The following is a 72089-nucleotide window of genomic DNA, read 5'->3' as shown; positions in this document are numbered from 1 at the left end:
AATCTGAGTTAAATCTTAGTGCAAATGTGGGGACAAACCATTCAGGGCCCAGTGGTAACCTAGATGATAATCTATCCAAGGGAGCAGAAGACACAAGTAGTGATTCATCTAGTGAGTCTTCACTAGAAATCCACCGTAATCGAGAATTAAACAAGAAGAGTAAGAGATATAAGAGGCGAGGATATTGAGCAAATGTGCGTGCTAGAATAAATGAAAAGAAATCTACCGCAGAATGGCTTAATTATATAGGGGCATGTGATGCTCATCGAAAGTTGGTAGATAACTGGGGTGAATACCTTCAAAGCGTTATGTGGTGTAGTCCACAACCCATTGACATCGCACAACTAGAGGCTACAAAGAAGCCAAGGTTGAGCCGTACCGTAAGGAGACGACAATGATCGAGAGTTAGCTCAACAACAAAAGGACTTAAAGAACTTCTCAAGGAATTCACGGATATATTTGCTTGGACATATCATGATATGAAAGGTATTCCACCTTCCGTGGTGCAGCACACAATCCCCATGAATAGCATGGCCAAACCAGTTCAGCAACGACCCTACCCAATGAATCCTAAATATGCAAAGATCGTTCAAGAAGAGATTGAAAAGCTTGTGGAATGCGGATTCATATACCCTATTGAGCACTCAGAATGGGTGTCTCCAATAGTGATTGTGCCAAAAAAGAATGGGAAACTCAGAGTGTGCGTAGATCTCAAGAAGGTCAATGCCGCCACTAGGAGGGACCATTATCCCTTGCCATATTCGGAACATGTGCTTGAAAGAGTTGCAGGAAAGGAAGCTTATAGCTTTTTAGATGGGTACTCTGGCTACAATCAAATCACAATTGCGCTAGAGGACCAAGCTAAAACAGCCTTTATAACCGAATTTGGAGTGTTTGCATTCCGTGTTATGGCCTTTGGCTTAACCAATGCCCCTGCTACCTTTCAAAGATTAATAAACATTGCTTTTAGAGAATATTTGAGGGAGTTTTGCGAAGCTTTCTTAGATGACCTTTGTGTTTATTCTCTTGGAAAGAACATCTATCATGCTTACGAAAAGTGTTTGAGAAGTGCAGATTGTATCACATCTCCTTAAGTCCTTTCAAATGCCAATTTTTGGGTTAAACATGGAGTCATTTTAGGGCATATAGTGTCCAAAAATGGGATTTCCACAGATGAGAGCAAAATTAAAGCCATTGCTGAATTGCCACCACCTACAAACTATAAGGGAGTTCAAAGATTCATGGGCCATGTTGGTTATTACTGACGGTTTATTTTAAACTTCGCCGAGATAGCTCGTCCTTTGTACGAGCTTCTTATTGAGTTCCACTGGACTGCGGAGTGTGACTATGCTTATGAGTCATTGAAAAAGACCTTAACTAGCGCTCCTATTCTACGAGTGCCCGATTGGAATGTAATTTTCCATGTGCATATTGATGCATCAAACTTTGCTATTGGGTGTGTTCTATCTCAACCAGGAGAACATAAATTGGACTACCCCATCAGCTTTGCAAGTCGTCAATTGAATGATGTCGAGAGAAACTACACCACTACAGAGTGAGAAGGTTTAGGTATGATTTATACAGTGAATAAATTTCGCTACTACCTTCTGGCCAACAAGTTTGTTTTCTATGTTGATCATCAAGCCTTGTTGTATCTCGTAAATAAACCTTGTTCCACGGGAAGAATTACACAATGGTTGCTAATTCTCCTTGAGTTTGATTTTACCATTGTGGTGAGACCTGGTAAAAGACATGTCATGGCGGATCATTTGTCTCGCATACCCAATGGTGAAGCCCCTACTGGAGTCGATGATGAATTACCCGATACTTCTCTATTCCTAGTCGAAACCATACCTGAATGGAGTGAGAAGATTGTGAACTTTCTAATTAATGGTTTTCCACCCAAAGAGCTTCGTAAGGACATAGCTCGAAAACTGTTAAAAGAATCTGAACCTTACTCTCTCATTGCAGGAACTCTCTACAGGCTAGGGAAGGACGATCTTCTGAGACGTTGTGCCCGTGAGGATGAGTATTTGTACATACTGCAAGAAGCCCACATGGGTATAGCCGGAGGACATTTCTCTGGGGGACTAATAGCTAGGAAGGTGTTGCAATCAGGCTATTGGTGGCCAACCTTATTTAAGGATGCATCACTTTTTGCAAAAGGATGTGATGAATGCCAACGTTACAAGATCACTCAACGAAAGGATAGGATGCCCTTACATCCTGTTAAAGTGACTCAACCATTTGAAAAATGGGGTTTGGACTTTGTAGGCCCAATTAGTCCGGCAGCTCGTAGCACTCAATCTCGATATATTATCGTTTCCACTGACTATGTAACAAAGTGGGCGGAAGCCAGGGCGACACGAAAGGCTGATGCGAGGTCAACTGCCAAGTTTCTCTTTGAGAACATTATTACAAGATTTGGTTGTCCCTTTGACATTGTGAGTGACAATGGTACTCATTTTATAAATGGAGTAATCAAAGAACTCACTACTAACTTCATGATAGCTCACCATAAGTCCACACCTTATTATCCGCAAGCAAATGGCCAAGCTGAGAGCACCAATAAAACCTTAATCTCTATCTTGACCAAAACGGTGGAAGCTCATCGCACAGATTGGTATTTAAAGTTAACTTCAGCTTTATGGGCTTATCGTACTGCGTACATAGTTGCCATTAATTGCACACCGTTTAAGATGGTGTATGGCCAATAAGCGGTTATGCCATGGGAGTTTGTCGTTCCTAGTCTTCGAGTAGCTTCTCAAGAAGCTTGGGATGGTAACCCTTTAGTTGAGCAATTATATATCCTTGAAAGGCTAGATGAAGAGTGGCAATTAGCTGTGCAAAATGCACTTGTGGAGAAAGATAGGAGGAAGAAATGGTTTGACCATCAGCTAAAGAACAAAGATATCAATGTTGGTGATAAAGTCCTTATGTATGGAGTGCGTAACAAAAAGAAAAAGTTGACATATGCGGGAAAAGGACCATATAGAGTATGTGAGATCACCCCACAAGGAACCATTCGTGTGGAGACTCTTGATGGAGTTGAAACCATTGGATTCCTCAATGGGAGCAAATTTAAAAGATACTATGATCCTTTAAGCCAAGAGGAGCTAAGTACCATCCATACGAAAAAGATAGCCAAGGCTCAAACAGAATTGAAAAAGATACAAGCTCAAGCTGAGGCGAAAGAGCGCCAACAACGCATAAGACGCCAACGAGAGGCTAACCTTGGAGTTACACATGCATTCCACGTTTAAACAGAGGATGATTGGTTGGACTCTGACACGCCTCTACGATACCCTATTGAGTTAAATAGTGCCTATGGAAAAGTGCTATATAACGCCTTATTGGACACGAGTGCTAAATATAATCTGCTATCATATGGGGTGTGGTGTCAGTTAGGGAAGCCACCTCTATTTGAGAGTATTATCCAAGTCAAGGGTGTCAACAAGAAAAAAACTACGGTTTTTGGAATCTAGCACACTTCTATCAGTTATGACAATGGGGTTGTAGCTCAAGGCTTTTTGGTCATGCCTACTGGAATCTAGCACACTTCTACCAGTTATGACAACGGGGTTGTAGCTCAAGGCTTTTTGGTCATGCCTACTGGAACTATGGAGGGTAATATAAACCTAGGACGCACGTGGATGATAGCCAGCAGATGCACTATTGATTTGGGGACTGGGGGTGTCACAGCGCAAAAACCAACTCTTATCCCTACTCAAGCCATAGTCCCTGAGATATTGCCTAAGGAAATAAAACCCAAGACATTGCATGTCCAGGAGGTTGAACCATACATCCCCATAGCCCAACTCTCTAGAGCTTCAACAGATGTAGTTGAAAGAAAGCTTGAGACACACAAGAACCATCCTAATATAACAAAGAAAACATACAAGTGGGTCCCTAAAGCTTCTGTAGTGACCATGGCTGATGCTAAAAAACGGAAGCCTCGTAAGAAACGTCTCACTCACTCCAAGAAATGTAAAGAAACATTGCGTTGGATTCCTAAACGACTATTGGAAGGCCAAGGATACTATGAAGGAAATGATCAAATCTGGGTGCCCAAACGTAAATTGTACTCTTACCTGTCACCTGGCCCATGTAAACCCAATCCTGTGGCTCCAAAACAAATTGAAAATCGTGGAAAGGAAAAAATCACGGAATGTTACACACCCGCTCTAGAGCTAGTTTGGGTACCAAAGAAAGAACGATTTGTTCCACCTAGCTCAGGAACAGGGAAATCAAATGAAGCTTCTTGCTCTTCATGTAGTTCCTATACGCAGATAGAAGCTTCGACACAACCTCCACCTACCATTGTACATATCCATACAAGCAAGAAAGAGTTTGCACCTCCCGTTGTAGGTTCACGACCTACAACAATGTTGCAAATAAAATCATGGAAGAGTACCTTACCACCCTTGCAACTAGATGAAACACATAGGGCGATCAAAAACTATTGGTTAAAGCCTTGACCCATAACAACTTGGAACAATTGGTTTCAAAAGGTGACGACATCATTCCAAAAGGTATGATCTACCCAAGGAAGGGGGGAGTGTTTGCTGACATCCATCATTCACTTGCTTCCCTCTCAACCTTCCTCCATGACCTCTCAATCTCCAATCCTAGGGAATGTATATATAAAGCCTTATACTAGTTCTAGCAAACAAACAAAAAAAATATTTTTTTTAAAAAGAGTAAAAGAGCAAGAGCGACTAGCAACGAGAGAGCACCCTATCAAATCCTACACATAAGTCTAAATTCACCATGTCACATCAAGCAGCACACAAAAACAACTCATGTTTTAAAGACCTAACCAAATCTATCTGTATTCTCAGAGATGGCTAGTTCACCAGAGGCATGCGCTTCTATTTTTTATGAAAGGTACCCTTTTTCTTTCTCTCAAGTGTTTCACATATGCTACCCTGTACTTTCTTGCGAATGGGATTTGGTAGAGAGACTTGCGCGTGAGCGAAATTTTGAGGAGTTAGAATGGCTGATACGTCTAGGGATAACTAGTGATCCCTACCCAGTATAGCGAATGTTTCTCCGGTGGCACATGCTTATTCTTTTGTACAAGATGAGTATCCACGCATCGCAAGGTTCTTGATTAACACACTTGCGCAAGAGGACGATGAAGAAGAAATAATAGAGACCGAGGAAGACTATGGCCTCACGGAAAATGATTTCGTTTATCTAGATGATGAGGATAGGGGCCTAGCCTTAGGGTGGCCACCCGGTTTATATAATATCCTCTTTCCTTGATTCTAAAAGGGATGGCAGATAGGTAGGTTAGGGGTCTGGATTGTGTTTTGAGTTTGTTTTCTAGGAGTTTTAATTTTTTCACACTGACATGCCTCCTAGAGGTATAGTGCTTGTTTTTTGGATGTGTTAGGTAGGACTTATATGGATTTCCATCCACATGGCTGAGGACATCTGCTTCGACGAAATGAGCAACTCCATACCTCCAGGTGTACTACTTTCCATGATTCATGTTGGTGGATATGTATAATTGCTAATAATGATTTTTCATGGTTTGTTTGAGTACAATAGTTATGTTTGTTATCTGTCATTATAGATGTATAAATTTGTCTTTGCTTAAGTTGATGGAACTAGAGTTTAATCTTATGGATGAGCCTTGAGATTAGGAGACCGTGACTTTAGGTTAACTCATTTACTTGACCACTAGGCCTAGCTGATAAAATTATCTGAGTATTTGAGACCTTAGGAATGTTTAAGGCATAGAGAAGCTTGCTCACTTAAACAACAAAAACACTAGTGAGAATACAAAGGAAATGGAAGCAAAAAACATAAGTGCCACAAATGAAAAATCTAATGCTGGAAGAGAAATCCTGGCTTGATTTGGTACTTCACTCACATGTATTGTCTATGGTACTAGAGCCCTAGAGGTTCCCAGTGTGGGCGCTTTTCTTTGAGAAGCAAAAAGCTCCGGACATACAAAATAAGCACACACGTCAAATGATTGTGAACCAAAGTAAAAAAGAAAAAAAATAAAATAAAAAATGAATGACATTTAAAAGACTTCCATCGAGCTTACAATTAACATTTCAAGCTTTTGTTTGCAGTTGTGAGAGCTAGTTGGCTAATCAAAGCTGAAAAGCACAATTAGGGAATCTTGCATTTACATAATCTTCTTAGCTTAGCTAGTACTAGAGTAGTTGTTTTAACCTTAGTCATAGCTAACTAATTGATAGACTCACCCATAAGCCCAAAACTCTTGATTAATTAATTTACTCAAAGTGCGATTTATTTGTCCTTAATGGCAGTCTAACATTTCATAAATCTTGCATTTACTCATTTCCACATGTACTTTACATTCCCCTCATGATTTATGGCCATATAATTCCGCTTGTGCTGAAACAGTGACTTTGCCTTGCAGATTCAAATCCAGATGCTCTACAACATGGACATAACAAGCTTCAACTCAATAGCTTCCGAGGACGGAATCTACATCAGGAAGGGGGGCATGTTAACCCTCGTGGCTCACGGACACCCTATCGCCTACGACGGACGACATATTATTTATTTAGTAGAGTCAGGCACCGGGCTTGTCGGTCCAATAGGAAAAGGGTAGAGTGATCGCCGATGAGAGGCGCACTCTAACTGGAACATGCAAGGGTTAGTTGGCTAAGCATGGGCGCCCAAATGTGAATGGGACGAGCTCATATAAAAGTCACCTAAACCTAAAATTGACCTATTCTCTCAGTGTGCAATAGAAGAAGTGCTCTTGCCCTATCTCCATCCCCATCTCCATTGTGTGCTCACAAGTGTGTGTGTGTGTGTGTGTGTGTGTGTGTGCGCGCGCGCTTGAGGGAGAGAGGGAGAGAGTGTGTGTGTGTGATCGAGCATTGTGACGGCACCTGCGTTGAGCGTAGTACGACGGCGGCTCCCTCTTCTTCGCGGCGGCGAGGAATCCTTCACGGCGACAAGCGCAGGGAGGTGAGTGACACACCCCTGCTCTCTGTGAGCTTGCTAGGCCTGCTAGTTGTGTGCTTGCAGCCTTCGTGGCTCGCACACGGTGCTCGGCAAGTCCCTAGCTCCGACACGTGCGGCAGACGCGCACACCGATAACTTTCCCTGCTTAATCTTATGCATCTCGTAGAGGATAACTTCATCCCTGCGTTCTCATTGTACTCTACTAGGAATGCCATTTTCAACTTGTTGTAGGTCCGAAGCTTGCATGTTGGATAGCGGTTATACAACTTCCTGACTGCATCCTTCAAAGTTTGTGGGAAGTATTCACCTCACTCAATCTCATCAATATCCTTCAATTCAGCATATTGTTCAAAGGCTTGGATATGCACATATGGGTCATCCCTCTTACTACCTTTGAAGATTGGAAAAGCAATCTGTAGATCACTGGATCTGAAAATTTCACATGTGGGTCATCCTTCTTACTACCTTTGAACATTGGCAAAGCAATCTTTGAATCACTGGATCTTCCCCCAAGCGTGGATCTATGATGATCCAATTCTTGCTCTTTGTGTCTGTTAACCACTTACGGACACCCTATCACTTTGATGGACACCTTATCACTTTATTTGAGTCATGGACCGTGCTTGTGAATCCTATAGATGCGTAGGTGATCATCGATGAGAGGCACACCACTTATCTCTTTTTTACATTATTTTTGCTATGACCCGCCACACTTGGGTGCCAATATGTGAATGGTCCAGATTCATATAAAAGGTCCATTTTGACCTAAAATCCTCATTCTTGAGGTGCATGCTAAAGAAGTGCTCTTGCTCTACCTCTACCTTCTTCTCCATCGTGTGCTCACACGAGTGTTTGTGTGTGTGTATGGTTGAGAGAGAGAGAGAGAGAGAGATCGTGCATTACGACGGCAAGGCGATTGAGCGCGGCGACAACGGCTCCCTCTTCTTTGCGGCACAAAATTCTTCACGACGCAAAGCATTGAGTGGTAAGTGACACACCATTGCCCCTTTGAGCTTACTAGGATAGTCTAGTTGTGTGTTTGCAACGATTCGTGGCTCGCACACAGTGTTCGACAAGTTCCCAACCTCCAACACGTGCAGTACAAGCACACATTTTATGGCACCGCTACCGGGGATTGCCTTGCACTAAGCTTGAGGAGCACTTTGTGCTGCCTCTTGAAGCCATTCTTTTCATTTGTTTTTGAATTTTTTTTTAGTTTGGATTAGATCAATTAGTGGCTATAATGTGCAGGTTTTAACAGGTTTTGTTAGATCTGTTAGTGGCTACAATGTGCAGGTTTTAGCAGGTTTTGTTAGATCTATTAGTGGCTGCAATGTGCAGGTGTTAGCAGGTTTTGTTAGATCTATCAAGCTCTACGATGTGCAGGTTTTAGCAGGTTTTGTTAGTGTTAGTAGCTCTAGAATGTGCAAGTTGTTTGCAGTGGACAATGTTGTGCAGTGTTAGTTAGTGTGCAATGTTAGTGTTGTTAGTGTGATGTAGTTTTGAGGTGTAGCTGCGTGCCTTAGACAGGCTCTGTGCGCGTGAGCACCCACGCAACACAACCTTATCCATATAAAGTCCTTTTTTTTTTTACGCTCGAAAAAAATTGAGATAAAAAAGAAATTTCAAAAACAAAAAAGTTTATATTAAAAAGAAGGGATCGGGATCATTCCCCGAGCCCGGGCCCAAGCCTTAGTCCTCAGTCTTATGATATAGTATAGACACTACTATATATATATATATATATATATATATATATATATATATATATGTATATAGACTACCTCCTCAAGGTGAAGGGAGGGCGTGGGACAAGTCCTTCAAGTCCTCCACCCTTCCCTTCACACTTACACCCTTGAACTTACTAATTTTAGCCTTCTTCTTGATTAGAAAAAGACTATTTTTTGGATTTGAGGGCTTTAAGTAATCAAATTGGGGGTTGTAAAGCCTGGCATGTCCCTCTAACCAAGACGCTCGTTTTGAGCTATCACACGCCATATTCCGTGGCTTGGTTAGAAAAAGGACCAAAAAACCAAAAAATTGAAAGTAAATTTGGGTTGAAAACACCCAGAAAACTAGGTGAGCGGCCTTCAAGGCACCCACCAACACTTTTAGGGTGTTGAGGTCACATGCACCTATGCTCTGGTTGTGTGCTAGAGGACGATCATATAGAGAGTGTCTTTGTTTACATGGACACCCATTGTTCCTCCACATTAGGCTCTAGGCACTCAGCGGGAACCCAAGGTAGTACCACTCAGGACCCACATATTGCATCTAGTGACTCTTCCTCTGACTACGACATCATGGAAGGTTATGCAAAGCCTAATCATGATAGTTCAAGCCACGACATGCATGCCATGGGCCCACAGTCCGGGTCGAGCGTGCTTAGTCGCTTGAAAGAGACATTTAGTAGAGCCACTTGCTCCAAACATGGAGCTAGCGATGTAAATGAAGGGGTGGGAAGTAATATCACCATTCATGACCAATGTAGACCCCATGATCTTGGAGAGTGTGCATGTGAATACTCCATTCACTGCACTCCCTGACTCTTCAAAGCTATTCCCCTCCGAGGTTATATCACCAGATGGTAGAAGCCTTGCCGAAGTGCAAGAGGTTGAGCGATATATCCTTGCAGCTAGGAAAAAGGAAATCGAAAGCTTACACAAGGCAGAGCAACGGAGAGAACTAAAGGCGAAGGCCCCTATGTCATCATCCATGCTAGTCGAGCAATTGAGTGCTCTTGAATTATCAACCACTAAGAGTCAAACCATAGAGAGTCACATTGTATCTAGTTCAAAGGACACCCCTAGCACCTCAATCCTAGATGGAGCGTTTCTAAATGAAAATTGGGAGTATGAACTACAAACAGAGACTTTAACCGACCTATACACAGGTCACACCTATCACGTGGATTGCTCAGATGTCCTACAATCCACATCGGGTGCTACTAGCGTAGAGGAGCAACAACAAAGAGTTTGTGATGTCATCCATAGGGTTATTGAGCTGGAGAGGCAGAACAAAGGGATCCACATGTCTTCAACGGGTCTCGTGAGATTCTTGGATACAGGGAAGGCTAAGCAACCAACTTTATCACAAATGGAGACTCCCTCGATAAGGCCGATGGATCCTCCATATGTTGTTTCGCCAGGGGTCTCAATGACCACAAGCGATAGCTTTATCTTTGCAAGCTTAGCTCATCTTTCTCTTGATGAAAGCACGGCTACCATGCCTACCCCAGTGATGGGGGCATGACAAAAAACACGCCATGGACCTCATTTATTAGTAAAGCACATCTACATGGTGGCCCAATGCCTACAACAATACCTACAACAATACCTACAACAATACCTACAAGTGTGTATCAATCATATGCACCTATAGGTCCTCGTGCTCATGTAGCTCCTACCCCTCCCATTGTTTCAACAACTTATGCTCCACGACCACAATGTCCAAGCCCTTATTTCAATGAGACCATATCAACTAGCATTAGCATGTCACATGCCACATCTGCTATGCCCAGGGCCACACATATGAACTTTGGGTCACCACATGGCACAACATCGTACCTAGCTTGGGAGCTGAGGATCGCCCGTAACCTGATGCCAACCCCCATTCCACATGCAGTCTCGAGAGCGCTCGTCCCCACTGTACCTGCTCACTTGGGTGACTTGCCAACATTTGCTCAATATATCAGTTGATCTATTGCTGAAAATATGTGTAACACGCCTGATAGAGAGCCTAGAAGTAAGGCACTACAAACAGTCAAGCTCACACAAAAATTTAGTGGAGGCGGGGATGTAAGAAAGTGTATCAAAGTATTTGAATAGATATACGATTCCCTAGGAGAACACAAAGACCTGCATAAGAGTAATGCCTTAAGCCTGACCTTGAGTGGGAAGGCTGAGGATTGGTGTAGGACCCTAAGGGTGGAAGAGAAAATGATTTACCCTACTCTTAGGAGACTATCCTTGAGAGAGTACATACGAGAGGGAGTGCTTTGAGACGTAGCCTCTCAGCTCCAAAAAGCCCAACAAAAGAAAGGATAGTCCTTGAGAGACTTTATTAGTCGCTTGAAGCATTTGAATTCTCATTGTAATCCAAATGAGCGCTTCAATAATAATCAATTGCTTAATAGATTTATTAGGGGACTATAACATGAGGATATCTACAATGGCCTAGTCACTAGAGGTATCAGCACTTGGGAAGCAGTCACCACCAATGCGATCCAATTGGAGGATAATTTAATGATTCAAGGAGAAAGAGTGTCTGTTGAGCCTAAATCTACTAGCTCGCAAGCATCGGGGCATGAGACAATGACCATAAAGCCTGTTGCTAAAGAGCCAAATAAATATGAGATGACTTTTGCAGATCTCACCAAGGCCATTCAAGAAAGTCTTAGAGACAATCATGCTCCACAAAACAATCATATGTTGCTCACTCTGCTTTGGTCCACATAGTATTAGTGAATGCCCTACGTTTAGAGTAAAATTTAATGGGAATTGCAATGCATGTGGGAGGTATGGTCATCAAGCCAAGGATTGCATAGTATTTAAACGTGAGATGCTCTTCTCTATGTTGCGCCTTGCAGGGCATTCAATGCTTGATGGGAATCTGCTCGCAGCCGAAAATAGCTCTCTTTTCTGCGTTGCTGCACATTCAATGTGATGCGACTACAATCCATAAACGTGTTGGTTTCGGGCTTCTAGCAAGCAGGACAATAAGGAGACTCAGGATTTAGTGGATGCCACAGTGCAAGACCTCTTATGAAATTGTATAAGAGCAAGGGTTGTTCTGTTTTTGTGCATCTCAAAAACTGTGAGCATATTCAAAAGTATAATTACCTTTGTTTTCCAATGGCTTCCAAACAAGATAGTGGGAGTTCTTTTGTTGTTGAAGGACGAGAATGGTACATAAGTAGTGGAGATTTTGATGGTGCTGACATCATGGATTTTGAAGGCCTTTGGGTTGCTGTAGTTCTCATTTTGCTTGGTCAAACTATTAAGGAATTTGTATCACGAAATCTATTGCTGAGATGTATTACAAATGTGCTACTCATTCCGAAATTTGGTGAATATCATTGTTCGATGATGCTTATTTTGATTACTATTTTGGAAATCTGATCTTTGTTTTGGTCATTCTCTTGTTGCTGTGTTGTCCTATTGTTGAATCCTTGCATGGTCTTCACTTTTTGGTTGTGAGGAGGTGAGTTGTTGTTCTTTTTTATATCTAGCTGTCACAACGCTTGAAGTGGCAATTTCAAACATTGGCCTTCTCTCCGAAACTTCGCAAGGAGCGTTCCAGTCGGATCAAATAGTGTCCAGCCTTGAATGCACTTCTCTATTGTTGCTTTGATTTCTCTCTCATTTGTTTTTTTTGCGCTATGTCTTGACCCACCGCAATGCTAGCAAAAAAAAAAACAGCACCTCAAATTGCGACTCACACATCGACAAAAGATAGTCGAAATGTGGCAATAGGTCGATAGCAGCGTTGCTCTAATCAGCTGATGTAGCTCAAGAAGTAAAGAAAGACTTAGCTTTTAGTGACTTTTTAGAAAACAACGGATCTATTGCTTTTGAAAATAGCGATCAAGTACATCGCATCTCTAACAAGGGGGAGCAACGCCAATAGCGATATTTCGTGTGTTTGAGGCCATGAGCGTTGTGGCTTGGATTGACCATTTCATGTACAAGCACATTTTACAACACACTTAGCCTTTATTTTCCGTCCCCTCATCGTGCCTTCTCTCCACCACCATAGGGTTTCACGCCTATAGGTGCACGCAATATGCTTCTACTATGTGGTTCAAAGACCAATCTTGTAGGTGCATGCCCTCTTCTCCATGTTTGCGAATACATGTAGGGGTTTCTTATGTTTCTTAGCTTTTAACAAGCCAATTGGCATGCCACTCTTAAGCGACCCTATTTGGGCGACATCCACTCCTTTCCATTTGTGTCAAAAGTGTCCAAAGCCATGTTTGCATAGTCTAGGTCTCAACGGATTGTGTATGGTATTGCTATCGATTGTTCCATTTGGCATGCATGCACTTTTGTTGGCATGTTTGAGTGCTCGTTAGCATTCTATTGGCCATCTATGAACAAGTTGTGGTGATCATATTGTGTGTGGAACTTTGTTGCATCATAACTAAGCTATTTGCATTTGCACAAGGCTTAAAACTCCTATGTTGTGGATTAAATAACGCAAGAATATAAGAGTTCTTGCCTTGTGCTGTGTCATGACATTTACGATGCTTAATATGTGCTCATTCTCACCACATAACCATTGAATCTCTCTCTCTCTCTCTCTCTCTCTCTCTCTCTCTCTCTCTCTCTCTCTCTCTCTAAGACACACAGACACACATACACCTGTATCATAAGAACATTCACCACTCTCATATGATTACCCACCTCTCTACCTTCTATGTGCTTTAATATCCAAGTAGTAATCATACAAAAAGGTTATCATACTAAACAATTTCTATCACAAATGAGTGCTTGCCTTTCTAGCTATCATTTGTACCGAGCTCTAGAGGTTGACAGAAGGTACTCCTATCTCGAGTGCTAAATGTATCAACAAATCCCCAACTGCATGCACATCATTGCCGCCTCGCAAAGATCGAAGCAAGAGCTTCATAGGCCTCACAAGCCTATTGCACGCGCATTGTTTCATTTGAACGACTTAGTAAACTCTGGATGTGAGCCTTCATTTTTGCAAAAGTGTGTTTGTTTGAGAGCCATTTTATCAACCCGTAGAGGTGTTTGCTTATGTTGCTATCTTTTGCATTATGTAGGCAAGCAAGCTGCGGTGGAGCCCATTAATTTCAAGAAGGAAGCATATCTTGAAACAACTGTTTTACCTCATGCATTGAACGATGCAAGACCTCTTCATATTGAGCCTTTGTCTATTGAGCCTCCGCTCCCATTGCAAGCAATAATTGTCCCAAACCGTATTGAGAAGGTACCTCTTAACATTACTAATGATCCAAGCCCGATTGAAGTTGAGCCTTTTGTTCAAGCTTCTGGCCTATATGAAGTCGGTGAATCATCTCAACTAGATAGCAAGCCATTGTTCCATTTGCTCAAAGTCTTCTCCCACAATTCTTGATTACTGATATCTCTGACTCAAGCCTACGATTCTGTATTGAGGGCAAGATATTGAATGTGTATGGGACCTACAAAGTTGGCCATGACCAATTGAAATACAACCGTTATTTGAAGGTCGACTTAGTTGATGAAGAGTGCACCGACATTATTATGATGGTGGTCAATGATGCGTACATAGAGCTCTATGTCGACAAGCTCCATCTAGGTGACTTTGTTCACATTGATAGCCCAGTTGTCAGACGTAAAAACAGGGCAGATGGGGGGTCAGCACTGTATTCCTTGTACATTGATGCAAGAACTGTTGTAAGCGGAGCGGGACCTTTCCCAATGTCTCTCACCTTCGTCCCTGATTGCAAGATACGTGCATTTCTTGATGACATAAGTGTGCAACAATCTTCAAGTGGACGTTCTCAATTGAGCACACTTGCTTTTGTTATTCTACAAAAGCACAACTCACAGTCAAGATTTGATGGGTCTGTTGGTGACTTTTTGGTTGCAGATGGTCCTCTCCCATCAGATAGGGCATTTGTAAAAATTCAACTATCTTGTTATTGTTTTCTAATCTTTTATCTTTGATTTGAAATCTTCCATGATTCATTCATGCTCTTTTTGATTTGGTTTGCATATTCAATCTTCTCTCGCAAAGATGACGGCCAACAGTTGCTTCAAGAGATGATTGTTGATGGCCCTGTAATGTGCGTTGCAAGAAACAATGGTGCATTCCTTGGCAGACCCAACACCTTGTCGATATTGGATGTTACAATTCTAGTGCTAGTTCGTAGTGCGCGCCTCAAAGATGAGCTTGTTGCTGTGTTTCAAGCTCAAACCGAAAACTTGGGATGCTACCATGAGGTGTGCTCATATAGGATAAAGTGATATATTACAAGTGACTTCTCTCATTTTCTTACATAGTTATCTTGTGTAGGTTGTTGACACACTTCAGTTCATCAACTTCAACAATGTGCTGCTAGAGAAGAATTGTTCAAATTGTAAATCCACAAAAGTGTATAGACTTAGGCAAGCACCTTATTGTGGATCTTGCAATAACAACACCACAATAATCACGACACCAAAGTTGGAAGCACGTATTGCAACAAAAGACAAAAAGCTCCTTGACGTGCAAGTCATTGGTGCAGTAGTGGATTTAGTCCTTGCATTGGATAGAACCCTCAACCAAATTTATGTTGAGTCCGTTTCTGAGGCAAGAGATACCTTGGCAACAACCTCACACTTTGGTCGCTTCAAAATCAATGCGAGTGGCCATGTCGTGGCGCATCAAGTTGAACCTTAGTGTTATGAATCTTCACATCTCATTATTAGTTGCCCTTAACTTTGCTTGCTTGTTCTAACTACATCCTCAAACAAAAGCAATGCTTCCATCCTCTACTTTGTAACGTGCTTTTGCACACTATTGGTTGTGCTCCTAAGTATTGTGGTTGTGCTGCTAAGTATTCTTCGCTTCCTCCCTACATTGAGAACTCAAAATATTTCTCTATTTCTCTTCTCTCTCTCTCTCTCTCTCTCTCTCTCTCTCCATCTACAAACAAATACAAGTAAGCACACACAAATACACAAAACGTTCTCTCTCTCTCTCTCTCTCTCTCTCTCTCTCTCTCTCTCTCTCTCTCTCTCGCGTCGTCGTCCTCCTGCACACTCTGTGTCTCCCCCTGGGCGAGGGGCTGCCCTGTGGGGAGGCGTCAAGCCACAGCCCTGCCCCCGGCAAGACCGCAACTAGCCTGCCCCTGGCGAGCGTGTATCTCCACAAACCCTTTCTTCGACAAGCCTGCTTCTCCCCTGGCGAGCCTGCTTCTTCCGCAAGTACAGCCTCGTTGTCTACCCCGACTCGCCTTATTGGCCTGTCCCGATCCGGGCTTTGCTTGGAACCACCTAAATTCATTCAAACAAATCCCTGCCTAGGGTTTGTTCCCACGGCAGTCAACCTACTCCAAGAATGAACACTCCTAAGCCCTTCGCAAAGAGCCGACCAAGCTTCGCAGCAATCGTAGCAGCCCCGAGCAAGTTCACTCAGATCGGACAGCTCCAAGTAGCCCTTGATCGAGTAATGGAGGAGAACCGCGACCTCAAAGCTCGCATCAGCAAGCTTGAGGCACGTTTTGACTCCATGGTCGAGCTTGCCACCAACAAAGTAAAAGAAGTCGAATCAAAGGTCACCCAAGCCCAAACGACCACATTTACCAAAGTACAGACTTGCGTGACAACAGAGTTCCGCGAACAAAAACTTCAAGAAGAAAATGCCCTCAAGGTTCGAATTGGTGGGCTCCCCTCACCATGGTGCATCATTGAGGACACTCTCGAGGAAGGGATCACCAAGCTCAACGACATCCTTCAACCAATCAACATCAAACCTGAAAAGGTTTCTTGGATCAACGACACACACAGGCAAGTGCCACCCGAACACTGTCTTCTCACTTTTAAAGACAGAGAGGATAAAATGCAGCTACTACGACAAGCCCGACTCCTCAAAGGGACAAAGATTTGGATCAATGAGGAGCTGACAACAAATCAATTGAAGATAAAAAAGAGCGAGCTCAAGAAGATGCACGAAGCTCGCAAGCAAGGTAAATGGGCAGTCTATCGAGGTGGTAAAGCCATCATTCAGGAATTTCGAACCCCTAAAAAGGCTCTATCCAACCCCCCCTAGATCTTGTTTCCTTTTTTCCCTCTTTTTTCTTTTACCCCGATGATTGGACCCTCAGTCCTTAACTGATATGTATCCGATGGCTTCACTTAGAAGCAATGAGTCGATGTAATGTCTTTTGTGACGGTCCCATGGGTCATATATGACCTACGTGGACGATAAATCAATCAATCAATCTCTCTCTCTCTCTCTCTCTCTCTCTCTCTCTCTCTCTCTACTCCTCAATTCCTCTCTCTATCTATCAATCACATGCAAAACAACGAACACTACTCTCTTCCTCTCTATACACCATTCTTTGTTTGTGTTGTTCAATATTTTCACCTATATTTGCACTAAGAATTTGACTAGTTTGTTCCTCTCCCTTCCTCTCTCTCTCTCTCTCTCATACACACACACAGATAGAAAGACACACACATAGACAAATACCCACATCCATATGTGCATACATATCTGTATAGACACAGACACACACACATAGAAACAAACAAACAAACACACACACAATTTTCGATAGCCATGGAGAATCCTACTGATTTGAATATTCCAAAAGAGGTGGATGTCGAAATGATATTTATGCAGACACGTCCTTTTAATCAACAATTGTTTCTGGCACTCCATAGTGTACTACAAACAAACTTAAGCTTTGAATCATTTAGGCTTATGATGTCACAATGCCTATTTGAGAAATACTTAACAAATTTTATCACGCACTCTTCAGCTTCATTGTTCTTCGAATCACAATTGGAGCCATCAAGTGAAAGAGCTGCACAATTGAATGCTTTATACAAAACTTGCAAAACATCGATGAATCTCACAATGGAAGTCATCAATATTTTTGCTCACAAATTCGAAAAGACACTTGTCATAATCCTTCACATGTCACGACTGGACACAACAAACGACAAGTAGTTGGAAAATCAATTCAGCAATTTAAAAAAGAACTTCTAATTATAGATACATCTACTATGGGCTTAATCTATTATCCTTTCACGACTTCGCAATCACGTCGTAAACTTGTCCATTGGACAATCAGAGAGTGTGATGCATTAACCCGCTTGTGGAGAGAGAGCATGGATAAACCAACTACTCAAATCACGAATCTATTTATTGAAAAGGAACCACTTTGTGTCCATACACACTCTACAATCACAATAAAACTAAAGTGTCTGAGACATACAAAGATGACAGAGATTGCCTCATTGAAGCAACATCCTTCCATTCATCCACAACAAAAATCCAAGATTGTGAACAAATTTCTGAAGAGGATGAATGACACACCTACATATCCATGAGAAAAATGTAGCTGATTGTTTTTTCGCTCACAACTCACACAATTCGCTCCTCCATTTTGCTTACATACTGGAGTTGAAAAGCGACAAAGATGTTGCTCTCTATTTTGTTGTCGTGCATGCAAGCACAAATCAAACAAATCCAAGGTGCCGTTTGAGAGCTTGCATAGATTAGGCTTTAACGAGCCTCTGGTGCCAATCATGCAACTAAACAATATCGAAGCGCTCTTGGTTTCTATTCGCATACCATTTGCAAAGATTCGAGAACTAACTTATGATGGCCAATATGGTTTGCGAGGGAGTGTGGTCAATGTTCTTGCAAACATAAAAAAAAACACAGCAAGTGCTTCCCCACTTTATCCAAGATGAGGCTTTAGTTTTGATAGGCCTCAAACGCAAGCTTGAGTACACACATTGCTAGCTTGTTAGACCGTTATTGACACTAAAGGCCACACATGCTCTTCTTAATAGCTCTCTATATAAAAAGGAAAACATAACCATAAATGATAAATGGCTTGCACACTTTCAAAAAATCTCACAATCATCACTTCCCCTAGACACAATCACATATGAGATGGAGGATGAGGAAAGTATTGATACTAATGTTCTCCTACACAGCATCACTACTACTAAGCAAGTTGTCGATTATAACTATAAAATTTGCATGTCGCACCATCAGAGGGGAATAGTCCACTTGGTTTATTTGCTGATGAGTTTTGAAAGAAGCTTAGTTTCCCTATGATCTTCTTTGGAGAGCCTAGAAAATACCATCAACACATATAAAAAAATTACCAAATAGTAGCCAAATGGGAGCTAATGCACAAAGATAGACGTTTCGCCCTCAACATCAAACTTTATTTTTCAAATCAGTGAAAATCACATAAAAAAATACTTTCCTCCATTTGGATACGCCTCCGCAAAGCAAAACTTGAGGGAGCAACCTTATGTGCTGGAGAGGTTTGTCAAGACATAAACATAGAGAAAGTAGTCTCATCAAAACTAGGCTACAGAAACTTCGAAGTGCTTCGTACCTCGTCGGATTATAAAGAAAAATTAAAAAAGAAAGGATTTTTGCTATGATTCGACAACTAGGGCCACCAACTTTCTTTGTGACATTCTCTTCAGCTGAAAAACGTTGAAAAAACCTTTGTTGATGCTTTGCAACAGATAGTCCCACTTAAACAAGATACCAATGAAAGCGATAGCTCTTTCCATAAACACTTGATGCGAGTAGATCCAATAACAACAACTCGCTTCTATCTTACCCGTTTCACAGCCATGAAAAGAGTACTGCATGATAGCACAATATGTGGAAAAATGCTTGATTATTTCTTTGTGACAGAGTTCCAAAGTCGGGGCAGTCAGCACGATCATGGTCTTTTATGGGTTGAACAAGCTCCTTTATTCGAACACGACACAAATGATACTATTGCGACATTTGTGGACAAGTACATAAGTACAGATAGCTCTAAGCTTCCATCGGACCTTCACGAAATACAAACACATCGTCATAGAAAAACTTGCCTCAAGAAAGGCAAATGTTGTTGCTTTGCTTTTACAAGATTCCCCATGCCATTCATTATCATTTTCAGACCCACTACCAATGACTACGAAGATTGAATGAGAAGTAAGAGAACTTTTAAATGCCTTGATACACTTTCCACTGAAACCACTGTTTCCTTTGAGGAATGGCTGCAAAGCCTGCATTTGACGCTCGAAGAATATACTTCGGCAATAAGAAGCTTGCTATCCACAACAACAATCTTCTTGAAATGAAATATGAAGAATAGCCTTGATACACTTTCCACTGAAACCACCGTTTCCTTTGAGGAATGGCTGCAAAGCCTGCATTTGACGCTCGAAGAATATACTTCGGCAATAAGAAGCTCGCTATCCACCACAGCAACAATCTTCTTGAAATGAAATATGAAGGACATTTATACAAACAATTTCAATCCCACGATTGCAACGCTATGGGACGCAAACATATTCAATTCGTCTTGAACGCACATGGTGCAACAAGTTATTGCACATCATACATGACAAAAATTGACAACACATTGATAGGAGCAATAAAATCTCAATTTGATATTTGTGTAGCCAATAACGCAACAACAATTGAGCGACTACGTAAGGTCGGCAACACTATTCTTACACACACAACAAATTAGCGCACAACAAGCATCTTACATAGCACTATCGTTACCACTCCATATTACAACTCATGACTTTGTATATATAAGTACTAACCCTCGTGATCAACGTGCATTAGTTTTAAAAAGAAAAGCAACTCTACAAAAACTAGACTCATCTGAGTCAAACATGTTCTTCCCTTGATAAGCATGATGAAAGACCACAAAGTCTCCATCATCTATGTTTGACTGAATATGCATCAAAAATTAAACAAGAGGGAACAACATACAAACAATTGCGTAAAGCTAAGATCATACGATTCGTAAAATATAACATTCTTAAAAACCCACAAGATCACTATAGGGAACAATGCTTGCTATATCTTCCTTGGATCAATAATGAAAACCAACATTTGACAGAATCCTCTGTATGGAGTGATGTATATAACCAATATCTACAAGTCATAAAATCAAATGAACTCAAATTCAATAAAGACCCAATCCCAATATAAAAATTTGAGATGCACTACATTTCCTCCCCAACCACAGCTAATACAACAAACAACGACTCACATGCCTCACATCATGCAGACATTCTTAATGACTTGCACATTAATATGCACTCTAAAAAGCCTTTCCACTTGCAACATTTCAAGTACACCTCCATGACAAATGGCGACTTTCATGCAGGCATTGAAAAATTAAATGATCAACAACGACACATTTTTGACGACATAATGTTGAAAAAACGAATTCAACCCAACAAACAAATACACCTCTTTCTCATAGGAGGTGCAGGAACAGGAAAAAAATTCACATTACTATTGTTAGTAGAAGCATTGCAAAGATTTTACAACCATAAAAGCCCACCAAATCCAGAATCACCAACATCATTGCTAATGGCATACACAAGAAAAGCAGGTTTTAGTATTGGTGGCACCACAATCCACTTTGCGCTTCACTTGCCTCTAGTTACTTCTACACAAACAAGTTTGAGTGCTGAAAAGTTGGATGCGCTTTCTCTCCTATATAAAGACTTGCACATTATAGTTTTTGATGAGGTGTCTTTGATAGGTTAAAGTGTGTTCTTCATGGCCGACTCACGTTTGCGAGCGATCAAGCATGTTTATTGTTTCACAATAAACCATTCGGTGGATTGGATGTCATTCTTTGCGGTGATCTATGTCAGGCAAGCCCTGTTAATGATAGCTGGATCTTCACAAAAAAACATACACTTTTAGAAGCAATTTCCCCATCGTATTGGCGCACTCATCCACAATGCTATGAGCTTACACTAACAATGCGGCACGATCCAATATTCATAGATATCATTAATAAACTTCGAGTTGCACAACATACTTTTGAGGATTTGGAATATCTTATCAACAATTACTATAGACCTGTTGCAATCAGCCATCAAGTTTCTCATTTATTTTACTCCAACAAAGAAAAGGACACTCATAATCTTACTATTTTCAATCAAATGGAGGGAAAACCCCAAACTTTCATCGCTATTAATAAAAGAAACAACTCATGTAACAAAACAATTAACACATTCCTATAGATCTCAAATTGACTGGAGGATTGCATTCCACACTGAGCTTAAAAACAGGCATTGTTGTCGAGCTATGCGCAGGAAACTTGTATATTCTTGATGGATTGGTTAATGGAGCAGAAGGGGAGTACAAAAACTTTACAAAAACAAGCAAAAAACAATAATCTGGGTTCATTTCTCTAACCCTATCATTGGAAAGAAAAAACGCTATGAAAATCAAACAATATATTCATCAGCCACCATTAACAAAGAATGGACCCCAATAGAACGTGTCATTCGTGAATTCCAAGTCGAAAAAAACTACTTGAACATCATCTCTCTGATATCAAGTTCCATTGCAAGCAGTTGGTGCTCGAACAATTCATCGTTTTCAGGGTCTTACATATTGCAAACACTAGCCTTCAATCCTGAACACATAAGAACACATGAACTTGCATACACAGCATTGTCACGTGTTCGAGACCCAGCTAATCTATACCTACTCAAGAGAATATAAGCTTCCCATATCAAAGTTGACCAAACTGTACTAGAAGAATTGGATCGCCTAAAACTAAAAGCTAAATGGATCTCCACCCAAAAATCATTACAACCTTACTCAAACACACATATCATCATTCAATCTCTAAACATTGTGTCCTTCAATAAACACATAAGAAAGATTGCAACAAATTCCATACAAATGACATCACACGTACTCTGTTTGCAAGAGACAAGACTGACAAAAACAATACCACGTGCAATACCAGGCTTTCTACAACACCAAATGAATGCAAAAGTGGGTGTTTCCATTCTGCACCAAGAAACACTAATCCACTTTTTAACCATGGAAATATCTCTCGTCCAGGAGTTGAGATGTTACATACAACAATCAAGTTCACAAACAACAAAATTATCAAAATAGTTTCTCTTTACAATTCACCTTCAACACGACTAACGAATTTAATAGAAATATTAAAATCATTGCTTGAACAACACGCTTTCAAAATTCCAATCATTATCTTGGGTGACTTCAACATTGACATTAAAGTTCCTAATACTTCTTACAACCACCTATCCTCTTTCCTAAACAAATATAACATCAGACAATTGATAACAAATGTTACAACTATTTATGGATCTTCTTTAGACCCTATTTGGGTTAGCTCAACAATCTCCAACTACGAAGTAGGATCCAACTTCATGTATTGGTCTGATCACTCCGCGACATACATTATGCTGCCTTGTGACCACCTTTAACATTGCCACTCCCCATTCATTTGTCATGCTGCAAGCCACCGTGATCTCTCACCTCTTTTTGGACTACATAAGTAGTCCCGACTCCTTAGTAAAGGGTTGGATTTTGGGTGCATCTTTGCACCATTGGATAAAGCTTGAGGATTAATGCCACATGGCAAGCTAATGATAATAAACTTTTCTTTATTATTTCTTTTACGCCTTTATGAGAGGGTGTTGACATTTGTATACATTTGGCATTGAGTACTGTGTAGAACATAATCTTTCTCATCTTCTTCCCGTTTTTTCTTTTTCAATTTCTTACAATGCTTCCAAGTGTATTTTCAGTCATTATTTTTTATATATATATTTTTTGCAAACCTACTGCAATCTTAACATTTCACTGTTACATTTATTTCTAAACAAGTGAAAGGGTCACGATAGCTTTCTAAAACAATAAGTGATAAAATCATTACGTTGAGTTTAACTAGAATTATATAAGGCGAAACATTCTTCAGAAATGTTTCTTTTATGAAGCAACCGAGTTTCTTTCTTGCAAAGAAGCGAACCGGAAATACTAGAAGAAATATTAAAATTTATGGATTTTTGAATTAAGTTCTCACATATTTTATCTATTTTTCTTCCCTTTATCATGGCTTGATCATATATATATATATATATAAGAACTCATTAATCTATATATATGTGTGTGTATATATATACTAGTATGGTCGGGCGGCCTCTCTCTCTCTCTCTCTCTCTCTCTCTTCTTTTTATCACGTGCAAAGGGTTTTTTTTAGTTTTGGACTTTAGCATTCAGGTCGAAGATTGCGACACATGTAAAAGGTTCCCCCTTCCGCCATATTATGTTAATAGATAAGTGTGTGTGTGTGGAATATATTAGAATCATGCAAGGTGAAGCTGCACTTTAATATTTTAAAAGAATAGAATGCAAGAGAAGTCAAGCCTTGTGTTTTAAAACCAAAATAGCATTTAAGGTAAGTCTCCATCATGACACTACTGAAAAGAATGAAAATCTCCCTAACCCAACACAACACTAAGGTTTCTTTTAAAAAGCCAAAAATCTAATATTTTGTTACGAAAGAACATGCTTTAAAATGTAGTGACTTTCTTGTTTTCTCTCTCATAAATATCATAAAGCAACCTATTGTTATAAAATTCTTTCCGATGCACGGGCAGCAAGTCTTGACCACAATCGGACGGCCTCAAAGGGAGGTGCGCTCCCAGTTAATAAGCTACGAAGACCTGCTGTTCTTCCGCCAGGGGACAGCTGAAAAGTTAAACCTGTACAACGGAACCCGGCCTTAGTCGAGTAGGCTACCTCCACCCTCCACCTTCAGAAATTCAAATTACGAAAGGTCGGCAGGTAGACTTTCTGGAAATGGAGGTAGACGCTGCGGACACGGCCCCGCCAGGAAAGCTTGTCAAGCAAGGAGCTGAGGCGGTATGTTTTTGTAGGAGTAGGAAGGAGAGAGAGAGAGAGAGAGAGAGAGAGAGAGAGAGAGAGGCCTTTTGGATGTGCACGCAGCGTGTGTATGAGAGCATATTCTTGGGGAGAAAGGCCATTGTGAAAGAGCGCTTTTCAAAGAAGTATAGACATCCAATTCTGGACTCCAAGATTACACAGAAGCGGCTTTATGGGGTATGTGGCACACACAAGTACTGTGACATTTCAGTGGATACCCAAAACTTTACTCATATTTATGCAAAACAGCTGATAATGTCCTGTTAAGTACAAGTCTGCATGTGCCATGTACCTATGCACTTAAACAGTGCAGTATGGTAATTGACATACTTCAGCTGAGTTTGGAACATTGTACATTCATATTGAATAGATTAAGGTAAATAATGCTTAACACTCCTGTCTGCAGGAGGCTCGGAGCGTCGCAAAGGCTCGAAGGCTCGGTGTTGCCACCCCTGCCCTTTTTGCTGTGGACTCCGTCCTACACACAATTACTTTTGAATTCATAGATGGCATGTCTGTCAAAGATATCTTGTTGAGTGCTGGTCCCTTGCCTAGTTCAGGTTTGTTTTGAGACTCCTTAGTTTAGTATACTGTTTTTGGAAGAATTTTTGATGGGGGCACATAAAGCAGGAGGCAAACTGGAGGCCATTGCGACCAAGATAGGTGTAGCCATAGCACGACTTCATGATGGTGGGCTCATTCATGGTGACCTGACAACTTCCAACATGCTGATACATAGAGAGACACAAGACCTGGTGAGAAACTTATGATGTTGTGGTAGTGTTACATTCTCACCTTATTGTGTAAACTGAGTTGCTTCTTAAATTGGACAATGTGTGTGTTGATTTTTTCTTATATGTATGTCTATGCGTCTCCATATACAATACATGTGCATGTACATGCATTTATACACGCCTGTGTACATAGGTATATGTGTGTGTATGCATGTGAAGCACACACTCGATGCTCTGCCCTCTATAGTGTGACTTCCTACTGTGTGGACAGGAGGTGGGGTGGATTTCTGGAAGAAGGCAGTAATTATGTCTGAAGCCCCCCCCCCCCCCCCCAAATGATAAAAAAAGCAGCTAAAAACCTAGCGCCAGCCCTCTCTCCCTTTTTCTGGTTGCAGACCAGCGAATTCTCTCTCTTCTGCCCGTAGCGCCCCAAAGTCACCTTATCTTTGCCGGGGGGATATGCCCTATTCTTGCCGGCTGCCAAAGACAATAAAAGCGAACCTCTCTCACACTCTCAGTCTTGCAGAAAAAGCCAGCGCTGAAGCAAAGGGGAAGGTGCTGCAGATTTCAGCCGCGAAGTCACCGCCGCCGGTGCTGCCTTGAGTGTACTGGATGTTGCCAAGACCGAGTAGGCCAGGTCCATCGCGAAGAAGTGCCTTTGGAGAGCGTTTCTGTCGCAACAAGTTGCTGTTTTTCTCTGTTTTCAGCCCATAAATGTCGAGGACGGGGCTGATCTTCCGAGAAGGAACCTGAGAGCACACCTCTTTTGTGTGTAGGACAGAGAGGTTTCTGTGTGCAGAGATCTCTTCCGGGGAGTTGCTTTCCGAGGATCTAGTTGCGTTTCGAGCGACGAGACTTTGGAGGTAACGTCTTTTCATGTTATGATCTCTGAGTATTTATTTGCAGGTGTATTTCCTCTTAGCGAGGGAGTAGAGTAGAGGAAGGCACGAGTCTTTGCAAGAGAAAAGCGCTCTGAGGAACTAGAGCGAGATTAATCCAAGGGTTTTGCACTTTGGAGTAAATTCATGGATTTGAGAGTTGTAAGACTTTTGAGTTGGGATTCGGAAGTTGAGATTCCCAAGGAAGGACTTCGCGTCTAGGAAAGCACCTAGCAGAGTTGTTTCGCAGAAAGAGGACTTTGGGAACAGAGTCGGAAAAGAGTTACAGCGACACCATGTCCCTAGTCTGGAAGGTGAGATCCAAAGGCGAGAACCTTGGTTCTCGAGGATTCGGAATAAGGAATGGAAGTTCCTTGGAATAGGGTGTTGCCCTAGGAGTAGGAAGCTGAGGCTTCCAAGAACCATCGAGTTTGATTCTGGAATGAACATGGTAATACGTTCGGTTCAAGTGCTTGCATAGACTTCTTTTCAATAATAAAGATACTATTACGGGGGGTGGGGGACTAACCCATCTTTTGGTCCGAGTACTGTGTCTATCTTCTCACTCTATATCCCTCTCTCTATTTTACTTTGTATCCTCTAGCTTCAGAGTTAAGTGATATGTTCTATTTATCCGAGTGTATTTTATATTGTTATGCGCTCCCGTTTGTGACAGTGGTATCAGAGCATGGTCTCTCTCTCTCTCTCTCTCTCTCTCTCTCTATGTGTGTGTAAAGGAGGAGGACTCTGGGAAGATACGGGGAATTCATGACAAGCCAAGAGAGAAGTAGGCAGGCGGAACGCTAAGTCCTGCTGGAAAAGCTCGCGGAGTCGAATTTTTTTTTCCCTCTCTGCAAGAAGTCAATAAGACTTGGGATTCTCTGAGAAGGTGACAAGAGCATGATGCTCAATAACTTAGAGAATTCGAGAAGCGGAATGTTCGAGATCCTTCAAAACCTGGAATTGAGTCAAATTTACTTGTTGAAAATTCAAAGAAATTTGAAAGAATTTTTTTTATCATCCACAATTTCACCTCACTACTCTTTCAGAATATCCATGAACATCCAGTCCAGAACCATAGCCAAGAAATCCGTGATTTCTGGAAGGACACGTAGAAGGTCTCTAGACCTTAGAACACTCCAGTCAAGTTTGATGGAAGGGGAGATGTCCCGAAAGCTACCGCTTTCATTCGACAGTTTGAAGTTGCCTTCTGAAACAACAATTTCTTACAAGAGTCGAAGATGAGGCATGTGACCAAATACTTGAAGGGGATTGCGAGTGCTTGGTCACCATTGGTGATATACCAAAGCTTTGCAAGGAAATCACAACAAGACTTGGACTCAATTCAAAGCAAAATATTTTGAGAATTTTTCTTTTCCTCTACACCTTGAGGAATGTATCAAAGAAGATTGGGATCGGTTTGCCCAATAGTAGCACGAGCGAGTCACAAATTACATGGACAAGTATTGGTTCACTTTGGCAAAGGTGGCTCCACTCTTGACCCTCTCTGAGGAAGAAAAGATGAAGAAATTCAACGGACTTTCTCCCCAACTTCGTAAAAGCATGCAAACATATCCGCAACATACGCAACGGATAGTGGAGTCAGCCATGCAAGCTGAAAGTGTACACTTTAGCGTCAAAGAATCAAATCCCCATAGTGGGACGGGAACCATTGAACACAAAAACAACGGATTTTTGTTCTCTCTCCTCAAAGGATACGTTGCTATTCGAAGAAAGTTCTGGAGTAAGGGTATTTGATCTAACTCTTGAGATTTTGAACAGAAGACCCTCAAACTTTGAGTGAAAGGACATGTCTTTGATCAAAGTTACAACTTTGAGGAAATCATAAAGTTCGTTTTCTTTTTCGCACAAGGTATGCATATGTTAACTAGGACGATCACTCTCGAGTGTTTATGAGAGTAGGATCAAGTTGGAACATTGTTGTATGAGATAAATTGGTTTGCTACCATTCGGAAGGTCGCTAAGTGATCTGATATTGAGTAGTTTCTCCATAGAGTACCCGCTACCGTGGATAGGACATTACGACGGAATCATTTCGAGCTTTCAAGGAGGGAAAAGTTTTCACTAAGCTCGAGTACTCTCTACGTCCACACCCCCCTAACTATTAAGGGAAGGTATGGTAGTGCTTTTCGCACAAGTGAATGAACACTCTCTTTCTAAGAGAAGGAGCAAGAGATGGCTACGGCTTGTGCTCGTGGAATTCCATATTTGAAATCCCAGTTTATTTGATGAGCGGGTTTGCTCTGGAACGAAGTCGAGGAATTATCTGGTTGAGCGTGTCCGCTCTGAGAATCTTACAAAAAAGAGGAAATCTCCCGAGTTCACAAAAGCTCTAGCACAAAATGAGTATTATGTACACCTTCGGGTACATGGATAACACATGGAGATGTAGACCTTGTTGTCAAGGTGAGTCGACTACCAGTCGAATTTTTTTCTACTAACCAGAACGATATGAGCCAACTTCTTTTTTAGGAAGTGGGATGGTATTTGAGACACCTCTCTTGAGCGCCTTTTTGCGCGCCATGATATTCTGACACAAGAATCTTTATGTGGGATGTGTTCGATCGCTTTGAATTTTTCTACTAAGTAGAGAGTTTTTTGATGGTCATTGATCATCGTCTCTATTACATGGATTGACCATTGAAGTAGCAAGTTATAGTTGTAGCATATGCTTCTCCATAAGCCGGTCAAGTACCATTGACATACTGCTAGTGTAAGCATGAACTCTTACGTTCGTAAGTTCCAAGGTAGAAAGAATTGCCTTAACCACATATGGGAGAACATCTCTGATATTCAAAGCAGGTTCATTCTACTGCGAACCAAGTTCGAACATACGTTCCGAGAATGCTATGCCTAGAATCTTATTTGCCTAAGATTCTGCAAGCCGTCATTGATGCTTGCAAGGTGAAACAATTTTGATGATATCCGCAAGGAAGAGACGCTGATTGTCACGAGCGTGTGACTACTATCTATCCTTTTTGTTGATTTCTTTCCTATTATTTATTTATTTCCACTTTTTGGAAAACGCCCCTCGGGAAATCTAACTGCCCTGCATTGCATAGCTAGCGTGGAACTGTTTAGAGGGAGTCCAGGCCTGAGGGCAAGAGAGCACTAAGGTTGGACAAGGACTATGGTTAGCCAAGTGGGGTCATTGACTAGCCAAACTGGAATCCTTTGTTACAGAGGCTACATTTCAGTTCTGGGTGTGGCTACAGTGTACAAAGAGGGTCGGATTACCTAGAAAGATACAATGGCAACATCTCCTAAAATTTAGGGAATTGCTATTTTGGGACATGAAAATGTGTTCGCGTCATTACCTCCGGAATGACAAGGGGAACATTTTATTACTCTGCAGTGAAGTCAACCGGGCAACCGGTCGGGAGATTTTTAGGCGGCAACCCCGAAACGGGAAAATGCTTGTAAATGTGCCAAGTGGCACCTTCTGGTGCACTTTCCTCATGCAACAAGAAATGGCGCTGAATTTTAAGCTGAGAGAGGCTCAGTTTCAGATTTTGTCACAGGTTAAGAACTATGGAGTGCTTGCTTTCCCTCCTATGTACAGTGCGGTGCCAGGAGTGATGCCCTGCACGCTACGCACTGCCCTCTCTCTCCCCTATGGCAGTATGTTATGCCCCTCTAGTGGGCTTTTCAATTGACCTATGTACAGTTGTGTGGGTTCATGTGCGATTGCTGAGCCAAGAGCCTCTTGCACAGGTACTGGATTAGCTAGCGGCTAATCCCCCGTAGGTACAGGTGAATTCAGAGAGGTTTCACGCCAGAAATCTCGTTCGATTCAAAGGGCAAGTAGCCCTACAGGTGCGGGAGCTCGAGGACTTGCTACAGATGCGATCGGCACGCGAAACGGAGCCCGAAACAGTAAATTACAGCCTGCTGTGTATTTTTGCAGGTTTAGGGTTTTGGCCCTAAACGGTCCCTAATACCCCCAGGAGGTTCGGGGATGCGAGGGGACTGCTGTACAGGTGATCTGGCGCATTTTCGGGGCTGAAAACAGAGAATTCAGCGTGCTGCAGATTCTCGCCAGGTTTTGCAAAGTGCCCGTATTCGTCGGAAAAGTCAGTCAATGCGTGGGAATACTGACTGTGAAGTGTCCTAGTACAGTTATGTTGTCGAAATCGGGCCGGAACAGTTGAAATTCAGCCAAGCTTGTGCGGGGCAGCTTGTAGGGAACCACAGCGTTTGTTCCCTCTTTTAAACAATAAAGAAATACCGAAAGGGGCGCCTAAGTTAGAGGCCAATCTGGTGTCGGTCTACTCATACAGGTGCAATCTAGCAGCGTGTATCCCTTTCCCCTTTGTTGTGTCTTGAAAGTACAGGTAGAATAGACGACTAATAATGGGTGAAAGCTAAATCAAGGTTTGAAGTAAAGTCTACCGCCCTTTTTGAAAGTACAGGCTGGTTTCATGGTTCCATCCCGGGATTAAATCACTTTTTCCCATAGAGGTGAGCCTTGGTCAGTTTGGGCTTGAAGACACAGGGGATCATAGACTAGACACAGGGAATTGCAATTATGGCTGACAGACCAGATGATGTGACTGAAGAGGTTTCCTCTTCACAGGGTCAAGAGACATATGAAGCGGGTGAGTCTTCAAGACCACCACAGACGGATGATGATATATTCAGGACCCAGTTGGCTACTGCTGTGGCTATGTTCACACAAGTAATGCAGAACCCGAGGTTTTTAGCCTTTCTGCAACCTCCTCTTCCGTCTCAGCAAGTTGGGTCACTGGATCGTATTCAGAAGCCTGTTAAGGCTTAAGCACAAGTGATTCATACTGCACAGTCAATGGAAACACCTGTACACTTGACAGAGAACATGCAGTCTCCACAACCTGTGCCTAAGGTGCAAGAACAGGTGGCTGAGATGCCAGTCTTTCAAGCTGTACCAGTTAAGCCAGCCACTTTTCAGCAGCCTATAGCTGGTTCTAATGGGCAGGGAAGCAACCTACAGGCTATGCAACAGGTCTTCCCACCACCTTCAGTACACCCTGGCTATTTTGGAGGTGGATCGGTATTCCAGAGCATGGCTGGTCATGCACCTGGAAATCAGTTTTACACGCTAGGAACAGTGTTCGGGGGTGCTCAAACGATGATGCCTAACCCCATGTATGGTGTCACGGGCATGCTACCATGGTTTCAAAGCACTCAGGGCCAATTTGGGATGCCACAGGCAAATTTTGGTATGGCTGGAATTACAAATCAGCAGCCAAATATGGCATTTCTAGGTCAACTTAATTGCGGTCAGGGAACACAAATGAACCCTAAGAGTGTTTCCATGTTTCAGTCACTTCCATACGACAATTTGACGCCGCTGGAGAGGCCAACTCCGTACAAAGAAGGTGGCAAAGGTGTGACATTCACGACCTTTACAGGGTTTGATGACAGGAAGAAGGCTCTCTCATTCCTCCAGTAGTTTGACAAGGCCTATGCAGGGGAAAACTTTACAGAGGCTTTAAAGGTCCGCAAGGCAGTCACTTTCTTGACAGGGAATGCGGGACAATGGTGGACAACTTTATTGCTGCAAGGGCAAGCTTCGTCCACATGGATTTACTTCAAGCAGATTTTTGCAGTAGCATGGTTATCTGATGACTTTGAAGCAGATGTCATGACAGAATGACACCAGCTTAATGCTGCCACTTTCAAGAATCTGGATGACTACAATCGTAAGTTTTGGAAAGCTCTACTTCCAGTAAATTCCTATAGGTTTGTGCCATTGACAGAACAGATTGAAAAATATTGTTGTGGCCTACCCAAAGGATTGAGAAAGTACTGTACGAAGACTAAAGTCACTACTTTGACGCAGCTCATCGAGGTAGCAAACACTGGCAATGGTTTGCTCAAGGGAGAAGATTGTGAATTTAATACTGGTGTCAAGGAAGGATCAACCAAGAAAAATTCAGCGAAGAAGCACGTTCCCAATGAGGCTCCAAAAGGGACTCAGGAGCCAGCCAACGCAGGGAAAGACAAAGCTTCGGCTGAATCAAAAAAGGGACCAATAAAGAAATGGAAAAGACGTTTTCCTCGCAAGTCGGAAGAGCAAAAGGTCGTGAGGTCAGAGAACAAATGCTTTATCTATGAGCAGCCTGGCCACATTGCTTACAATTGTCCTACAAAGAAAAGGCCAGCTGATTCTGAAGACAAGGAGGACAGGAAAGGAAAGAAGCCCATGGCTGGTCTAGTGCCAGATATGGTGGGCAACAAGCCAAATTCATATGCAAGTGAGCTTTGCAGAGCATGGGGAAAGGTCAGGGATCAAACAGTGCTTATCTTCTTTGATCCAGGTGCCAAAGCTAACTTCATTTCCCCAGAATTGGCTTCAAAGTTGGGAATTAGACCTGAAGAGATGGGGTATACAGCAGAGGCAGGTTTGGCATGTCCTGGCCATACAGAGGTTGTGACACCCGTCATCGGAAAGTTGCGCCTACATATCCAGTCCTATGTAGACGCTGAAGAATTTTACATCATGCCACTGGACGGATGTGATGTGTTGTTAGGTATTCCTTGGTTGTTTCGAGTACAGGGAATCATGGATGCCTACAACAAAAAGATCACTGTACAGAGCAAGGGAAAGACTCACATTCTGGATGTAAAGCTTAAAGGGGAGTCTATTCCCACTGTATCAGCTTCTGCTATTACTTCTGTAATGAAAAAGCATCTTTCTGCGTACTTGGTTTTTGCACGTGAAGTGTCAGATTGTGATGAATCAAATTTATCTGTGCTAGATAAAGAAAGGTCAATGTTTTTACAACAGTATAGTGACTGTTTTTCCGATTCATTACCGTCTCAATTACCGCCAGAGAGACCCGAGGACCATGCGATAGATTTGGTGCCAGGCAGTAGCCCACCAAATAAGCCTCCGTACAGGGTTAGTGCGGCTCAGCAGAAAGAGATAATGGGCCAAGTACAGGAGCTGTTAGAAAAGGGGCTGATTCAGCCCACTTCATCCCCATTCTGTTCTCCAGTGTTGTTGGTGATGGCTCATGGCGTATGTGCATCGACTACCGTGCACTGAACAAGAATACCATCAAGAATAGGTTTCCTATACCTAGAATTCATGATATTCTGGACAAATTAGAAGGAGCAGCTATGTTTAGCAGGGTAGATCTAAAGAGTGGGTACCATCAGATCCGCATTAGATCAGAGGATGTGCACAAGACTGCTTTTAGAACGACGTTTGGCCTTTACGAATTTTTAGTGATGCCCTTTGGTCTCACAAATGCTCCTGCTACATTCAATAGGATGATGGACATAATTTTCCGTCCACACCAACAGTTTGTTTGTACATTCTTTGATGACATGATAGTCTACTCAAAGAATGAAGAGGAGCATAGGCATCACTTGGCCATTGTGTTCAAAGAGCTACGCAGTCATAGGTTGCTCATCAATGCAAAGAAAAGTGAATTTTTTTTGGCAGAGATTCATTTTCTCGGACACATTGTCTCAAAGGATGGTGTCAGAATGGATCCTGCTAAAGTTGAAGCGATCAAGTCATGGCCAGATTTGAAGATGATGCACGATGTCCGAAGTTTCTTGGGACTATGCTCCTATTACAGAAGGTTTATTCGAAATTTCGCTGAGATTACTTCACCTTTACACGCTCTTCAAAAGAAGGCAGTCACCTTTAGATGGACGCAGAAAGAGATTTCAGCTTTTAATCTCTGAAAGGAAAAGATGACTTCAGATCCAGTCATTGTGTTGCCAGATCTTAGGATGGTCCAGTGTGACGCCTGTGGTAGTAGCATTGGTGCAGTGCTAATGCAAAATGGCAGGGTAGTAGCCCATGAGAGCAGAATTTTGCAAGGGCCAAAGATGACCATGTAGGTCTATGAGAAAGAGTTACTGGCTGTGATTCATGTGCTCTTAAGTTGGAAACACTACCTGCTAGGTGCAGATTTCGTTGTTCAAACGGACCATCAGACCTTGCGATACTTCTTGACACAGGCAAAGTTATCTGAGAAGCATATGCGATGGGCAAATATCTTGTCCATGTTCCACTTTCAGATTGTGCATGTGGAAGGCAAGAAGAACGTTGTGGCTGATGCCTTGTCAAGGAAGCCACAAATTTCAGCTGTGTCAATTCCTCATCATCATGAACTTGATGATATGAGAGAACAATATGCAAATGATGAAGATTTTGCAAGGGTCTTCGAGCAGCTAATGGATGGACAACGTCATGAACACTATCTTCTTAAAGACGGGTTCATGATGATGCATGGCAGATTGTGTCACAAAGCCATTGCGACGCAAAGTTATAGAAGAGAGTCATGTCCCACCGTATGCAGGGCATCGTGGCATCGATGCCACAGTTAAAGCGGTTGAGACATTCTTCTATTGGCCTACATTGAGAAGAGATGTGGATGCCTTTGTGCGAGAATGCCTAATTTGCCAGAAGCTCAAGTTTGACAGGCAAAAGGCACCAAGATTATTGCAACCACTACCTATTCTAGACAAACCATGGGAAAGTATTGCTATGGATTTTATCTTTGATCTTTCGAGAACGCAGACAGGAAACGATGGTATTTGGACCATTATTTGCAGATTCAGCAAGCAGGCTCATTTTATTCCTGTCAGGAAGAAGATAAAGTCTTTTCCAAGGCCACTTTGACCTTCTTGTACATTTCATCCATGTCTTGAACATACTTATCTGCTGCAAATATCTTGTCCTTTGTATGCAGTATGGGAGGAACTTTCTTGCCACCTTCAACTATCTCAAAAGGTGCCTTGCCAGTTGATGAATGCACTGTATTATTGTATGCATACTCCACCCTGCTCCCACTTTCCTTTATGCTCTGACACATAGCACTTCAGCAGATCTAGGACAGTAGAATTTGCCTCTTCTGACTGCCCATCTGTTTGAGGATGAAATGACGAAGAGAATTTGAGCGTTGTGCCCATATTCTCAAACAAGCATCTCCAGAACAAACTTGTCATGCGTGGATCACGGTCGCTAACAATCGACTGTGGCATGCCATGATACTTGAAAATATTGCTCATAAACAAGCGTGCCATCCAAAGCAAAAGAAAGCAACTGATCGTCACCGTCGTGAAGTGGTATTTTCACTTGGTGATTGGGTGCTTCTACGCTTTGAAAAGGCAAGGTTAAAGAAGATGAAGGGCAAGGAAAGACTGTTTCCAAAGCTCAGCATGCATTACTATGGGCCTTTTCAAGTGTGTGACATAATCACTGATGTTGCATATAGGCTGAAATTGCCTAAGAGTTGGAAGATTCACAATGCGTTTCACGTGAGTCTTCTCAGACCCTATGTGGGTGATGTGCCAGAAGATATGCCAGCTGAAGATTAGCCGGAAGTCGAGAAACTTGACGAGATCTTGGTCCCGGAATAGATTTTGGCACATAAAGAAAGAAAAGTGAAAGGCAAGGTTGCTAGGCGTTACTTGGTAAAGTTCAGAAACTATCCACCAATGGATGCTAAGTGGATGGAAGAAGGTGAACTTGCAGAGTCACCAACTGTGTTATCACTTTACCTTGAAGCCTTCGATTTGCAAACTACCTTGACCCCTTGAGTTTCAAAGCTACATGGATTGTCAGTGTGACAATGGCTTTTGGAACAAATGATGTACATGGTATTTAAAGTGAGCTCAAATGAAATACCTGTTACATGAATGTTAGAGCTGTACAAATTGTCAGTTTGGCAATTGCTCTTATGGAATGTCAAAAAGTGTGCTTAGTACTATAGAAGTTATTATTTCTTGTCAGTTTGTCAAGAATATAGTAATTGCTTCTATTAAAGAGTACATGTGTAACTGCATTCTTAAACTGTCGGTCTGGGTATGCTCAAAAGTGTTACGGGATCCAACGTGTACTAAAAGACAGTGGCAAAATGTGTGGCTACCATTTTGTCATTGGAAAGTTAGTGACTCAAAGCAATGGCAGAGTGCAAAGCTACCACTATGTCATTGGAACAGGGTTCACACGCAGGCAATACATGTGTCGACGAGGTGGTGAATACACCAGGGTTGACAATGAGCATGTATGTGTCGTACATGTGTTGACAGGTGTTGAATTATGAATACATCAGTGTTGACTGTGAGCATGTACGACATAGATGCAAACGAGGACGTTTGAGATTTCAAGAGGGGGGTATGTCACCAGCGTGTGACTACTATCTATCCTTTTTGTTGATTTCTTTCCTATTATTTATTTATTTCCACTTTTTGGAAAACGCCCCTCGGGAAATCTAACTGCCCTACATTGCATAGCTAGTGTGGAACTGCTCAGAGGGAGTCCAGGCCTGAGGGCAAGAGAGCACTAAGGTTGGACAAGGACTATGGTTAGCCAAGTGGGGTCATTGACTAGCCAAACTGGAATCCTTTGTTACAGAGGCTACATTTCAGTTCTGGGTGTGGCTGCAGTGTACAAAGAGGGTCGGATGACCTAGAAAGATACAATAGCAGCATCTCCTAAAATTTAGGAAACTGCTATTTTGGGACATGAAAATGTGTTCGCGTCATTACCTCCGGAATGACAAGGGGAACATTTTATTACTTTGCAGTGAACTCTGCCGCGAAGTCAACTGAGTGCCCAGTCGGGAGATTTTTAGGCGGCAAACCCGAAACGGGAAAATGCTTGTAAATGCGCCAAGTGGCACATTTCAGTGCACTTGCCTCATCTATCAAGAAGTGGCGCTGAATTTATAGCTGGGAGGCTCATTTTTGAGTTTCCTGCCACAGGTTAAGAGCTATGGAGTGCTTCCTTTCCCTCTATGTATAGTGTGGTGCCAGGAGTGATGCCATGCACGCTACACACTGCTCTCTCCCTTACGTGCAGTTATGTGATGCCCCACAAGAGGGCTTTTCATTTGACTGATGTACAGTTGTGTGGATTCATGCGCGATTGCTGAGGCAAGAGCCTCTTGCACAGGTAGTGGGTTAGCTAGTGGCTAATCCCCCGCAGGTACAGGTGAATTCGGAGAGGTTTCACGTGAGAAATCTCATCCGATTCAAAAGGGCAAGTAGCCCTACAGGTGCGGGAGCTCGAGGACTTGCTACGGATGCGATCGGCACGCGAAACGGAGCCCAAAACGGGGAATTACAGCCTGCTGTGTATTTTTGCAGGTTTAGGGTTTCGGCCCTAAACGGTCCTTGTTGCTAATTGGACTATTTTCTTATTTTTAATGATTAATTTCTTTTTTCTAGGATATTTTATTGTGTACACTAAGAACTCTTAAAAGATTGTAGCTACAGGAAATGCCATCAAGAACGGACAACTCTGATGTGTCATTTGAAGGGTGACGGTAAACATCGCGAAGGAGTTTTCGTAAGTTCGGTGGAAAGGGCAGGGTTACGAGTGCCCCTGATGCGCCACATGATGGGTGGCGGGTGCATCAGAAAGGGGGCATTCCGTAGGCTAAGGAGGAAATCCGAACTGAGTAAGAAAATACGTGTAAGAACGCAAGCACAAGAATAAAGATGGGTTCAAAGAAGCTTTTTACGAAAAGCAGGACATTCGCGGGAGGGTAGATGCTTTCCCGCGAGGAATCTGTGTCTGCATTGCATCTGTGCCCGTGTACTGCACCCGGGGACGCCTGGAATGTGTTTGTGTAGCATCGATTTTAACTCACCGAGTGGATTTTTAAGTTTGAACAGGTTCACACTTTATTTTAAAGTTTGGCCGCCCACTTTCAAGTGGGCAGCCCTTTATTAATAAAATAAAGCAGAGGCCCCAAAATCCTACGCAAAAGCATGGTACGGACAGGCTGAAACAGCGATCTCTTCTCTCTCCTCTCTCTAGAAGCGCCAGAGTTTTTGTTTCTGTGCCTTATTTCCGCCGGGTGCAAGGGCCTATAAAAAGGCAGCTAGCGTTACAGTTTTCTACATCGCAAGGAGTAGCAGAAGTGCCAGCGCTGAGGTTTTGGAGCAAAGTGTGGCGACGGGAATCTGTGAGTGTTCATGTGACGACGGAGTACGGAGGTCGCTTTTCCGAGCGAGGAGCGACAGGTATAATTTGTCGATACGCATTGCGAGTTGTTGCTTTGTGTGGTTGTGTTGCAGGTACTCTACCTTGAGGAGAAGACTACGCATGAAGGCTTCGGCCTACGCTAAGGAATTCCGGGAACGGAATTCGAGATTGCTTGCGGAGCTCCGTGCTCTGAGTACAAGCAGGAATACAATAGAGAGAGTGATCTCTCGAGGATTTCCCTCACGGGAAGGCACGACCTTTGAGTCTAAGTTCCCTCACGGGAAGGTACGACCTTTGCGTCTAAGATTAAGAACAGAGGGGTTTCTCCGGTTCTTGTGCTTGTAAAAGAACTCTCCCTGAATAAAGATACTCTTTACGGGGGGGGACCAGCCCATCTTCTGGTCCCCAATACTGTGTCGATCTTCTACCTTCTCTCACATTTGCAAAGTTTATTAATTTTCAGATTTTCTAAGTGCTCGTGTACGCGCCTGTTATGTGACAGTGGTATCAGAGCTCGGACTCCTCTCTTTCTCTGCAAAGAAGGACGATTCCGGGAAGAACGTGAAGAAGCATGTCGAACCAAGGGAGAAGCGTTGAAGAGGAGCTTCAACAGGTGCGAGCTTAGCTTGCGGATTTGCAACAAGTCCTACTGTTGCCAGATGTCCAAAAGCTCTTGGACGGAATGAAGAGAACGAATGGAACCGATGCCGCCAGGCATCACACTGTTGGCGTGAGGCCACTGCAGGAAAGAGAAGAACGCGTCGAAATGCACAAAGGATCTTCGGATCGGGAACATGCCGAGGTGCACAAAGGATCTTCGGATCGGAATGAACGGCCTACTCCAAGGAAAGGCCAGGAAAAAGCGCTCTCTTTGTTAGACGAGAGCAAGGACATCTCTATCTCATCTCCATCTTACTCTCCTGATATACTTCTACTTCTCAATCTTCTCGCAAGAAGAAGGAAGCCGCTACTACTACTACCCTACATCAATCTAAAGATAAGCCTCGATTCAAGAAGCATGGTCGCAAGTCTCATCATCGCATGAGTCGTCAAATCGGGCGACAAGGACATCAAGTTCGAAACCTACAACGGACGGAGAGATATCTCCAAAGCATTGTCCTTCATCAGGCAGTTTGAAGTCGCCTTTACCAATGGGCACTTCACAAAAAGATCCAAATTGCTCCATGTGGGGATGCACCTCAAGGAAACGGCAAGTAATTGGTGGTTAGCCAAGATTTTGGAAGGTTCTCAGGCCAGAACTTGGGAGAGATTCAAATCTGAATTTTATGAACAGTTTCTTCAGCCTGACTTCGAGCAGGACATACGGAAGGAATGGGACTGGCTCGCCCAGAAGGAACATGAGAGAGTAACGACCTACCTTCATGAAGATTGCCGATGAGGAAAAGAAATGAAAGTTCGAAGCGGGTCTCCAACCGCAGCTTCGAAAGAGTATGAAAGTGTATCCGCATGACACTCTTCAGAGGATGATGGAGTCAGCAATCATTGCTGAGGATTTGCACTCAATTGGGACGCCCAGAAAAATGGAGCATAACACTTACCGTGCGAGACAAAGAGGGGTCTACGATGACCAAGGGGTCCAAGGAAGAAAACGTCCTCCATCTAGGGACTATGATCATTCTAAGAAGCCAGAGGGCAATGGCAAGCGAACTAAGTATCTCTCTCCTACTCAACTTCAAACCTTCAGAGAGGAAGGAAGATGCTTCTACTGTGGCGAGAAAGGACATATGAAACTGGATTGCCCGTTAAAGCAGCAACGGGAAGAACACGCCCCTACTAGGCAAGATAAAGCAAGGAAGGAACCCGCTCCACTAAGCTTGAACTCTATTCCAGATGTTCAAGGAAACACAGAAACGGAGAAAGGGAAGCGTCAGCTTCTGAAGGGCTAGGGGTCTTTGAACAACCAGCGAGTACTGATTCTTTATGATCCAAGATCCACGGATAACTTCATCTCCCTGGATACTACAGAACGTTTGTGCCTCACACCGGCTTAGCTTGGCACACCGGTTACATCCGGATCGGCATTGGAGGGGTTGACAACCAATGCAACTCCCGTGCAAGGACAGCTCAATCTTCGGATTGGCGAGTACAAGGACCGTGAATCATTTTTGATGGCACCCATCGAGGGATGTGATATCATCTTGGGTATGCCATGGCACTTCCACATGACACCTGTCCCCGATTATGTGGAAAAGACCCTCACTTTTGATCATGGGGGTAAGAAAATAAAGATTCATGCTGATGCAGGAGATTGGCAGTTCCCAATTGTAAGTCATATCTCCATTAAGAAAGAAATGAAGAAGTGTGTTTTTGCTGATTTTTGCACGTGAGAAGGATAAAACTAGTGGGGAATCACTCTCTAGTTTGGAAATTAAGCGTTTTCAATTTATTGAAAAGTACAAAGATTGTTTCACGAAACACTCCCTGATGAACTACCTCCGGTACGCCCGGAAGATCACCGCATAGATCTCATACCGGGTAGCTCGCCTCCCAATCAACCCCCTTATCGGGTGAGTCTTGCTCAGCAAGAGGAAATTTTGAAGCAAGTCAACAAGCTTCTAGGGAAAGGGTTAGTACGGCCAAGTACTTCACCCTACTGCTCTCCAGTTCTATTGGTGCAGAAGAAAGATGGCACGTTTCGAATGTGCATAGACTATAGGTCTTTAAACAAGATCACGGTCAAGAATCGCTTTCCGATCTCTCGGATTGATGATATACTTGATAAGTTGCAGGGTGCAAGTGTCTTTAGTCGCATAGACTTAAAGAGTGGGTATCATCAGATACGGATCGCCCCTGAGGATGTCCATAAGACTGCTTTCCGCACAACCTTTGGACTATATGAATTTTTGGTAATGCCTTTCGGCTTGACCAATGCTCCTGCGACGTTTAATCGCATGATGGACTGCATTTTCAGCCCGTATCGAGCTTTTACGGGAGTATTCTTTGACGACATACTCATCTTCTCTAAGTCAGAAGAGGAACATCGGAAGCACTTGGACCTAGTGTTTCAAGAATTGCGAAAGCATGAGTTGCATGTGAATGCAAAGAAGAGCGAGTTCTTTCTCTCAGAGATACACTATCTCGGCCATATAGTCTCTCACAATCAAGTGAGTATGGATCCTGCCAAGATCCGAGTGGTAGAAGATTGGCCTATTCCCACTATGGTACACGATGTACGTAGCTTCTTGGGATTATGTTCGTATTATCGAAGGTTTGTCCGAGGATTTTCCCATGTAGCAAGACCACTTCATGATTTGACAAAGAAGAAGATCCCTTTGAGATGGAGGTCGAGACAACAAGGAGCTTTTGATCGGCTCAAGTACTTGCTAAGCCATGGACCTATTTTGATAGTGCCTGACTTAAGGAAACCATTTGAGGTTCACTGCGATGCTTTAGGCGATTGCATCGGAGCAGTGTTAAACCAAGAAGGCCATGCAATGGCTTATGAAAGCAGACGGCTTAAGGATGCAGAGTTGCATGCATCAATCTACGAAAAGGAACTTACGGCTGTGATTCACGCCTTATCCAACTGGAAGCACTATCTTCTAGGAGCGGATTTTGTGATCAAGACTGATCACCAGAGTTTGCGGTATTTACTTACACAAAGGAAACTATCTGAGAAGCAGATGAGATGGGCAAACTTTTTGTCTATGTTTCACTTCCAGATCCTTCACACGGCTGGGACTAAGAATGTGGTCGCGGATGCATTGTCTAGGCGGCCAAGGGTGAACGCATCACTTCGGTGTATCACCAAGAATTAGAAGCACTACCGGATTTGTATCCGAATGATCCAGACTTCTCCACCGTTTGGGGAAAGCTACATCGTGGAGAGAATGAGTTTCCCTATTCCATTCGGGACGGTTATCTCTACCACCATCAGGCCATATGTGTGGTGGAACCATTAAGAAAGAAGATCATGGATGAAGCACACGCTTCGCCTTATGCCGGTCATCGGGGTATTCTCCCTACGACCTTAGCAATGGAAAAATATTTCTTTTGGCCTAGCCTTAAAGTAGACATTGATAAGTATGTCAGGGAATGCTTGGTTTGCCAAAAAGTGAAGTATGATCGGCATAAGACGCCTGGGTTGCTACAACCTTTGCCTGTGCCTAATGAACCTTGGGAAAGTCTTGCCATGGACTTCATCATGGACCTCCCTAGAACTCAGACTGGAAATGACGCGATCTGGACCATTGTGGACATGTTAAGCAAGCAAGCACACTTTATACCAGTCAAGAAAACGATCAAAGCAGATCATATGGCTAGGGTCTTTCTGGCACAGATCTTTAAGTATCATGGAATGCCTAAGTCTATTGTGAGTGATCGAGATCCTCGCATGACAGGAAATTTTTGGCGTGCCTTGATGGATAAGCTTGGTACGAAGTTGAATTTTTCGTCTGCCTACCATCCTCAAACGGACGGGCAAAGTGAGATAACCAATTCCACAATATTGGATATGTTAAAAGCTTATGTGTCAGACCGGCAATCTGACTAGGAGAAGTATTTGCGCCTTGTCGAGTATGCGTGTAACAATACCATACACTCATCGACGGGGAAAGCACCTTTTTAGATTCTCTATGGTAAGCCTTTGCTTCCACCGATCCTTTTAACTAAGGATAAGATCTTTGCAGCAGATGAATTTGTCCGGGATTTGGACACAACCTACGGGCAAGTTAGGAGGGCTATTCTATGCTCTCAGGAAAAGCATAAGAAAGCTGCAGCACAGGAGGAATCTAGACTTAATAGTCGGACAATTAGTCTTACTCAAGTTTGAGAAGGCAAGACTTAAGAAACAAGCGTCTCATAAGGGGAAGGTGGTAAAACTTTCTACCCGTTATTATGGGCCGTTTAAGATCACTAAGCAAGTGAATGATGTCACATTTCGATTAGAGCTACCGCCTAATTGGAGGATCCATAATGCTTTCCATGTCAGTTTACTCCGGCCGTATGTGGGACCGCCTCCGAGTCAGCCTAGTGCTGAGGAACCTCCTGAGGTTGAGGAAACAGAAGAAATACTCCAACCGGAGCAGATCGTAAGTCATCAGGAGCGGCCCCTCAAGTCCGGAAAAATAACACGGAAGTATTTGGTTAAGTTTAAGAACTATTTGAATCTAGATGCTCAGTGGATGACGCAGGAGGAATTAGCAGCTTATCCCGAGATATTGGAGGTATATGTCCAAGCACTACAGTTGAGGTCAACTGTTTAGAAGCCAGAGGGATGTTGCTAATTGGACTATTTTCTTATTTTTAACGATTAATTTCTTTTTTCTAGGATATTTTATTGTGTACACTAAGAACTCTTAAAAGATTGTAGCTACAGGAAATGCCATCAAGAACGGACAACTCTGATGTGTCATTTGATGGGTGACGGTAAAGATCGCGAAGGAGTTTTCGTAAGTTCGGTGGAAAGGTCCGGGTTACGAGTGCCCCTGATGCGTCACATGATGGGTGACGGGTGCATCAGAAAGGGGGCATTCCGTAGGCTAAGGAGGAAATCCGAACTGAGTAAGAAAATACGCGTAAGAACGCAAGCACAAGAATAAAGATGGGTTCAAAGAAGCTTTTTACGAAAAGCAGGACATTCGCGGGAGGGTAGATGCTTTCCCGCGAGGAATCTGTGTCTGCATTGCATGTGTGCCCGTGTACTGCACCCGGGGATGCCTGGAATGTGTTTGTGTAGCATCGATTTTAACTCAGTGAGTGGATTTTTAAAGTTTGAACAGGTTCACACTTTATTTTAAAGTTTGGCCGTCCACTTTTAAGTGGGCAGCCCTTTATTAATAAAATAAAGCAGAGGCCCCAAAATCCTACGCAAAAGCATGGTACGGACATGCTGAAATAGCGATCTCTCTCTCCTCTCTCTAGAAGCGCCAGAGCTTTTGTTTCTGTGCCTTATTTCCGCAGGGTGCAAGGGCCTATAAAAAGGCAGCTAGCGTTATAGTTTTCTACATCGCAAGGAGTAGCAGATGTGCCAGTGCTAGCGTTAGCAGATTTCTCCAGCAGGACATAACCAACCCTAACGTTTTGGTTTGCGGATCAGCCTCGGCGTTTTGCAGATTCATCGCGACGGAACCTTAGTAAGCACCAGCGTTTTCAGTTTTCAGCAGTCAGATTCCGCAGTAGAATCCCCAAACCTCGCAAATCTCACCTTCCCGCAACAGATCCTTGCCGCACGGTCAGATCTATCGTAGTTTGCAGTTTCAGCCAGGAAAAACCGGATTTCAGCATTTGCGTTTCCAGGGTGTCATCGTCGCATCGTCGCCATTGACATCGTCACCGACATAGAGTCAGAATTCAGCAGATAAAGATTTGCAGATTTCAGCCCTTAGCGTTTTCAGATTTCAGCTTGTCTCGTCGTCCTCCTCATCGTCGTCGACATCGTCAACAAGTCCATTGCGTTGTAAAGATTTGTGTAATCAATAGTAGACCACTCTCGCCATAGATAGTGGGGCCCTCGGAGGAGGGTTTGACAACATTTTGGTGTCGTATTCTTCACTCTCTATCTCTCAGTCTCAGTACCTTCATTCACAGTGTTTATCCACTTTGTTTGTGATCACTTGCACTCTCTCACTAAAGGAACAGAAGGCTCTCCCTTCCGTAAGTAAAAGGAACCCTTGAGCACAGTTCGGAGCACTCGTCTTGAGCACAGTTCGGAGCACTCGTCTTGAGCAAAGTTCTACATTCACTTCCGCTGCACCTTACACATGCAATATGGCATGCCCGGAAAAAGGGAAGACATAAAAACGGTGACAAAAATACAAGAGACCGTCACGAATAAGAAACTCGAACAATGCGTGCTGGCTAATCATGCGAAGACAAAATACTTCCTGAATGGGTTCTTTGGAACTCGACTCGAGAGCCAAGACCGTTCTTGGGGGACGGATCATATCTGCAATGAGGTTAGCTTTTCTAGAAACATCATCATCTAAACCCAACTTCCCTATTTTAAAAAAAAATGCGTGTTGTGATTCGGAGAAGACATGATTGCAAGAGTTCTTTTCATGCAATGACTCATGCGTCTCTAGACTGTGGGACTGTGTACTGAGAGAAACAATCATACTACGTGTCTTAACCTCTTTCGAATCATGAGAGTGAGAGACTAATGGCAAAGAAGGAATGTTCTTGTCACAGCGAAAGACCACGGGAGGTGCTTCATCAACTGTTTGAGAGAGAGTGTTTTCTTTTCAATCAATGTGTGGATTATAACCTTTAAACCACTTAATGCCCAAAATCAAATCACATCCTTTGAGAGGAGAAACCACAAAATGACGACGAAAATCGACATTTTGAACCAACACTACCATGTCAGCACTTTCATGCGTGAGCGAAGAGTGCATGCTAGGAGCAAATCGAGAGATCGCAATGGGATCTATGGGGAGAGCTTCTAAACGTGCGTTCTTTACAAGAGAGTCACTAATCACATCATGCATACCACCCGAATCAAACAAGTGCACAATGCGTGTACTATTTACATGACCATAGCACAACATGAGAGACTCATCTACATGATCGTGAGAAACTTCAAACACATTAGTGTGCTCACTGAGTGCATTCACAGACGATGTGGGTTCTGTGGGTTCTTTTGTGGATTCTTTAGAGTCTTCTTTCTTAGGACAATCTTGGTTCATTTGACCTTTAATGTGACACTCAAAACATCTTTTGTCTCGTGCATATTCGGCTCGTTCTGCAGAGTCAACCAACCTCCTAGGATTCCTTAAGCAGATTTGTCATCAGGCGTCAACTTAGGGGTGTCTTGAGTTTTAGCCTTGGCTTTATCATCATTGTGAGACTTCTGTGCTCGGGGTATAGAAGAAGATTGAGAAGAAGAATAACCGTCATGCTTACCAATGGTCTTACTGTGCTTACCTTTCGGTTGGTCTTGAGAAGTACTGCACTTGTTCTTCTTCGGCTTGCCTTTGTTGTGCTTCATTTCTTGTGCTAAGGCAGTCCTTAGGGCTGAAAACTTGCACATCAAACTTCATGTACTTGTCTAACCTAAAGAGGAAAGCCTCCTTGCGATCCTCATCCGATTTACGCAATTGCATGTCAATTTGCAAAATACGCTTAGAAAAAGACATAACAGGGGATCCATTTTGCTTAAGACCGCGTCAATCTTCTATTAACCAATCAAGGTACTGTGGTGGCATGAAGCGAGCCTTGAGCTTGTCTTGGAAGTTGACCCAACTGAAAGAGAGGGATACGCCTTCCTCGGCATGCTCAAGATGATCAACCATCTGTGACTCTTGCGAAGCTTGATACCAATTAATGGCATCACCTGCTAGGTACATGGCAGCAGTCAAAACTTTATTGTTACTTGTTTTCTTGATAGTTGCAAAGTAAGCATTAAATTGATGCAACCAAGAATGAATGAAAGAAGCATCCATCTTACCATCATCCTTACTAAACGCCAACTTCTCAGTGACTGGGTTGTTGGAATCTGCGTCTCTACATGTGCTACCTGATGACTCGCCCACAAGTCGCCCACCTCCTTGAGTGGCTCGGACTTCGAGGAGAGTACTTGTAGGACCAACTACTACCCGCACACTACTGTTAGAATGCCGGTTTTGGGGTCCACATTGATCTTGGTGCAGGAGTGCGAGAAATCGCAAGCTAGGACCGGCCCGCCGAAGTAGCTGGTCATGCACAACGCACACATCAGCTGGTCGTCATCGTTGAGCACGCAGCGATCCATGCATTGGTCTCTCTGCGCCTCTCGCTCTAACTCCAGAGCTGCTCGCTTCTCTTCGGCTGCTATGTGTTGAGCCTCGCGTGCTTGTTCACGCTCGAGCTCCATAGTTGCCCTTCGTTCATCAGCCGCCAAGCGTGCTTGCTCACGCTCACGCTCCATGGCTGCCCTTCTTTCTTCCATGGTGGCGCGTTGCACCTCTTGTTGTAGCATCATGCCCATCGTTGACTTGACCAAAGCGTCCATAGGATTTGGTTCAATCCGTGGCGTAGATGGGGATGGGGGAGGATTGGGAAACAATCCTCCTGGTGTAGAAACTTCTTCTTCTCCAACTCCACTCTCATCACCTTCAAGCAAAGTATCCATTTCGCTTCGGGTGATGACCATGGATTGAGGTCTTGGGGTTCTTGAGGTTCTTGAGTTCTTGAGGGTCGTGAGGTTCTTGAGTTCTTGGCTTGCAATCTGCGTTTAAGAAGGCTTTTCTCTTACCCAAGGTAGACTCTTTCCTTCGGGTGTACCCCTTGGCGGCCTTGCGCTCACACCAAGGTTGCTTTTTCCCACCTCACGTCGATTGGCTTGCCGCTAAGTGCAAGGTCCGTTCTCAATGAGTGGAAACGAGGAACGAGGAGAGGCTGGACAAGCCCTTTTTTTTTGGGTTACTTGCCACTCTTAAAAAACACAAATTAGGGATCAACATGCCCAAGTGGTCTTGGGTTACGTGTGACCACAAAATGCAATTTTTTTTTTCCCTGTGGTTCTTTGTGCTTCTTTTCTTGAGTGATGACATTGAACACTTCCAAAGAGCTGAGCTCTAATACTAATGTAATGTGCACGGAAGTGAATGATGGTGTACGGCTCATGATGAGTGATCAGTGGGTGCTCAAGGTTTTTTTTATTGACGGGAATGGATAGCCTTTCTTGACTTAATGAGAGAATGTGCAATGACCAAAACACGAGAGTGGAATGCAAACTGTGAGTGATTGTGCAAGAGAGTGCTAGAGAGAGAGAGAAGAGACGACACCAGATGGGGTCCTAAACCCCCCTCCAAGGGCCCCACTCTGTATTGCTAGAGAGGTATTTGCTTTAGATTGCACAAAGTCTGGTACAATGCTTCTAGATGCTGTGGTACCAATGATGACTATGTCGACGACGACGATGGAGATTGTGACGATGACGACAATGATGTCATCGTTAAGTTCGGGATCTGCGACGACGAGACTGAAATCTGAAAACGCTAGGCTATCTGCTAAGGATATGCAATTGTGGCACCGCTATGGGGCTGATCTGTAACCAGCGAGTCGAGCGAGGGCTAAATGCAAAGCGTTGGCTAATCTGCAACAAAATGGCACTTGTGGCGAGGAACTGGTACTGGGTCGGGTCAGATCTGACGAGGCTAAGGGCTGAAAACACTAACGCTGGCAGATTTGGGCTGAAATCTACAAAATGCTGGTGCTTTGACAGGGATCTGCAAAAACGCCACTGGCTTGGGCTGATTTGCAATCGCTGATGGATGTCTCCAAAAACGCTGGCTAAATTGCTGAGGAAACGCTAGAGAGGCTCTGTTGCTGCACGTCTTGACTTGTGCACTTGAGCATCTGTTGTCTTCTGCCAAAACTGCAAGCGCTGGCTTTCCTTATATAGGTGGCAGTGTCACAAGGGCGGGGGGGCACCACGTGCCAATAGAAAAGAACAGACTGAACAGACTTTTAGCACTTGAATAACAACTAAACTGAAAGAGAGAGACGACACGCGACACGGAGTGGCGGAATTCCACCCCAAAGAGTATTGGCCCCAAACCTTGGCGCCCCTTTCGGTATTTCTTTATATGGCATCATCAAAGTACAAGCCGGTACTCCAGACTCTGCACCTTCTCCAGGAAGCATGCCAGAGAATGAGCCCTAACCTTATAATTAAAGGCCCTTGGCCTAAAAAGCAGTTTACATGAAAAGCTTTCAAACTCAAAAGCTTATGGTCCAAAAAGCAGTTTACATGAAAAACTTTCAAACTCAAAAGCTTCTGGTCCAAAAAGCAATGCCAAAAGCTGTCAGCGTAAATCACGGAAATCCGTATAGCCTGCCACGTCATCATGCCAGCCCAATTTTCGGAAATCTGCCACGTTGTTGCAGTTTTAGGGTTAGGGTTTCCAGAATTAGGGTTTGCAGGTTTTAGAGTTAGGGTTTTCAGAATTAGGGTTTTTGGCAAAAATTAGGGTTAGGGTTTTCTGCACTCGGACAACCACGTCATCACTCTGCGACACTTCTTCTGTTGCTTGTTCTTCTTAGGGTTTAGGCCCCTCGGCCGGTAGCTCCGTTCTTCAGTAGGTCGACACGTAGCAGTTTGTTACAGGCAGCATGCTGGGTCGAGCAGTATGTGGGAGAGCCCCACGACCTTGCATTTATTAATAAATCAATCATTTATTAGAAGTCTGCCACTTAAGTGCTCTGCATGCAACTGAGTGGGAAAATGAAATCATGCTGGGTTCTAATGCTTGTGCAATCAGAGGGTATGCAACTACTCTAAGTGCCTAGACATGCACGGCCTGGAGGTAGACTCACGAGGGTGCCAGAACACTTCCTTGGCTACCTTAACCCTAGAAGTAGGAACAACTTGTCCACGTACACATAGGGTTAGATGTGCACGTGACATGGGAATATCCTACAGATCTTCCCTTTACTACACAACAACTATCGACTTTCTCTTATGGCCAATTCTTTCAAAAGGCGAAAAAGCTTAAGCAATGGGAAGAACTTCTGAAGCATTGTTTCAATCATACTCATCATCAAAACCCTCAACATCGGCCATAGCAGATCAGCCCATAGCCTCATCACAGTCGTAGATCCATACAGATTTTCTAGCGTTTTGCATTTTCAGCCCTAAGCTTCGCAGATCCAAGCATATACCGCAAGATCCCATCAACATCTCAGCATCTAGGACCATTTTATCAGCATTTGTGCAATCTAAAGCAAATACCTCTGGAGTCTCTAGCGATAGAGAGGGGGCCCTTGGAGGGGCTTCCGGTGTTCTCTATCTTTCACAACTTCACTCATAGTCTCTCTCTCTCTCTCTCTCTCTCTCTCTCTCTCTCTCTCTCTCTGTCTCTCTCGCGCGCGCGTTTATTGCACACCTCTCTCATAAAATAAAAGGAACCTTGAGTACTGATTGAGCACTCAACCCAAGTTATCACCATAAATAATTTCTGCTGCACATTACACTTGGGAAGTATTTCCTGCCGTATGCATTAGCTGGTTTGTACCCAGATATGGACAGATGAATCATGGCCTCTGGCTTTGCTGTTATCTTTGCATTTTGTAGGTACCCCCTTCTCAGCTGGGTGCCTCTTCCTTCGTGTGCGCTCCTATTTGGGAATCGGGTATGGTTGCATATGGGGAGAGGCCTTATTCAGCATGGACATGGTGTGTTGAAAGGATAGAGCGTCAACCCTTGATTTGGAACTCTTATTTGATTTTGTTCGTTTGTCTTTTACAATAGGCAAGTTCCTCTGTGTCCAAATGTTTGTATTTGCTACGTCTTTTTTGAAGGTTTTTCACTTGTGGTCTTTCTCTTTAATTTTCATCCTGCTTTGTAAACCAAGAGTTTGCTTCACTGCTTCATATATTTAAGAGTTTGTGTACTGACAATGGCTTGTATATTGTGCTTGCAAGTTGCAATAACAGTTACCCTATTGCTCATAGAAATCTTTTTTAGCTCGGCTTCATCAGGTAATGATCGACTTTGGGCTCAGCTTTACATCATCGCTATCGGAGGACAAAGCAGTTGATTTGTATGTGTTGGAGAGAGCTCTGCTATCACTCCATTCATCTTCAGGGGATGTTGTAAGCAGAAAAAGGGTTTCATTTCTGCAAGTTTTGAGAAATGGGACCTCGTGCTTCTCCAACAGTTTCTGATGATTATCCATTCTGGTGAAACATGTGCAGATGGAGCTTATTGTTGCAGCTTACAAGAAGTCGTCAAAGCTTTGGAGTTCAACAATGAACAAGCTTGCACAAGGTGATGACGTTGTGGTGTTTTTGTCGAAATCTGCTGCATGTTTGTGCGTAACAAGTCTGTTTTCAAGATCATCTTCAAATTTTAAGGGCAGTTTTGAACACTCAACAGGGTTTCAAGTCCCTAAACCCTAAACCCTAAGCCCTAAATCGTGGTGAACATGTATATGACAATGTGAGGTAATCAGGACGAGATTTTATGCATGTGTGTTAGCTGTGTTTTTGTTTTTCACAGTGCGAATGCGAGGAAGGAAACGCGTGATGATAGGATAGTGCATGATGGACGCGGCCAATGGCATACTGGAGTAGAAGTGCAGTTTTACTGCTACGCCCAATGGCAGATGTCCAGTTGCCGACTGGAGTAGATGCACATTATTATACTGAGACCCAAGTGTTGTATCTCAGAAGAGGCGGATAGTACAGCTTCATGACAGGGATTAACCTGTTTTAGGATAAGCAAATTGCTAGCATAGTGGTAACACATAGTATAGTTGTATTCTTGTGCTTCTCTATACAATGGTCAAAAACTTCATTTGTGAAATCTCTCTCTCTCTCTCTCTCTCTCTCTCTCTCTCTCTCTCTCTCTCTCTCTCTCTCTTTGTGGCGGGTCCAAGACTTGTTGGATAGATCTTTGAGGTTTGGCTACGGATAGAAGATATAGGTTTTCCATGCTGTAAGCTTTGGCTTTGGGGATGTGTTGGTGAGTCTAATTTCCTTCCCCTTCAAATCCTTGTAAGCATGAGAATTTGGAAAATTAACATGTGTGCCTAAGATCTTTATGCCATTTAGCAACAATACAGGGTTGAACTAAACTTGCACTAATAGGTTTTTTTGGGGTTTTTGTTAGATATGATATTGGCAATAACAGTGAAAACCATAGAAGGTTCTTTAAGTTTTAGTGCCATCATGTGGAGCTAAAGAGGTGCTTCCTAAGACCATATCAATTTGATCAGTTTATGTGTGTGACGACTGAATTGATTGGTAGCAAGCGCCAAGTGGTGGAAAGACTTTGCAAGTCCCTCATTACATGATAGCCATGGAGATGGATAGTGCGTTAGCAAGCTTAATGGCTAGGATAAGTTGAGTGGTTGGCGAATACACAAGCACTAGAGACTAAGGCTAGCTATGGACAACATTGCAAGATGCTAGGGGTTGAGCTTGGGAAGGTAGTAATAGTTGGGTGTAGTGAATTAAGGGCACAATGTTTCACATTTGATTAGGAAAGTTAGTAATGGTTGAGTTGTACTACATTAAAGGTACCCTAATCAAATTTTTATTGCTTTTATCTGGTCTTCTAAGAAAAAGTATTAAGGCTTTTTTTCTTTTACTCAGAGCATTGCATCAGGCATGAGAGCTTGGAGTGTCACAATAGTTGGTAGATTTTTGAGAATTTCACAAGAGTATGTAAAACCTTTGGTCATGATGTACGTGTCCTAGCATAACTTCTTAGTGGGATTCACACCCAAAATTCTAATGGTTAATCCAAGAGGTTAATTGTGGCTTTTGTCTAGTTATGACAAACCCAACACACCTCTTGTATGCTAAGGGACACAAATCGAGAACCAACTGTACGCATAAGAGACCCAAGCAATGTTGCTTGGCATAACTACACCTACAATACCCTCCCTTTCTCAAATAGGATCACCTTGTCAATAATTTTTTTTGCTCTTCCCAAGCACTTCAGATTGTTGCATTGTTTCTTGGCTTGGGGGTGATGCTCCATCCCATGTATGTGCTAGATGAGCTCAATCTACAAATATTCTCCACCCTATTCACATAGAGGCAAGAGGGGAATCAAGACGCTTACACAAAAGCAAGCAAAAAGACAAACAAGATTAGACAGTAAATTATTCATTGCATGCATGAGAGAGAGAGAGAGAGAGAGAGAGAGAGAGAGAGAGAGAGAGTTTAGTTAAGAAATCTCATAGTGAAAATGGGGGTGTTCATTGTGATTGTTGTAGTCCACAAGCACAAAAGAGCTTGGGGATTCACACGATTACAAAGTAATTAAAAGAAGAGAGTAGGAGCTCTTGTCACTCCAGTGAATTGGGTTTCATAAATCATTTCTTTGAAGTTAATAACTCTATCAAAATGAGGCTTATAGAAATAGGTTTCACAGTTGTAAACAATTATTTATTTCAAGTAGTTTTCATTGTAAATAAAAGGCACAATCTTGCAAAAGCACTACACTGTAGAACCATATAGGTGACACTAGGCCTTTGCTACCATAACACATCCACTATTTGTGTTTATTGTTGGCATTGCACAACCATGATTGTCGGTCTTACATGTAAGTACCTCCTATGTGCCAGTTTGAGCAAAAAGGAATTTGCATGAAACACGAGAAAGTTTAGAAAATTTGGTTGACTTGGAGCTCTTCTTGGCTTTGATTATTTTTGTGCTCGCAAACCACCCCTAATAGGTATGGTTTTTGTCTTAAACACTGAGCACGTATAGTGTGGATTGCCATGCATTTGAGATGTTGGAACCTCCATCATCATTCTTTAATGAGCAGGAGTTATTCTAGCGGAGTAGTAGTTTGGTTAAGGGGATTGTTGAAAGCAATACATAATAAGGCTTGGTTTCCACCATCTTTGCACACTGACTTGGTGGCTGTAAGAACTAGGGAACTAGACTCTGAGATCCTCCTCCCAACCTCCCTTTATATAGGCAGGCTCCTAGCCCCTTGCTCTACACGGATCCCCTGTCCACACTACCTAGCCCGTCCCTTGGCCGTAGTCCATGACTATCCTAGTTCTTAGGGTACAGGACCCTTTTCCTGACATTACTCCCCCCTTAAAGAAGAGTTTTTGTCCTCGAAAACAAAAGTGGGAAATTTCTTCTTAAGAACACTAATGTTTCTACAAGTGGCAGCTTCTTCAGGTCGGTCTTTCCACTTGATTAAGGCTTGTTGTCGTACATGATGTCGTGTACGTAACTCATGATAATCCATAACACGTTCAGGTTTATGCGATAAAGTAGGAGGTTCAATGTAATCGACCAAAACCTGTTGGTTAATGACGTTGTCGTCCCCATGTAACCGCTTTCGTAGACAGCTTACATGAAACACCGGATGAATGCGAGAGTGTGATGGTAGTAGTTGTTTGTAGGCACGATCATCAACTCGCTTGAATATTTTGAAAGGCCCACAATATCGGGGAGATAATTTAGGTGTCGGTCCAGTTTTCAGACTTTCTGAATGTTTTGGCACACGTAAAAATACTTCCTCCCCTTCTTTGAAGGTAACTTGGCGGCGTTTCTCATTATCGTATTTCTTATACCGATCCTGTGCTTGTCGGACATTCTGACAAGCAAGTTTCAGCATATCCATGTGGTCTTGGAGAAAATCCTTAACCAGTTGGAGTTTTTCGGTCGCCAACCCCACCGTAACTGGTGACATAGGTTGAAACCCGTACATGAGCATGAAAGGACTAAAGCCTGTGGTGACATGCTTAGAACTGTTGTAGGCAAACTCAAGAATAGGTAAGTATTCTTCCCAGTCTGTCTGTTTTTTGCTAACGTATACTCTTAGCATATCCTCGAGCACCTAGTTAACCCGTTCCGTTTGACCATTTGTTTCTGGATGGTCAGCTGTACTGAGGTTGAGTTGTGTACCCAATCGTTTAAATACAACTCTCCAGAAGTGGCTGTTAAACTTGAGATCACGGTCACTAACAATATTACTTGGCAACCCATACCATTTGTATAGATTGTCCACAAATAACCTTACTAGTTCCGGTGTCTTAACCGTGGATTTGGTCGGAATAAACTTACATAGTTTAGTCAACATGTCTATGACCACCCATACTGAGTCATGACCTCGTATAGTGGTTGATAAACCTACAATAAAATCCATGGAGATACTTTCCCATTTTCCATTGGGAATTTCCAAAGGATGTAAGAGTCCTCCTTCTTTCAGGCGCTCTGCTTTGTTAACTTGACATTTTTGGCAATGCAAGACATAAGCTTGAACAAAGCCATGTAGGCCTGGCCAGTAAAACTGGTGTCGTACGAGAGAATAAGTTTTTCTAATCCCCGGGTGCCTTGCACTTGGACTATCATGACATTGATAAAGAATTTGGCGCCGAATGTTTGCGTCCGTCAGTACACAAACTCTCCCCTTGTGGAGTAGGTACCATTGTCGATGGTAAAATGCTTCCATCGCTGTAGTCCATCACTTGATAAAGGAGAACTAGGTGTGGAGGTTAACTGTACACTACGTGCATTGGAGTGAGAAGGATCCCTCTTTTGAACATGGCTCCACACTTTGGAATATGTTTCATCTTGCTCATATCTGCCCTTGAGAGATTCTAAAAATTCACTACGAAGTTCCGTGAGCAAGAGCGAATTGATCTCTGGCATTCGATTGAGAGCGTCTGCCACTACATTGTATCGGCCTTTGCGATACCTTAACTTGGCGTCATATTCCTGAAGGATCTCGGTCCACCTGGCTTTTCGACCCTTTAAATCTGTTTGTTGTATAAACCATTTGATGCTTTCATGGTCAAACACAATCTCGAATTGAGCACCATACAGATAGTGACGCCATGTCTTTAAGGCAGACACTATTGCATAGAGTTCACGTTCGTAAGCATAATAATTCTTTTGAGCTGCATCCAGTTTCTTACTTTCAAATGTAATTGGTCGTCCGTCTTGTAACAGGACTGCTTCAATGGCATGGTCACTGGCATCCGTTTCCAAAACGAATGGTTTTAAAGGATCTACAATAGCCAGCATAGGAGCTGTAACTAATGCATTTTCGAGTGTTTCAAAACTCTGCTGTTGAGCGGAACCCCACTGAAAAGCCTTACCTTTGCCTTTTAGTTGGTCCGTCTAGGTACAGCAAGGTGAGCATAGTTTTTTACGAACCTTCGGTAAAAACCTGCAAAGCCTAAAAAGATCTGTAATTCTTCCAGATTTTTAGGAGGTGGCCATTTCCGGATGGTATCCACTTTGGATTGATCCATGTATAGGCCATTAGCTGAAATGACATGCCCTAAATAATGAATTTCTTCCTTGAGGAAATCACATTTAGATTCCTTGGCATATAACTTGTTTGCACGTAACAACTAAAACACCTGCCTGAGATGTTGTAAGTGCTCTTCTTCAGAAGCACTATAAACTAGAATGTCATGGAGGAACACAATGACAAATTTTCCCAAATATGGTTTCAAGACACTATCCATAAGTGTCATGAATGTCGCGGGCGCATTGGTTAACCCAAAGGGCATCACCAAAAACTCGTAATGTCCAAACTGTGTTCGGAATGCAGTCTTAGGTATATCGGAAAGCCGAATACGGACTTGGTGATATCCTGATCGCAAGTCGATTTTCGTAAAAATGCGAGCATGAGTTAGCTTATCAAATAACTCATCTACCTTTGGCAATGGGTATTTGTTCTTAACTGTAACCGCATTTAAACCCCGGTAGTCTACGCACATGCGCATACTGCTGTCCTTTTTCTTCACCAAAAGGATAGGCGAAGCCCATGGTGAAGAACTGGGTTGTATAAACCCTCTGCTAAGGTAGTTAGCAAGCTGACGTTCCACCTCATCAGCCTCTGAGTAACTCATATGGTAAGGTGGTTCACTAACAGGTTTACAGCCTGCAGCAGCAGCCACGTCAATGCCATGTTGTACTGAGCGTGTCGGCGGTAAACCTGATGGCAGATCATTAGGAAAGACATCTTGAAATTCCTTTAACAATTTTTGTAACTGATTAGCAACGTTTGCTTGTGTACAATTAGAAATTGGCGGAATAGAGGAGAGAGAAGCATGTGGCGTTGAGGAATGTTCAACAGACTCAATGTTAGAAAGAAAATGAGACAGTGAGTAATGCAAGAAAACCTGTTCTATTTCATTATAAAAAACGAGCTACATAAGCTCGGCAGTACAAATCAGTGGTGATGATGGTATATCCTTTTCTCCTAACAACAACACATGTGTGCCATGGGAATCAAACATCAAATTGTTGTGCTCATAGCTACGTATCAGTGATGGCCCTAAGCTATGCAACCACTCCCTACCAAGAACCACATCAGCCCTTTCTATGTTCATAACTTGAAAATCCAAACAAGTACAGTATCCTTGTACTTCCAATGGAACAACTCGGCATTGAGTATCCCATATTTCACTATTATGTCCATTCATCATTGCTACCTTGTAGCGGTGGGTACTCGGAGTTTGAGGCAGTTTGAGCTTTTTCACCAATCCATAATTGATGAAATTGTGGATCCGGCCGCGAGCCGTCATTGGCAGGGTCGGGAGTACTTTGCTCAAAATCGAATGTCATGTTGATATCCGAATCCATGGCTACACAGTGCAGTGAAAGAAGTACTCAGAAAAAAAATACCTGATTTTGGTAGCACTTGCAAAGTATAGCGAACTCCCCTTTGCACGTCGTAGCACTTAATCGTCGAACAAACAATAATTTGCACCGGCGGGGTACAAATCGAACTCCGCACCGTGTATGGTTGAAGCTTCACGTTTGAGTCGAAGCTTAATTGTTGGAAGCGTCGACTATTATGTTGCTTGAACGCCTCTTGAAGTCGTCGCCAAAAAAATATGCAGTTGCTGTAAATTTCTGCAGGTACTGAGCGTAGTCCGACTTCGGGAGATTCGATGGGAAGCCGAGTGTTTGCCTTGCTTGTGTTGCTTTGGCTTGCTTGACCGCTTGGTTCGCTGAATTGCCTGTGGGAAGGGCCTTTAGTAATGGCCAAGGCCTAAGGCTAATGGCCAAAGGCCTCACAATGTGAAAATAGGAGGTTATGAAGCCAAAAAAAACGAGCAGTAGCATGTTGTTTTCTGCGAGCAAGAAGATGAAGATGGGGTGGCTAGGTGAGGCCGGCTATGGCCGAGAACTGTTGGCGCAAGTCTCTACCTCCCCATGGCGCTCCTTCCAAGCCCAAGACCTAGCGACTTCATGCACCATACACACACTTCCAAAACGGGACAAGCGGCCTTCTTTGGCAAGAAAATTGTCTGTATTTGGAAAAGCCCCAAAAAAGCCACGGTTCTCACCCAAAGAGCTTGCTTTTAGGGACCTCAAGAGACCACACCTAGAGAGAGAGTGGAAAAGACTCCTAAGCTCTGATACCAGTGTAAGAACTAGGGAACTAGACTCTGAGATCCTCCTCCCAACCTCCCTTTATAGGCGGGCTCCTAGCCCCTTGCCCTAGACGGATCCCCTGTCCACACTGCCTAGCCCGACCCTTGGCCGTAGTCCATGACTATCCTAGTTCTTAGGGTACAGGACCCTTGTCCTGACAGTGGCCTTGAGAGAGAGACACTCCGAATCACTCTTATGACTTGCCAATTGTAGGTTATAGCTCTAGACTTAGTCAAGAGCTTTTGCCTTTCTAATCTAGCCAATGATGTAGTTAGGATTGGACTTCATTTCATGTCACAATTCACAATCATAGATATCTATGGAGTATTATTAGTCCATGAATTGAGAAGAAACCCAAGAATGCCCTTCCTCATCACTAATTGACTTTTCAAGTGTCAAATGGGATAAATGGCTCCAAATAGGTTACATGGTGGGATCAAATATCCACCGTTAGTCCTGGATTAAACTGACGATGAAAATGTATCCCACTTCAAGTAAACTCAACCTTAAACTTGCACGATCCCCAAGTAAATTCCAAGTGAATTGTCTACCCAATGTGGTCTTCTACGTCATTAAGTGAATTCCAAGTGGATCAAAACTAAACTACTTGTGAACGCCACTGTGCATTTGTGCTTATGAAACATGATCAATGTGAGTCATTGATACCTCCGGAGTTAGAGCTGTCAATTAGTTCGATAAGCCATGGTGGCCTATAGTTGAAGTGGTGCCTAGCCAAATGGGCCATAATATATTCAAAACCTATGAATATGACCTTGATCACACTCAAGAACTTTAATAGTATTTAAACTTCCACGTCTAATAAACTTCAAATATTTGATGTACTGTGTTAACACTAAATGTTCATATGGCACTTGATCTCAAGGATGTGGTGAATCATGATATTCTCGGAGAGTTCTCTCTCCCATCTCTAGTCATCTCTCATGTAGACAATATGTGGGATCAAGATAAAGATACCATGACAAAGCATAGTACAGGTATATTTGAATTTGATTATTCAAAACCATGCCTTCTTCACTCTAGTTGCCATTATTAATTTTCCTTTCTCTAGAGGGCATTTGGAAAATCATAGCTCATAGCATGCTCTAGTATGTTGTGGATAGGAGCATTTCTAGTCCTCTCGCTTTAATTTGAGTGCAAGAGCAAGAGACATGTCATCTGTTCGGAGCCACTTGGATAATATGATACAGCTTTCATTGTGCTACCATTGCCTCACTTGTTCTTTGACTTTTTGACAACATTCCTTCCACACTATTCAGTCTATCTTGAGTTGCCTCTACAATGGTTTTTAAACCCAAGAGGAGTATGCCATTTTACGAGACATGGTATCCTCCAATGTTTGGCTCAATATTTCCTTCTTTCTTTAGAAATATTGGTTTGTCCTCAACTCATTAACTTGTTATTCATTTAGCTAGTGATCTCCATTATAGCTCTACTAATGTTGGCTTCAAATTCTCATACAAAACTTTATATTTGGCGACTTCTAATGCCTTCTTCTTGCAATACATAGGGTGCTCGCTTTATAAATGGCGTTATTTCAATATTAATTTCCCTGGCTGCCTATTTAACACTCTTTTCTTCTCTCTCTTTGCTTTGAGCTTTAGGCTCTTAGCGTGATACATTTCTTGAGTGTCTCGTCTTGGTAATTGTTTTGTTTTTGTTTCAAATTATAATGATTTTTTTTTCTATAGATCTTTTTCTTTGGTTTGACAGTCCTTATCTTTTAGTTTTAGGAGTGATAATTATTGAAGGTTTGAGCATCTATCCAAAGCATTCAAGCCATGTCATGTCAATCTTATTAGAGGCAGCCTGCTAGAAAATCAATGGCACTTGAAGTATTTCAAAAGGTTAAGAGCAACAAAAAGCGAGCAAATGGTTTGGCAATAGTAGAAGCCATAGTGAAAACTTTACCATTAGGGTGACATAATCATTGTGAGGAAAGTTAAAGAGCCAAATTTTTCTTGGCCTCCATAGCTATCAGCTTTCAGTTATGAATAGTTTAAGCTCTGTGTTACTCTCTTGGCACATAAGTTGAAACACTATCACACAAGATATTCCTTTTCACAATGGTAAGGTGCTGTGTAGCTCTCATTATCTTCAAAGTTTGTTACCTCAACATGTGTTTTCCAAGGATTGCATGCAATCATTCAAGAAGAAGGCTATACATTTGAGTTTTCTACGACTCCACATAGTGACCATGAAGGAACACTACATGATTGATGGTTCTTTGTCAACCAAATATGTGTTGTTGTACACAATAGATGTGTTTATGTTTTTGACAACAAGAGCATGGAGATAACGTGCAACAAATATATAAGGAAAAGCTCGATTGATGTGAGAACCACAGATTGTGAGGCATGTGAGACCTATAGATAATGAGGCATGTGTGGAAGTGTTGGAACTTGATAGTGAAAATGAAGATAAACCATCGTGTCCACTGTTCAATGGATACAACATGGAGAAGGGACTTGTCGATTAAAGAAGTTGTTAAAGATGTGCAACAATCCTTTGTAGATAAATGAACTTCCCCTCACCTATAATGTTTGTTTGTGATTTGAGGTTCTTGAGAAGAAAATGTAAGGGATGGAGCAAAAACACGACAACCATCTCTATACACGACCATCCCAAACCAACATGACAATACCTTGTATAGTGAGGCTAAGTTATTGTCTTGGGAACCTCCAATGTCATTGATTGACTTGTCCATTCTACATGAATGCAAAGAAGTTCAATGACACTTGTTTCCATTGACACTTTGATCGACAGGTGAACAAGGGATATCCTGCAGGGGGAGGCAACTAAAAAATTTATTGTCACTATTGCCAAAAAGAAGTGACATGCATTGATGTATGCAAGGCGATCATCTACTATGTATTCCCCTTGGATGAGAGCATGAATTGAATGATGCTTCACATTGGCAATCACGAGCATAGTGCTCAACCAGGCACCTCAAGAGCCAGTATAGCAAAAGTCCAGAACTTGGTTAGTACAATTCTTAAAAATGAAAGGTGGAGCATGAAAAATACAAATGCTAGTCGCTCAACCGATGTATTTGAATCTTTGACAAGATAAGATGAGAAAGCCACAATTGGAAGAGATCTACTTGGTTTTCTAGAGGAGATGATGCCGTTAATGCAAAACAACGGGTATGTGTGGAATAAATTCTTGCAAGTTTTTGTTCATGTGTTTGATATTTGCCTTTGCTAAGCTATTATTTTCAATTTGATATGAATATTGTATTTAGATTTGAAGGTATAAGATCCAAAGAAAGAGGAAAGCAAAGTGTTCAAATGAGTGAAGGATATGCCAATATTTTTCAGTTGCAACAACATTGTATGTTTCCCTTTTTTCATGGTAGTAGATTCATGGGACAAGGCAATGGTAGAGAAAAGTGCTACCTTTTCAAAATTTCTACAAAAGGTCTTGCATGGTGTGTCAATCGAATGAGACGAACTAGACAAGGTGATTTGAGGAATACCTAGGTCCACTTTGATCATACGCATAGGATAGACGAATGGGCAACAATGTTGTGTTTAGTGAATGATCAAGTACATTTGTTGTTAAGTATCGGGCCTGATTTACCCCTTGTAATTTTTTGTATTAAAAACACACATTTGTAAGGCCCCCTTATGGTGAGGAGAAGCCATCGTGCGCGAAGAAAAATCACTCGCCGAAAACCACAATTTTCACGGCCATTCGCCAGAATATTCCTTTTTGCAGGAACATTATGTCCGGACGGCGGCTGAAAAGTGGTCGAAAAATGGCCGGTTGTTTGACTGGTTGGTTGGTGGCCGGTGGTCGAAAGTTAATGGTAGGTGGCTGATGGCCGAATTCAATGGCCGATGGCCAATTTCAAAGGCGGAATTGTCTTCTCAAGGGCGGAGACACATGGGCGGATTGGAGGGTCCGATTTGGCCTTGTCTACACAAGGGTGGCTATACACGGCTGCCTCTCATGAGAGAGGGCAACCTTTTTGGCCTATAAAAGGAGGCCATTTCTACACATTTTTTAGAGTGTGATGCAACAAGGTGGGTGTGAGTGAAGCAAAGCGGAAGCTCTATTAAGGGTATAATCTATTTGTGACCTACTTCTTGTTTGAAGTACTAAAGCCATTGAGTGCCTGCTTTCTTGTGGATGTAGCCCACATTGGGTGAACCACGTATATTGTGCTCTCTCTCTCTCTCTCTCTCTCTCTCTCTCTCTCTCTCTCCATTAAGTAAGCTACTCAAATATCTATTTAGCTACGTCTATTTCCTAACAACTGGTATCAGAGCAAAGTTTGCTCGTAGCTAGAGTATATCAAGGCAAGTACACCATCCCTTGGTGGCTCATTGTACTATGTAACATTCATAGACAATGTAACTAGGAAAACATGGGTTTATGTGATGAAGAATAAATCCAATGTGTTTTTCATATTTCAAAGGTGGAAAGTTTTTGTGGAGAATGAAGCAGGTACTAAAGTTAAATGCCTCATATCCGACAATGGAGGCGAGTATTACAACGAAGCTTTTGAAATATTGTGCTAGCAATGCCATTTAGAGGCAAAGGACAACCCCAAGGATACCTCAACAAAATGAAATTTCCAAAAGGATGAACATAACAATAATGGAGCAAGCACAAAGCATGCGGCTACATGAATGCCTACCACTTGAGCTTCGGGAAGAAGCAGTAAGTACGTCTGTGTACTTAATCAACCGGCCACCTTCAACGGCATTGGATGGGTGAGTTCCAAAGGAGGCGTGAACAGGTAAACCGGTGAATTATTCATTTCTCAAAGTGTTTGGGTGTGAGGCTTTCATGCACATAGATAGAAGCCTAAGGTCAAAGATAGATGCAAAGTCCAAAAAGTGTTTCTTCATTGGCTATGGAGAAGGTGACTTTGGGTATCGCCTATGGCATCCTGAAGATGGTAAAATCTTTGGAAGTAGGGATGTAATTTTCAATGAACAAAATATGTACAAAAATTACTTGGAAAGAAAACAAACAAAAGAAACAGGTGATGAGTACATGGAGCTTGGGGACGTGAAGACTCAAGGAATAAAAATGGTGACAACGTACAACAACATCAACCAAATGAGGAGCCTCAACCTATTCCTCGAAAATCTGCAAGAGCAAGTAGACCTCCAAAAAGGTTTATTCCTTCCTTTAACCATCTCTTGATCTCAGATTTTGGAAAGCCGGAATCATACAAGGAAGCCATGCAACACGAATCCAAAGAAGAACGGATAAAGAGCATGCAAGTGGAGATGGACTCATTACATCCCAACCAAACATGGGAGTTGATTGAGTTTCCACTAAAGGTAAGCGTACACTTCAGAATAAATGGGTGTACAAGCTGTAGGAAGAAGAAGGTGGGAAGAAAAGGTACAAGTCTAGGCTTGTGGAGGGGATTTGCGTTAAGATTTAAATCATTAGCAGCCACAAGGCTTAAGACAAGCTTAATTGAGTTCATTTTTACAATAAGAGAAAATATTTCATTGAAGTCAATACCTTTCTTTTGCGAAAATATATGCTATGGTCTGGACAAGGCCATACATTGCACATACAGTGGGAGTTGTAAACAGGTTCATGACAATCTAGGTAAAGAGCACTGGCAAGCTGTGAAGTGGATACTTAGGTATCTGAAAGGGACAACAAAAAATGCTTTGTATTTTGGAGGAACTGATATTTTTTGGGAAGGGTATGCTTGTTAAGTATGGAGCCTGATTTACCCTTGTAATTTTCTGTGGTAAAAGCGCACATTTGTAAGGCCCCCATTATGAGGAGAAGCCATCGTGCGTGAAGGAAAATCACTCATTGGAAACCAAAATTTTCACGGACAAGAATCAGGGGCAACTTTTTTTTCGCCGGAATATTCTTTTTCGCCGCAATATTATGGCCGGACGGCGGCCGGAAAGTGGTCGGAAAACAACCGGTCGGTTGGCCGGTGGCTGGTGGTCAATGGCCGATGGCCGGTGGTCGGAAGTCAATGGCCGGTGGCCGGTGGCCGAATTCAAAAGCGGACTTGTCTTCTCAAGGGCGGCCACACATGGGCGGATTGGAGGGTCCGATTTGGACTTATTCGCACAAGGGCGGCTACACATGGTTGTCTCTCATAAGAGAGGGCAGCCCTTTTGGCCTATAAAAGGAGGCCATTTCTACACACATTTCATAGTGTGAAGTTGATGCAACAAGGTGAGTGTGAGGTGGTGAGAGTGAAGCAAGGCGGGAGCTCCATTAAGGGTATAATCCCTTTGTAAACTACTTCTTGTTTTGAAGTACTAAAGCCATTGAGTGGCTGCTTTCCCGTGGACGTAGCCCACATTGGGTGAACCACGTTTATCGTGTGTACTCTCTCTCTCTCTCTCTCTCTACTCTATAATCTCGTGTATATAAATCTGTCTCTCTCCATTAAGTAATCTACTCAATTATCTATTTAGCTACGTCTTATTTCCTAACAATGCTGATGCAGATATGGCAGGTGACAAAGATACTTGAAGGAGCACTACTGGCTATGTATTCATGGTTGGAGGCACAACAATAATCCGGGCTTCAAAGCTGCAGAAAGTGGTCTCACTTTCTACCATGAAAGCAGAGTATGTAGCAATGACAGAGGCAAGCAAAGAAATTTTGTGGCTTCACAGATTCTTAGAAGAGATTGGATTCAAACAAGTCAATTGTGTCTTGTACAATGATAGCCAAAGCGCTATCCATCTTGCAAAGAATTCAGCCTTTCATTCAAGGACAAAGCACATCGAGGTGAGATATCACTTCATATGCACTCTTTTGGAAGAGGGTCAGCTAAAGCTAGGAAAGGTGTATACAAGTGAAAATCCTGTAGACATGTTTACAAAGGTGGTCAACAAGGAAAAGTTGAGATTCTGCTCATCTTCAATTGGCATTCAAGGATAAGAAGCCAAAAAACAGTCACAGGTTGGTGTGGAGATCAGTCTCCAAGTGGGAGATTGTTAAGTATGGACCCAGATTTACCCCTTGTAATTTTTTGTATTAAAAATGCACATTTGTAAGGCCTCCTTATGAGGATAAGCCATTGTATATGAAGAAAAATGACTCGCCAAAAACCAAAATTTTCACGGCCATTCGTCAGAATATTCCTTTTTTCCCGAAATATTATGACTAGACGACGGCTGAAAAGTGGTCGAAAAATGGCCGGTCGTTTGGCCAGTTGGTCGGTAGTCAATGGCCGTTGGTCGAAAGTCAATGGCCGGTGGTCGATGGCCGAATTCTTTGGCTGGTGGCCAATATCAAAGGCGGAATTGTCTTCTCAAGGGCGGCCACACATGGGCGGATTGGAGGGTCCGATTTGGACTTGTCTACACAAGGGCGACTACACAAGGCTGCCTCTCATGAGAGAGGACAACCCTTTTGGCCTATAAAAGGAGGCCATTTATACACATATTTTAGAGTGTGAAGTTGATGCAACAAGGTGGGTGTGAGGTGGTAAGACTGAAGCAAGGTGGGAGCTCTATTAAGGGTATAATCCCTTTGTAACCTACTTCTTGATTGAAGTACTAAAGCCATTGAGTGGCTGCTTTCCTGTGGATGTAGCCCACATTGGGTGAACCACGTATATTGTGCTCTCTCTCTCTCTCTCTCTCTCTCTCTCTCTCTCTCTCTCTCTCTCTCTCTCTCTCCATAATAAGCTACTCAAATATCTATTTAGCTATGTCTATTTCCTAACATTTTTATATGATTGAAAGATATGAAACGTTTATCCTAAGAAATATAAAATGGATTGTGCATCATTTGGCCAATATGTGAGCATTGCAGGTTATCATAATTTGTGAAGCAAAATAAGAGGACGAAGAGTCACAAGTAATTTTTTGGAAAAGTCTCAATGCTACCATGGATCAATGTGGACAAGAGCCACCTGATTTTGTAGATTTTATGTCAGATGAGGCAAGGGCAAACTGGCTGGCAATAAGAACAATGTACAATGGAGGCCCACACAATATTATGGAAGGTAGAGAGCACTCTTGCGTTTTCCATTGGGAGTAGATCTTTGCAAAAGTAAACTAGAAAAGTGTACAATGGAGGCCCACACAATATGATGGAACGTAGAGAGAGCTATTGCCTTTTCCATTGGGAGAAAAGCTTACAAAAGTACACTAGAAAATTTGTGCCTGCACCAAAGCAAAACGAGCACATTGGCAAATGTGAAGTGTGGAGACTCTCAACAATTGTAGAAGAAGCTACAATTCAAGCCAGGCATATCAAAGATTGGTGGTTGGCTCATGTCCCAAAAGAGAACATAGAGATACTGCAACTATGGCTAAAATGATGGGAATGACAAATTGAACATTGGAGAAACAACAACATGAATGTGAGCTTATATTTACTTTCTTTGTGATTTGAGAAAATACATGTCCAATTACTCAACTACTATTTTGTGCCATGAGAGTAGGCATACATTCCAAGCATAAACTTGTTTGAGAGCATCCATGCTAGCTAGGTAGCTGGTGAAGGGGGAAGAAGGAAGATTCCTTATATGATGCATGTGTTAGTGATGTCTTAAACTCCTATGTACAATGTGAAAAGTTTTTGGGATTCTTGACAGGTTGATATATAGGCACTAGACCCACACTTGGGTCTGTGTTCTCAAGAATGGAGAGATAGCGAACTCCAAGTCCAATTGTCGTTGTGCAAAGGTGGCGAAAGGTGTTGTCGCACGCACCCAGTGTACGAAGAGCCAACACAACACAATGACAAGGAAATCGTGCAATGAAAGAAGAGATGGACAATAAATTATGTTAGTTCTCATTGTCCAAAATATGTAGTGGAGTCAAAACAATGCAAAATTTGGGATCGTCCATGATATATTAGATTCAAAAAGATGGCCGATAGCAATAGTGAAGAAGAGGAGATTGAAATAGATTGTACCTTTAAAAATGAGCATTTGACATGTTATGCGCACCACTCAATGTATGTAGAGGAAGCTGATGTTCCCCACAGACAATGGGCCTTGCGCACAGGATGCCAAATCATTGTGTCAAGAATTGTTTTGGTTTGTGGGGAGAAAAAATTGTGATAACAATCTTGATAGTCAAAAAGACCCTACAAAGACAAAACCATAGCTCAATGGCTATGGTTTTGCAATCAAATAGGTGAAGGAGGTCCCAATTATTGCCCCTATGCTTTGGCCCATTGCAAGGAGGAAAAAAGTCTCAAGAGAAGAGTTGGCTAGTCTTAAGGTTTTCAAGTATCTAGTTATTACTACACCAGACTACAAGGAAAACAGGGTTTCCTCGCAATGTGGAAAAGGAGATTCAAATAGTAGGCAATGAAAGTGGAGGCATGGGATTTCAAAAGAAGCACAAAAAAGGATTGAGACAACTGGAGAGATGGATGCAGCTTTCTTAGAGGAATTCTCTATGACTCCGAAGGAACATGTCATGTTTCGATTAATCAATGAAATATGCTATGATGTTCACATCAAAGGTAAGCCAAGATGTATATGTCAAGATTTCCAAAAAAGGGTGATAGGACAAAAGTCATTTGTTGCCTGTCATACACCCACTTGTAATAAGATTACCATAAATATTCACCACTAGTGAATGGCATAGACCTTCTATTGGCCACAAATACAACATAATTTGCATCCATGTAGCCAACTACACCTGTGTCTTGCCTCCAAAGAAAATCCAAAATTATCCATACCATTTGAAAATCCCATCACTTCTTTCATTTGCTTTGAATAGTTCTTTCTAAAATTCTCCATAAATTTGCTAATGACTCCCATTGAAAATGCAAGGTATGTAGAAGTCCCAATCATGAGAAACATTAAAAAACCATCAACATGTGTATAAGGAATCTTATTCATCTCAACCCTTTCCTTATTAGATTTGGGACAATATTCTTGGAAAATTTTTGCATATGGAGGCAATGAAGTTGTGATGATTGGCTCCCACCATTTACATATAAGCTATGCTTAAGACCAGTAAAGGACCTACTTGCTTCTATCTAGCAATATCCACGTCAAACAACATGGTTTGATTGTCCCACTCCTTCTTGTGAAATTTCTCATTCAACCAAAACCTCAAGAAATTTTGTATTTTAAGCTGGTCCATCTAGATGTGGATTTTACCACTCAAAGTATCCAAAACACTTCCTCAAATGCTCTAATATAGTTATGTACTCCTTGGAAAGCTCTCCAACTTTCAGGCTACCATGAGAGCATGTTATTCTATATTCTACTACTATGGGTTGATCCTTAGCTAAATGTGATGGAAATTTGTCTAAGCAAAAGTCTAGAGGGTCTCTTGAGAGTTAAAACTCACTTTCTAGTTTAGGTCACTAAGTTTTTATCATATATGCTAATTTGAGTCTTCATGATGGATGAGGAAACATAATAAGAACTGCAGACCAACATATGTCACTTTGAGGAATTCATACACCCAAAGAGGACATGGATGATTAATGACTTATATAAGTGCAAGGGAATGTCTCAAGGGAACTGCAGGGGCATTGCTCAAAACAATGGACAAAATTAGATAGTCTTGTAGCCTTATCAGCTATCTTCAATTATCAAACAAATGCTTGATGGACTAAAATTGCAACCACACTTGGTCAGCAAGAACTAAAAATTTTAAGGACAAAAATGAGATATCAAAATCTCTGCTCAAAGTGTGAGCATTGTGCAAAGGCTATATACACTCAAAGGAAGCATGTATGAAAGAGAGTAGAAATTCCAAACATGGGGCAATAAAAACAATAATTCAATCAAGAAAGAGACTTCTTTGTTCTATCATAGCTCAAAGGAATGATTAAAGACCATCTTCCCATCTTTAATGGGCAAAATCAACTAGGAATTTGGATCATCACCAATTGTCAAACACAATGAGCTACTTGAGCTTCTTGATGCTGCAATAGACTCATCTTTCTTCTATCATAGCTCAAAGGAATGATTAAAGACCATCTTCCTATCTTTAAAAGGGGAAATTATTCTTAGGGTTACAAAAATTGGCTCTAGATGTTATCCAATTATAATGTTGTATTCTTGACCTGGATAATGATATTCACAATGTTATGGTCTCATCACGGTATTCCAAGGGACTCAAGCACATGCGCATTGAAAATAAATTACACTTGGGTCTTACACACAACCCCTGCTTACCATAGTTCTTTCACATGACCTTGATCACCTTGCTCACACCTTCTACCACGTCTTTTGGGAATGCTCCTATAATATTAAATTCTTTCTCATGTGTGTGTGTGTGTGTGAGTGAGAGACTAAGGAGGAAAAACAGAATAACATTTCTATCACCCATGTGGTAGATGGGTTAGCACATTTCTATCTAGAGTAATTTGTTGGATAGTTCTATGAGATCTCTTGGGAACATTTCTAATGTGTTCGAATTTCTCTTCGCTTCTTCTCCATATCTAAAATAGCCACGACCTTGTTGCTATTGCACTATATGTAAAAGCTATTCTTTCCACGTTGGGCTTACCCTCTTGATAATTAGTACTCAGTTTATCAAGATATCATCTCCATATTTCTTCTAGCTTTGTTATACAAAATTTCTTAACTTTAGACAGACCATATACATCCCCCGATAGATTTAAATGTAACTTGAGCAAGTCACCTTAGCACCATTGTGCATGTCACTGGTGCTAAAATTCTTGCTTTTAAGCCATAGATGCCCTTTTCTTTCAAGGTTAGCTCCTAGGAGCTTGGCACCTGTGCTAGTCAAATTTGGCTCATACTCTTTTAGGTAGTCTAAAGGGTTTCTTGAGTGACCACATCACTCTTGCTATCATTGCATGCTCTAGGAGTTCTTAACGTGAGGAGATTGTATCATAAGAGTCAGTGAGCTCTTTAAAGAGCTTGAAATAGGGCACAAATGGGAGAACTCATTTTTGAAAAATTGGCTTCCACAACTCACTGACCATTTTCCCATTCATATCTAGGATACTTACTTCCATTTATTCTTGACTATCCATACTGGTCAAAATCATGGTGATTTATTTCTTTTTTCTCTTAATGTGTGGCACAACCATTGTTGGCTCTTGTGTCTTAGGGTGTATTGGAGCTGTGAATCTAGGAAGCTCATTGTAGAAGGCCTTGGCCCACATATTTCAATAAAAGATCTTATCCATTTTATACCCTTGGTTAGGTTCTTTCATAGTTAGCTTTGTAGTTGCAGCACTTGGAATCTAAAGGATGGCTTGTAAGCTTATAGCAACCGGAAGCATTTTGAGCACCCTTAGTGGTGATAGGAATTTTACAAATATTTGTGTCTATAGGATCACATCTTTGAAAGTTGCATGCTAGCCACACGTATATATGTTTTTTGTGTTCATGTGAATGCATCAAAATTATTCCTTGCTTGTACAACCTAAAAGAAGCTTCATTGGCCCCTAGAGAGCACACATTGCGGTTGCTTGTTGGTCTCTTTAACATGTTGCTCAAGAAACTCATGCCTTTATGAATGGTGCTTGCAGTGGGATTCTTTGGTCCTTTTTGGCATGAAATGACAGTGTTCTTTGTTATATGTCCTTTATGAGCATGTAGCATGCTCTTCAAACAATCATCAACATTATAAGTAGTGATTGAACCCCTTGAGCTAGGCCCATATATATTAATATCATCAATGGACATGTATTTCTCACCAAGGTCAGTTTGAGGATTTATCGTGGGTTTTCTAGTAGGTGGTTTCACATTAAACTCATGGTGTGCTCCATAGTTAGGAGAGGTATCGAGATAATAAAGTGGCATCTTTCCTCCTAGGATGGACTCCCGTTTTTTGGCTTGTTTCTAGGCCTTTTAGGGAAACTCTTTGCTAGGTGATCCATACCACAATTTACGCAATGTCTAGAGGCTTTTGGAAGATATATTTTTTTGCGCTTGTTTCTCTTCATAAGAGTCTAAAGAATAGGCCTTTCTCCATCATGATTTTTTCCACTTTCATGTAGACTAGTATGTGATCCGTGTGTTGTTGTGGCTAATTAGAAGCAATGCTTAACTCTGTGACACTCTCCTCCCTCACCTTCCTCCCAAGGTGGCAACATGTGTAAACATTTTTAATGCATCTATAATGTAGTGCCAAATATAATATTGGATGCTTTATTGTTTAATGAAGTAATCTCCCAAAGCTAATGATAAGGCAACTATAGCTAACTATTAATACTGACATCCCATATAGAAAAATGGATGAGATGGCATTCAAACCCTCCAAAAGACAATCCAATGAAAATCCACCCACATCAATGTGTTTATCCTTATAAACTTTTTTGAAACATAAAGAAGTTGTTGGCTGCTTTAAGTTGCTATATTGTTCCATTGAACTCGTTATTCTTTGATGTTCATTGGTTGGAAAACAACTTAGAAGTGATACATTTTTTTGCTCATAGCATGGCCTAATTGTTTTATGTTCTATAGATAGGATGTGTGTCATTGTAGGGGATGGTTTTTAATGGCATGGATATGCTCTATGTCCTTATTTATCTCCCTATAATTGTTTGAAAAAGAAAAGAGACATTCTTTCTCTCTTAATTACTTTGTATTAACAAAATTAAAAGAGTGCTTCCATAATTGTTATGTAACTGTAGCTTGAACTTACACACAATGCAACCACAAGACAAGCCGTTACTACACTAATCAAACTTTGTTTAGTCATATCAATATAGCCTAACATAATGCTCACAACTCTCCCCATTGCTATGCTAGCCCACTCACTCTTTCCAGATTCATTATGACAACATCTAAACCCTTTCAAAAGTTCTATGTTTGAGGTTTCAAAAAACCATGGAGTTAACCACATGTAAAAGATTATATGTATCTTGGTCTACTAATGTAGCTAGGTGAGCATGAGATTGAGAGTGAGGGAAAGCAAGCATTAATGAGTTGAAACCACCAAAAATTCTCATTGACTCTTCACTCTCTCTTTCCCTCTCTTTGAGTGTGTGTGTGTGTGTGTGTGTGTGTGTGAGAGAGAGAGAGAGAGAGAGAGAGAGAGAGAGAGAGTGCAAACTTGTAGACCTTGTATGATGAGAGGTAGCTGTTAAGTATGGAGCCTGATTTACCCTTGTAATTTTCAGTGGTAAAAGCGCACATTTGTAAGGCCCCCATTATGAGGAGAAGCCATCGTGCGTGAAGGAAAATCACTCATCGGAAACCAAAATTTTCACGGACAAGAATCAGGGGCAACTTTAAAGGCCTCGGGGACCTCCGCCCCTGAGACTTTTTTTTTCACCGGAATATTCTTTTTCGCCCGAATATTATGACCGGACGGCGGCCGAAAAGTGGTCGGAAAACAACCGGTCAGTTGGCCGGTAGTCAATGGCCGGTGGTCG

The 72089-nt window shown here is 42.3% G+C and overlaps 1 protein-coding gene across 2 annotated transcripts; it reads left to right on the top strand.

Moving 5' to 3' along the window:
* Positions 1–24117: 24117 nt before the first annotated feature.
* On the top strand, positions 24118–51213 carry LOC147452716 (Protein kinase superfamily protein). 2 transcript variants are annotated; one of them, XM_086518319.1, is made up of 7 exons: positions 24118–24372; positions 24457–24570; positions 24800–24953; positions 25024–25148; positions 50388–50449; positions 50604–50676; positions 50908–51213. In XM_086518319.1, the coding sequence occupies exons 1-6, from the start codon at positions 24310–24312 to the stop codon at positions 50659–50661; spliced, it is 576 nt and encodes a 191-aa protein (XP_086374445.1). In that variant the 5' UTR covers positions 24118–24309; the 3' UTR covers positions 50662–50676; positions 50908–51213. The 2 variants fall into 2 exon arrangements, with proteins under 2 accessions (XP_086374445.1, XP_086374444.1); XM_086518318.1 differs by having other exon boundaries at positions 24120–24372; positions 50388–50501.
* The last annotated feature ends 20876 nt before the right edge of the window (positions 51214–72089 follow it).

Source organism: Adiantum capillus-veneris, chromosome 8 (assembly GCF_014529385.1).
Source record: "Adiantum capillus-veneris isolate H3 chromosome 8, ASM1452938v2, whole genome shotgun sequence".
Classification (NCBI taxonomy): Eukaryota; Viridiplantae; Streptophyta; class Polypodiopsida; order Polypodiales; family Pteridaceae; genus Adiantum; species Adiantum capillus-veneris.
This window is presented reverse-complemented; position numbering and strand designations above follow the sequence as displayed.

Excerpts from the sequence above, each read along its gene's own strand:
- LOC147452716 (XM_086518318.1), top strand. The coding sequence starts at position 24,310 with ATGGAGGTAGACGCTGCGGACACGGCCCCGCCAGGAAAGCTTGTCAAG. Across the intron at positions 24,954-25,023 it reads TGGTCCCTTGCCTAGTTCAG|GAGGCAAACTGGAGGCCATT; the intron begins GTTTGTTTTGAG and ends CACATAAAGCAG. Across the intron at positions 50,502-50,603 it reads ATTCATCTTCAGGGGATGTT|ATGGAGCTTATTGTTGCAGC; the intron begins GTAAGCAGAAAA and ends AAACATGTGCAG.